The sequence below is a fragment of the Bufo gargarizans genome, chromosome 1 (genome assembly GCF_014858855.1).
Source record: "Bufo gargarizans isolate SCDJY-AF-19 chromosome 1, ASM1485885v1, whole genome shotgun sequence".
In the NCBI taxonomy this organism is placed as follows: domain Eukaryota; kingdom Metazoa; phylum Chordata; class Amphibia; order Anura; family Bufonidae; genus Bufo; species Bufo gargarizans.
In genome coordinates, this window is record NC_058080.1 from 113069639 (window position 1) to 113141727 (window position 72089).

Sequence of the window (72089 nt, forward strand, 5' to 3'; positions counted from 1 at the left end):
TTGACCATTCCTCTAGTTTTCCTAAGTCCTTTTCCATTTGGTGTATTCCTCCAGGAACATCAACCCTGTTACAAATCTTTGTGTCATCAGCAAAAAGACACACCTTACCATCGAGGCCTTCTGCAATTTTGCTGATAAAGATATTAAACAATATGGGTCCCAGAACAGATCCCTGAGGTACCCCACTGGTAACAAGACCTTGGTCTGAATATACTCCATTGACTACAAACCTCTGTTGCCTGTCCCTCAGCCACTGCCTAATCCATTCAACAATATGGGAGTCCAAGCCCAATGACTGCACTTTATTGATAAGCCTTCTATGTGGGACAGTATCAAAAGCCTTACTAAAGTCTAGATAAGCGATGTCTACTGCACCTCCTCCATCTATTATTTTAGTCACCCAATCAAAAAAATCAATAAGATTAGTTTGACATGATCTCCCTGAAGTAAACCATGTTGTTTTTCATCTTTCAATCCATGGGATTTTAGATGGTCCACAATCTTCTCCTTAAGTATGGTTTCCATTAATTTCCCCACTATTGATGTCAGGCTTACTGGCCTATAGTTGCCCGATTCCTCCCTACTACCTTTCTTGTGAATGGGCACAACATTTGCTAATTTCCAATCTTCTGGGACGACTCCTGTTGCCAGTGATTGGTTAAATAAAACTGTTAATGGTTTTGCTAGTTCACCGCTGAGCTCTTTTAATAGCCTTGGGTGTATCCCATCAGGCCCCTGTGACTTATTTGTATTAATTTTAGACAGTTGACTAGAACCTCTTCCTCTGTAAAGACACATGCGTCAAAAGATTCATTAGTCTTCTTTCCTAACTGAGGTCCTTCTTCATTTTCCTTTGTAAAAACTGAACAGAAGTATTCATTGAGGCAGTCAGCTAGTTCTTTATCTTCTTCCATATACCTTCCTTCTTTAGTTTTTAATTTGGTAATTCCTTGTTTTAGTTTCCTTTTTTCATTTATGTATCTGAAGAATGCCTTATCGCCTTTTTTTCCCTGACTGAGCTAATTTCTCTTCTGCCTGTGCTTTAGAAGCTCTTATAACTTGGGAACTTCTATCAGCGTGTAACAGAGCAGGTTCTCTAGCAATCTATGTGGAATAAGCAGATGGCATAAAAGGAAGCGCTCTTTAACGCTATAGTACAATTTTGGGCCACTGTGCGGTTAGGTGCTTTATACCCAACATTGACCTGTAACGTTGAGTTCCCAATTCAGTTATTTGATCAGTTTTTGACCCGTAACTGACCAAATAAAAGAAGTGTGAACTAAGTGTAAGAGTAACTGTTTAACTACCACAACGGACTAGCTATGCATGTTTCTGCGATCCACAGTCATGTACATTGAGATACACTCTCCCTGTAGGCCAAAAAATAGCTGATTTATAAGGCACTTAGTGGCGAATTAATTCGGATTGAAACATTTTTTTTTTTTAAACAATTCAGCAAAGTGTCAGAATCAAATTTTTTTAAAACTTCGCTCATCTCTAATGGCAACCATAGGATCGTGTGAATAGGCCCTAAAGGTAGAGCACCTGCAGAAATACTGCTCATAAGAAAGTAGCATACGAAACAGTAATATCATTTATTTTCTTTTATTAGTCTTGCAGTTGATTTTCTGGTCTTCATTGCAATATATGTACAGTTCTCAAATGCACACATAGTACACATGAGGAAACTATAGCGTGTTAAGTTTTGCAAAAGTGCTTTGCATTACAGGAGACAATCCCAGTTTAAGCTATAGACAATCCACCATCTCTTCCAGAGGCTGAGACAGGCCAGGTTTATATATGGAGTAGTGAAACTGACTGAAGCCTGGAGCTTTACTGCAGGCAGCACCTATAAGGAGACCAAAGAAAGTGTTAATCTATTTACCGTATTTAAAGCACAAAACAAATAACAGCTCAAGAACACTGTAAAATTGTACAAAACCTATTCAACAAAACTTGCTCGACTTGTAAAACAAATGATTTGTTGTTCTATGAAATGACCTTACAGCATGAAACATGCTGAATGCCATTAAAATACAACTCAAAATCTATTCCAGTAAAAGTGTGATATCTTAAAAGGGGTTCTCTGGGAATTAAGAAAATGAAATACTTAAAAATAATACTTTATTATAAATATATTCCCAAATACCTTTCATTAGTTATAATGGCTCGTTTTGACTAGGGAGCAATCATTATTAGAAACAAAATGGCTGCTGTCCTATTAGTACACCAAAAACTTGTCCTGATAACACAGCAGGACAAGTTACTTCACAACACTGAGCTAAAGAGCTGCTTCATACTCCTCTCTGATCTACTTGTCAGGGGTTATGATCCTGAATACAGTTTAATTTGAGCTTCAGCTGAATCTTTAATTTGAGCTTCAGCTGAATCTCTGTAGGAATAGAGTTCATGAGGAGACGAAGTACAGAGATGATGGTGAAGATGTTTGTAATGAGCAGCAGCACTTGTATGCAGTCTCCATTACCACAGTCTGTCCTGTCCATCGTCTCTGTACTTCATGTCTCCTAATGAGCTCCTTTCCTACAGAGATTCAGCTGAAGATCTTATCATCTGTATTCAGGATCATAATCCCTGACCAGCAGAGCAGAGAGGTGGATGAGGCAGCTCTTTAGCTCGGTGTTGTGAAGTAACTTGTCCTCCTGTGATCAGGACAGGTATTGTGTGTACTAATAGGAGGGCGGCCATTTTATTTCTCCTAATAATTGCTCCCTAGACAAAATGAACTAATATAGCTAATGAAAGGTATTTGGGAATATATTTATAATAAAGTCATATTTAGGTATTTTCATTTTCTTAATTCCCGGAGAACCCGTTTAAAGAAGTTGTATCACGTACGGGGACCACCCTGTCATGTGACCTGGGTGTGACTGCCAAGAGTCGATCTCTTTCATGCACTTAATCTCTCACATCCCTACACACAGGCCTTTCATGCACCCCAACTAGGTGCCACCTATGAGGTTTAAATTAATATACCAATTAATAAGGGGCTCATAGAAAACCCCACAGCACCCCACTCGCAAGCAGGCTCGCAGTAGCACTAGCCACACTAATAGCAAATACATGATAATGCAAACCGCATTCATACATTTAAATATGGAGGTTACTGGGCTCATTCAAGGCACAAGGCAAAACAATTAAAGATGTGCTTTAATGTACTAAAAATGTGCAGTACTTAAGTTACAAAAATAAAAAGAAATAACAGACATACACAGACATGCAAAAACAGTTATAAAAATAGAAAGATCCCTAATATTTAGCAATTTGCTTGATAAGAGTCCTTTCTGGTTCCGGGGACAGGAGAACGTGGAACACAACCCAATGTTGATCGGATCCCCAAATTGTGTCAACGAAAGGTTCAAAATCCCTTATTTTTAGCCCCATTTGGCAGAGGGTGGAACTGAGAGGGGTCTCCCTCCCATTCTTGACCCAAGAAGGCCTTCATTACATGTGCATGCTCTTGCTCTCTCCCTCCCTAGCAAACATATATATATATATATATAAATATCAATATAACTTGTCTTCCTGCCCACACTAATGGATATCTGAAACCCAACATGTTTTAATAACATATAGTCCATCATGACGATCGTCTTAATACCAAATATGTAGGGGTCCCAAAATGTGAGATGCTCATTATCTGGGAATGCTGGCGGTCAGGGATGAGATGTCGACTCCCTGCAATGCCCACATTATATGGAACACAATTATTACAGACTAATTATGTCTTATGATATAATGTATTCCTCCTCTGGTATTTTAGCTGAAAAGCTCCTGGACCCTTGCTGTGGGAGGTGCCCCCATGTCTAGGGTGTATGCATTTCCATGGGGCTTGATTGTACAATCCAAGAAACATCTCATTACCACTTGCAAAGTTTCTAACAGTCCAATGATAATCTGATTTCCTCCAAAAGGGGATGCATATTCCACATACAGACCCAGACTGAGCGGCAACGTGCAGACAATATTTGATAATGGCGGCTTACAGTAAAGTGAAGGAGCCCACAAAGTGAAGGAGAGCAGACCGTGCATGCACCGCTTTCCTTAGTCACGTGGACCAGGCACAGCTCAGTCCCATTCAGGTGAATAGGGCTTAGCTGCAATACCAGGCATGGCCGCTATCTAATAGACAGCTCTTTGCTCAGTAAGCGATGAGGAGGCTGCATCGTTCACCAAATCGCCGCAACCTTCTTAAAGGGTTTCTGTCATCAGAAAAAACGTTATGTAGCTGACTGACATTAGCGATGTGCTAATGTCAGCAGAACATAACAGTATGCTTTATAACTCCCTGCCCGCCGCTGTTCTCTTAAAATAAAGACTTACATCATGCTAATGAGCCTCTAGGTGCTACTGGGGCGTTGCTTCAGCACCTAGAGGCTCGGTCTACTTACCCTTCGGCACGCCCAGGTCGAGTTGATTGACTTTCGAGTTCTCCTCAGTGTCCCATAAATCCCGCACCGTCCCTTTTAGTATTCGCCGCAGGCGCAGTGAGTGAAGAATGTGCTCCAGCTGCCGGCTTCTTTCCTTCGGCACAGTGAGGAAGCCGGCAGCAGGAGGGAGTCCTTCACTCACTGCACCTGTGCCGAATACTAAACGGGACGGCGCAGGCGCGGGATTTACAGGACGATGAGGAGAACTCGACAGTCAATCAACAGGACCTGGGCGTGCCAAAGGGTGCGTCGACCGAGCCTCTAGGTGCTGAAGCAACGCCCCAGTAGCACCTAGAGGCTCATTATCATATTTTAAAAGTCTTTATTTTAAGAGAACAGCAACAGAAACCCTTTAAACAGCTAATTGGTGGGTGGTCCCATGTGTCGGACCCCTAAAAATCTGATATTGATGACTGATCCTTGTACAAGTTATCAATATCTGAATCTTGGACAGCCAATTTAATGATTAAAGAATAACAAGCTTCTCCGAGTCTAATCTGGCACACACAAATCTGTGGGAAGCAAAAGATCCAAGTATGATATAAGCAGTGTAATCTAATAAGTCTCCTTGATCGGTAAATTGTACTCTGTGCTAAACTAAACCTTACTAATGAGACATCCTGCACAATGACTGATCTCTGATTGCTTTGAAGTTTCAGGCCTTTCTAAATTTTTTATGTAAAACAAAGCTAGATTTAAAGGCCACGCTCTATCATTCCACTGGGCAATTTATAGTAGGGATTGCTGAATATTTGAAGGAAACTTATTTCAGAGCTCTACGGTAAAAGGGACTTGAATTCAACTTTTCTTTTGAGACTCCATCCCTTGGTCATAGCAATCCATTAAAGTGGCCTGTCAGCATCTTTACACTGCCCAATCTGCTGAAGGTGCCATAAGTATATTGGAAAACGTGCAGCTTGTCTGGGAAGGTGGGGTCCCAGTATGAACTGTGTGCAGGGAGGATACCAAATGTTGGCTGGGGTGGAGAAAACTAGGCTGGAAGCCTAATACCAAGTTTTAATTAAAACATGAGTTCGATATTTGACACTGCTTAATGACAAGTAGAGCAATGTACCCGGTCATCTCTTGTATACACTGGGCCTGCAGGTGCTAACAGGTCTCTTTTTAAGTGTGTAACTTCACAAATGTTCGGAGAAGTGTTCAGAGGTAGAAATGGACTCGATTGTGCTTGTGTTTCAAGAAGAAAAAAATAAAAATTTTAAAATAAAGCTATTCAGCAGCTAACACATGCCCCATTACATACTGTCCAAGCCCCACAGTCTACTGCTCCCCCCACCCTGCCAATGCTGTCTGACTATTGCTAGGATTATACTGCCAGCTTTTAGAGCTCAATATAATATTCAACACTGGCACGAGATATAAAGTGGATGTCAGATTTTTATTATAAATTCACAAGCAGAAGATTAGTTGCAGAAATTTCTTTAAACTGGATGGGGCTTGCAGAAATCTATTTATGGAAGAATGGTGAGCGGGGAGCAACAGTTCCAAAAAGGAGCTACAATTCTGTGTAAGAGGGGCTTCTAGCATAAGTTGTGAATATGTGATGGAAGAAAACTAGCATAGGTGGAGTAATAAATATAGGCCCATGGGCTTGCTGCCAAGACAACCCTATTCAGATGGAGATATTTTTCCACATGTGAATACACCCTTAGGGTAAATGCACACGATCAGGATTGTGTGCGGATTTTCTGCGCAGACTTGCGTGCGGAAAGTCCGCACCGTAGTGCAGATTGTCCGCACATAAATCCTGAACGTGTGCATTTACCCTTACAGCTGAGAGTTGTGCTGCACTGCTACTGCTGTGTGATGTTTTAAGTACATATGTTTTGTGTCTATTGCAAACAATATATCAGTATAATGATAACGAGTAGAGTTACAGTACTTTGCCTCCAAAAGTAACATATAAGCCATGAGGTTGCAAGGCATTAAGCCTCATAATCCAGGACAACTAACTGAAGTGACTTATGCTTCAGTGAGGATCTGCAGTGATTACCGTCAATATCGCCCAGAATCTCAGTATTCTTAATCTTATTTTAACAAAGGCAATGTGGTTTTTGTAACATGACGTGAAAACCAGGCTGCACATCTTGTAATTTACATAATCCCTTCACTATTCTCTTCCCAAAACATGTACTTATATAGTAGAAATAATCTAATACATCACACTTACCATTCAGAAGTCTGGGAACGCTGGGTACATTACCAATAGGCATTTTAATATTTCATTTTGCTGGTATTCAAACTACACATACCAGGATTCTGGTCATGTTCGGACCAATGCCCCAGTATAGAACTGTCCGTTGGTCATCACAAAGAAAATTCAAGGGGTTGTCCCACAGTGGACATTCATCTCCTATCCACAGGACAAGGAATAAATGTCTGATTGCCAGGACCCCTGCTGATCAATACAAGGGGGGTTCATCGTCACTGCATGACCCCAGTGATCTTTAAATGGTTTAGTGATTCAGCGTGCAGCTTTCCACACTATTTAATGTCCATTGGACTGATGAGATAGCTGAATACAGTGCTCAGCTCTTTGATGACAGCCCTATAGACACTGAATGCAGCTGAAGCCAACATTCTCAACCACTGCACCATTCAAACTCTTCCTCACAGCGGTTGAGCAGTGAGGGGGAACAGGGGGCTTAAAGGTTATGTACACCTTTGGTGGTAATTTTTTTTCATTATTATTATTGCATTGAACTCATTTTGGTCTTTATTAAAAATATAGAGTCCTTTTTTTCTGTCAGAGCTGAGATGCTCTAGTAGCAGCCTCTGGACTTTCTTTCTGCTCTGTCAGTTGGGGAGCTGACGGGCTCCTTATCTCTGCTGTCTGACATTATTGTCACTCATTATTGCTCAGTCCTTACCTTACTGATAAGAATGTGGCTTAAATAAGTGTTTATAACCTTTTAGTAATTTAGACATAAGGGTTATTAGATGACCGGCAGAAAGTACCATTCACACAGCTAGAAAAACGGTTAACCCTTTGTGACAGAACGGCTCAATATTTTTAATAAAGGCCAATTGAAAAAAAAAAAAAAAAAAGATTTTTAGCCCAAAATGAGTCAAATGCAATCATAAAAAAAAAAAAAAAAAAAGTCCCTGAAGGTGTACATACCGTAGCTTTTAAGACCACCTTCTAGTGGGCAATTGGGGCGCACAGCATTTGACCTTTATCCCCATCCACAGGATAAATGTCCATTGTGCGACAAACCCTTTAATCCTACTTTAATGTGAGAAATGTATCTGTCTAAATCAGCACACATAAATATAACCTTACCGTAACTTCCTGTCTTGTTGGCACAGATTATTGCTCCAAAAAAGATTGGGACGTGTTTCTGAATCCTGGCAATAGCCTTCTGACATGCCATGGTGGGGTCTGCTCCCATCCTCATGTTCTCCACAGCTTGATAACTGTAACATATCGGTATACAGTAAGTATCATTGCACTGACAATGTCCATAATTTGCAGTATGAGCAAGAGAAAGCAAAAAGGTATATCATCATATCTAGTGTATTTAACTGAAGCCTGCCAGATCTTTTACTGATGGAAAACTAAAGACAGAAATAGGTAGGGGGCAGAGGATTGGAGGTAATACATATGTCAGTCCCTGCTTTTTATCACCATAATGCTAAAGTACAACTCCAGGGAGTGCACTGGGGACAGGCCTGCAGGGCTTCAGGTTCAGTGTATGAGCTGTTCCACAGCCCCTCTTCTCTGCTGTGAGCGATGGCTGCAGCATCCAACTAGGAGACCACTACAGCCGTTACAGCAGAGGTGAGCGACTGTGGTGCAGTTCATGCCCTGAACCTGAAGCACTGCAGGCCTGCCCACGGTGCATAGAACACAGTGACTGGCTGGATCAGATCCAGGCATGACACTGACGTATGGGAATACAGAACATAACGGCTGCAGCCAATCACTGTCCTCTGCGGTAGACTGCTGATGAGAGGACAGTGATTGGCCTCGGTTGTCAGGTTCCTTATAAAGGCAAGACACTGATGTGCGGGTATCCAGAAGACAATGGCTGCAGCCAACCATTGTCCTCTGCAGTAGACTGCTGAGGAGAGGACAGTGATTGGCTTCAGTGGTCAGGTGCCTTATAAAGGCAAGACACTGATGTGCAGGTATCCAGAAGACAATGGCTGCAGCCAACCATTGTCCTCTGCAGTAGACTGCTGAGGAGAGGACAGCGATTGGATGCAGCAGTCAGGTGCCTTTTTCAGGCATGACCCTGTGCACGTCACTGACACTGAGATGTAGGTGTGCGGGAAATCACCACTACAGCCATTCACTGTCCTCAGTGGTAGACCAGGCATGTCTGTTATTTTTTATTTATTTTAGGGCATGTTTGAGATGTTTAATTATTTCAGACAACCCCTTTAACAGCAAAAACTGTATACACATACATTCATGAAATATTTTCCTCTCAGAAAGACATTGCTTTACAACAAAGGTATCATAATAAATATAAAACTTAATAAAGAACAATTTATATAAAATGTCTGTTCACAATCCAGTTTAATGCATGAGGAACCTTTCTTATATGACAGTCTTTTCAGTTAGGCCGCGTTCACATCAGCATTTAGCCCTTCCGTTCCATTATAGGAGCAGGAGAACGGAAAGGACAGATTCAGCACATAACTGAGCCGAACAGAGCCTATGGACCCCACAGACTATAATGGGTCCGTTAGGTTTCTGCTCAGAGGAAGACTTTTGAAGCGGAAACAAAAGTCCTGCGCGCACAACGTTTGTCTCCGCTGCAAAAATCTTCCTCTGAGCGAAAACTGTAGGCTCCATGTGGCTCAGTTATGTGCTGAATTCATCCTTTCCGTTCTGCTGCTCCTTTATAGAACGGAAAGGCTGAAGACCTAATCTACCCAGAACACTACCTTGGTAAGAATCGCATCATGGTGTCCCCATCTCCAGTGGCTGCTGCTCCTCCAACTGAACTGTCTGCATAGGATCCAGCTCCAATTATTGGCGAGTCTCCCACCCGTCTACACATAAAGAGAAGCTTTTATCACATTATTTATAAAGTTATATGCATTTCATAGTTTGGTGTGGCTTTAGCCACAGTCCTCTCCAAGCTGCTGCCCACATAGACGCACCCAATAACATGTTGCCATCAGATGGCTGCTTGTTTTCCTGTAGACATGCAATACATTTGTGCCACTTAATTCAGGAAAGTAATAAACCCTGGGACTCCCAAAAAGAAAGAAAAAAGACTCCTTTATTTGTAGAATTGGAATATATCCAGTTATGAGCGGGAGGGATCTGTTAATCTCCCTACAGTTGTCCAGTGAAAGGCTAGTAACATACAAGCCGTTAGTTACTAATGTCTATCTAGACACAGAGGGGAATTTGGCAAAGACTTTACGCCACTAATGGCTGAGAAAATGTGCACATTATGGCGCATTTCATAAGTGTACTATGATTTGGGACTTTTCATACCTCTTCTCCACTTTTCAAAAGTGGCAAGAAAACTGGACATGTGTGGTGAGGCTTCCCACAGACTGACAGATTTACCACTTAGGTGGGTTTCAGACAGCAGTGCAGTCCCCAAAAACCAGTCAAGGGGGGTCACAATTCCCGGATCCCATGTGGCTCAGTGATCTCGGATGACATGACTTCCAGCCAGATTGTGGGTTAATGTACTGTACTCACAGCATCATTTCAGTACTGGACAGTAGACCAGTGCTCAAGCTGGAACTCACATTGTCATAGATCACTCAGGTCAGCAGAGCCATAGTCGGTCTGGGAAATTCACCTCCATGGCAGTTTGAAACCAGCCTAAGGAAGCAACTTCTCACCACTTCCAGTTTAGAAGGAATAAACCAGATGTGTCGCGTGTGCTACCATATGTGGGCTCCACCATCTTCATTACCAGTGTGCTCATCATGGTAAGTGACAGGTGTGTCATCAATGTAAAAATAGTATTTGCCATCCGGTTTCAGAAACAGCAGAAGACAAGTAGCAGGACATATGCTTCGCCTATAATTGGTGTATTAAGTGGGGAAAGATGTAACAGGTTACTGCAATAACCTGAGAAATATTTACTTACCCAGGGATTTTGTGAGACGCTCCATTTGTGGAGGTTCCAGTGGCAACATTTCCATTTCCATCAACTACAATCATTCCTAGTTACCCAATCGAAGAACATACAGAAAGGAACAATCTCAAAATTAATATACTATATAGGATCTGATAAATGACCATTTATATACTTTATACTACATAGGATCTGATTAAAGGGGCTTTCCGGGATTTTGACCTATCATCAGTATCTAATCAGTGGGGGTCTGAAATCCAGGACCCCTGCCGATCAGCTATTTGAGAAGGCACCAGCACTCCTGTGAGCGTAGCGGACTTCTCACAGCTTACAAAAAGCACCGTACAGTGTATGGCGGCTGTGCTTAGTATCGCACTCAATCCCATTGAAGGGAATGAAGCTGAACGAGATACTAAGACCATGTATTGTGCTGTGTTTTGTAAGCTGCGAGAAGGCCGCGGGGCTCACAGGAGCGCCAATACCTTCTCAAACGGCTGATTGGTGGAGGTCCCGAGTGTCAGACCCCACTGATCAGACACTGATTACCTATCCTGAGGATAGATAACCAGTATCAAAATCCCAGAAAACCCCTTTAATTACTATTTATATACTTTATACTGAAAAGGATATGATAAATTAAAGGTGTTGTCTAGTCTTGGGTCCTTCTCCGTTTCCCAGAACATAAAAAAGCACACCCTCCTTCCCGAGGTCCAGCCGCTATGCCCTTCTCTGCCACTTCCAATCCCTGCATGACCAGGAAGCGGCATGGTCTTATGACCACTGCAGTCAATCCCAGGCCTCAGCAGTCACAGTGGCAGGAATTCTATGTCACAGCAGTGATGTACTGCTACCGCTAAGACCACCGGGTCCTGTGATTGGTTGCAACAGTCAATGGACTAAGCAGCTTCTTGGTCCTGCGGAACCAGAAGCACTGGAAACGTAGCAGCAATGGGACCGTGGACAGGTGAGATTTTATGTACAGGGGCATAGGGAAGGACCCCAGGGGTCTCAGTTCCAAGGCCAGACAATCGCTTAAATACTTATATGATTTATACTATGTATTTATACTATTTATCTCACTTACCAATGGTATCATGGCTGTGCAAATCCACTTGTTTCTGTAGGGTGGGTTTCTTTCCTTCTGATAAACTTTTTACAGGTTTATAAGGACCACAGGATTTTGTAGGATCTGGAGTCACATTCTGCAAACCATGTATAATAATGTGCAGTCTTGTGTTAAAGGGGGTCCCATTGAAAATATTCTACAGTTTTCAAACCATCACCTGGATCTGAATACTTTTGTAATTTCATGTAATTAAAAATTCTGTATTGCCACTGAGTTATTCAATAAAATGTATCTGTATAGCACCACCTGCTGTTTGTTCTTTTTCTTTGTCCAGCTCACTGAGATGGCCGCACATGCTCAGTTTCATCCTTCAACTGCCTCCTGAGCTGTGATAGGAAGAGTTATAGCAGAAAAGACACGCCCCCCGAGCTGCAGCAAAGACACGCCCCCCCTGAGCTGCAGCAGAAAAGACACGCCCCCCCTGAGCTGCAGCAGAAAAGACACGCCCTCCCCCTGAGCTGCAGCAGAAAAGACACGACCCCCTGAGCTGTCAGATTGATATAAATCTAGTAGAGCAATGAATGGGGAGATCTCTGGATCCATGTGAGGTACAGAGCTGGTTCTAGCTTTGTTAGAAAGGTATTGTCATGTCCTTCATGATGTCCGACTAATTGTTTTACATTTGTCATGGGTTAACCCCTTTAACACCACAATCATGCCTTCAACATGTTTGAGAATACAGAAATATTTAGCGTGTGTAGCTCAAATGACAATTATTCTTCGGATTAAAAATACCTAGACCGAGTAATGAAAACAAGATCGTTTGGGGCATATTTTGTATGGAATTGGGTCCATGACACAATTTTCTCACCATTCTTTAGTCCCTGTGTTGTTCCTGATGCAGTATGCGTGAAGTGCGTAAACTGCGCCAGGAACCACTTTCTTCACCCATTAGAGAGAAATAACATTCTTCCTTGTTCCGTCTTGTATCATGGAGGGAGAACATGGACCGTCTGTTAGGGAGGATAATAGCAGCCTATATCGGAGTCTATGGAGTGCACTAGGGATAGAAACAGGCAGGCGAGCAAGCCGTGCCTCCCCACAAGATAAGAAAAGTAGCAATTATCAGTATATACACTCACCTAAAGAATTATTAGGAACACCATACTAATACGGTGTTGGACCCCCTTTTGCCTTCAGAACTGCCTTAATTCTACGTGGCATTGATTCAACAAGGTGCTGATAGCATTTTTTAGAAATGTTGGCCCATATTGATAGGATAGCATCTTGCAGTTGATGGAGATTTGAGGGATGCACATCCAGGGCACGAAGCTCCCGTTCCACCACATCCCAAAGATGCTCTATTGGGTTGAGATCTGGTGACTGTGGGGGCCATTTTAGTACAGTGAACTCATTGTCATGTTCAAGAAACCAATTTGAAATGATTCGAGCTTTGTGACATGGTGCATTATCCTGCTGGAAGTAGCCATCAGAGGATGGGTACATGGTGGTCATGAAGGGATGGACATGGTCAGAAACAATGCTCAGGTAGCCCGTGGCATTTGAACGATGGCTAATTGGCACTAAGGGGCCTAAAGTGTGCCCAGAAAACATCCCCCACACCATTACACCACCACAACCAGCCTGCACAGTGGTAACAAGGCATGATGGATACATGTTCTCATTCTGTTTACGCCAAATTCGGACTCTACCATTTGAATGTCTCAACAGAAATCGAGACTCATCAGACCAGGCAACATTTTTCCAGTCTTCAACAGTCCAATTTTGGTGAGCTCGTGCAAATTGTAGCCTCTTTTTCCTATTTGTAGTGGAGATGAGTGGTACCCGGCGGGGTCTTCTGCTGTTGTAGCCCACCTTTCTTTCCCATTCTGACATTCAGTTTGGAGTTCAGGAGATTGTCTTGACCAGGACCACAACCCTACATGCATTGAAGCAACTGCCATGTGATTGGTTGACTAGATAATTGCATTAATGAGAAATAGAACAGGTGTTCCTAATAATTCTTTAGGTGAGTGTATATTACTGGTGATGCCATGATTGCATACTAGACTGGAAATCAGTGTTCCTAGAATTCTTCTTTAGAGGCTGTGTACACCTCCAAGGGCATTTTTTTTAATTTTGCTCCATTTGTCTTCTATAGCCACTTGCATACACTGTAGGCCGGTCTGGCAGAGTAATCTGTCTGACAACTCACTCTGTAGCTCTTACCTCTGTTTTTCTAAATGGTTATAAACACTTATTTAAAGGGGTCATCCCATGTGGGACATTTATGGCATATTCATCTGACAGGTGCAAGTTCTACCTCTGTGACCTGCTCCAATCTCAAGAACGGTGCCCCACAGAGAATGGAGGGCACACCACACTTGAGCATCCACACTTCCATTCATTACTATGGGACTTCCGACAATAGCCCGTCCAGCGCTCTCCATCTACTTCAGGTCCCTGTTTTTGAGATAGGGACCCACACCCAATAAACATTAATTTTTCCATGACATTATACACAGCTAGTTTCCATGTTTATGACCACCCGACAATCCATCAGTGGTGGCCGTGCTTGTACACCATAGAAAAAAGCACCAGCCTATGTGTGCTCCTGCGGTCCCGGCTAACAGAGAGGGGGTGCTTTTTCCTATAGTGTGCAGCATGACCACTGCTGCTGGATTGTAGGGTGGTTGTAACCATGGAAACAAGCAGTGTATAATGTGACCCAGCGGTGAGATGCTGCTTGAGGACACATCATTGAGGCCAGTCATTGGCTGCAGCATTACACATGAATACTTCCATGCAGGAAGTTTACTTGCGGTGACCCGAAGTCTGGGGAAGGTACTGTAACCTGGGAGGCACACAGCCTGAATGGAGGAGTGCCAAGCAGACACGTCTGTAATTTAAAGATGGTGCCCACTCTGGAGTGGAGCGGGCTCCATAGCCACCGGGTTTCTGCTGTTTTACAACAACAGTATATCCCAATCCACACATAGTATGCCATAGATGGGAATACCCACTTTAAACTGAAATCAAACTGGCCATAATTCATCTTACAGGAGTCTTTATAACCATTTAGGAGAACAGATGTATGAGCTTCAGAGTTGGCCTTCAGAAAGTTTGTCTGATTGATTTCTCTGGACAGGAGAGAGACCAGCCTTCAGACTGTGAGAACACGCAGCTCTAGAAAACTGATGAAAATAGGTGCAAAACAATAAAAAGAAAAAAATAATTCCCCTAAAGGTATACATAACCTTTATAATGAAAGAGGACCTGTCACCACTCCCGACATGCCTGTTTTAATAGCTTCAAGCATTCCCCATGTAATAATTCTGGAGCATCTATTCTTATGGCTCTATGTTGTGCCATTCCCTTATTATTTCTACATAAGTTATGAATAAATTGCTAGCAGTAAGGGTACAAAGGGGTGGTAACCAGTTGAAGGTGTGTCCCTGCAGAGTCAGACTCTATCCAATCAGTGCTGCTGGTGTTAGACTGTGCAGGGACCCCCTCAACTGGTTACCTCCCCTCTGTACCCTTACTGCAGACTGCTAGCAATTTATTCATAACTTATGTAGAAATAATAAAGGAATGGCACAACATAGCGTCATAGGAATAGATGCTCCAGAATTGTTATTACACGGTGAATGCATGTAGCTATTAAACCAGACATGTCAGGACAGGTGACATACACGGCAAAAAGCATTACAAAGTAACCAAAAATAGCGGGTAAGTAAGCTAAATATACTAGGACGATTGCCTGCAGATTCTTCAACTGTCAGTTTTTCTATGTTAATAAAATAAGTTCACTCTCAGATTCTCCGTACACTTGTGGGTGCGTATAATGCATGTATTGTCCATGAAAAAAAACTGCATATTATCTCTATATGCTTTGTTATACGAAATAAACTTTTTCACACTTTTTCGTGTGACATGCTGCAATCTATCAAGTGAGATCAGTTTCATCTGAGCCGTCTTGCAGGTTTGTTGCCCACTGAGCGCTACACCTGGAAGTTGATTTTAAAGATTTATAAAAGCAATTTATTCTGATGTGGTACAGATTCAATTACCACAAGTGTCTAAAGAACTAGAACTGTAGCATTAGAAATACACAATATTAGAAGCCTAATCACTATAAATCCTGGATAACATAAATACTGATGACAAATCCTCAGGATAAGGCATCAATATTTGATCAGAGGGGGTTTGACTCCAGGCACTTGCCAATCAGCTGCTGGATGAGGCCGTGGTGCCAAGGTGAGTACTGTGGCCTTGTCCTAGGCTTGTGACATGTCCATCCGCAATGTGGCCTTTTTGCAGCTCTATTGTGTACTGCGAGTGAATGGGAATGAGCTGCAACACCAATCATAACCACTATACAATGTACGGTGCTGTACTTGGTATAGTATGAAAAGGCCACGCTGCCTAACCCCTTCCCAACCACCTAACGTAAAAATAAATCGTCGGTCGGGTGCGTTAAGATGGTGCCTGCTCGCAAGCGACATAGCCGTCAGGTGCCTTCTGTTTTAAACGTATGTACATATTTACCCCTCAGATGCCATAGTCAAATGTGACCGCGGCATCTGGTAGATCAAAAACTGGAAGCACACGCTCCAAGTCATGCACCAGCTGCCGCTAGTAAGGATCGAGGGAGCTGGATGGCGGCAACCTCGGTCCTCCTGAGTGATCCGAGGCTGCCATACATACGTACCTATGGACAGCTTGCCTGTGGCAGGGCTCCACAGGGGGAGATTTATTAAAACTAGTGTAAAGTAGAACTAGCTTAGTTGCCCATAGCAACCAGTCGTATTCCACCTTTCATTTTTCAAAGCTCCTTTGGAAAATGAAAGGTGGAAAATGATTGGCTGCTATGGGCAACTAAACCAGTTTTTCTAATGCATTGAAGTCTATGAGAAAAGCAACCTAACGATTGCTTGTTATATTCCATATGTAGTCTATTAAAAGTGTAAGAATAAAAAGTGTAAAAAATATAAAGAAATAAAATATAAAAATTCAAAATCACCCCCCTTTCCCCAAAATTAAAAATACATAAACAATTGAAAAAGTAAACATCATAGGCATCGCCACTTGCAAAAATGCCTGTACTATTAAAATATAAAAATATTTATCCCATAAGCCAAATGAAATGGCGAAACAGAAAAAAAAAAAAAAAATCAACATGGTTTTTTGGTCACTTCACCTATTACAAAAAAATTTAATAAAAAGTGATAAAAAAGTCAGACTCCCATGCACATATAAATGAAAAAAAAAAAAAAATTATGGGGTTTAGAATATGCTGATGCAAAGGAAAAAAAATCATTTCCCCAAAGTTGAAAAAAATAAAATAAATACAAGACAGACTATAATTATGTGGTATCGTTGTAATCGTACTGACCCGTAGAAAGTAACAGGTCAGTTTTACTGCATAGGAAATGCTGTAAAATCAAAACCCATACAACTGTAGTGGAATTGTGTGTTTTGTTTTTTTTATAATTCCACCTAATTTGGATTTTTTTTTTCCCAGTTTCCCACTACATTATACGCAGCCATAAATGGTGGTATTAGAAAGTACAACTTGTCTCGCACAAAAAAAGCCCTCATACGGCTATGTGAATGAAAAAATAGGTTATGTCTCTAGGATGTCAGGGAGTAAAAAAAAGAAAAACGAAAAAAAAAAGAAAAACGAAAAAAAAAAAAAACACATTGCACATTGGCACCAGATCTACTCTGAAAAAGCTGATCGGCAGACATAGGTCATCAATATTAAATTCCTGGAATACCGCTTTAAGAGGACATGACAACACATGCCCTCTTAATCCTGGATTAAGATCTTATTGTACATCATAGTGTAGAATACAAATATAGATACCGTCTATACAACTTACCTTGTGAAAGTTTGGTTGGCACTGCTGATCGAGCCATTTCGAATAGATGGATAAGGATCTGTTGGTGGTTAAATCTTCACACACAAAACCCATGCTCTCAGCAAACAAAGAAGCTAAAAGGGATAGGTTTGATAAGTTACTGTCTGGTTTTAATTGCTACTATCCTGCATTTTCTCGCCGCCTCATAAACTGGACGCTCACATTACACTTTGCAAAGTAAAATTGAAACCTACTTTGAAGGAGAGAAGAGGAAAGGCTAATAACGCCACAATGATTGTTTCAAAGATCAGTGACCTTACCAGAACAGTCAGCTCGTCCCCATCACATTGCTACCAAATAAATCTGCTGATGTCCTAGGAAAAATTCAATCAAAATAAACCCCAAAATTACCGAAGTCATGCCTTTTAGGGAATTACCAGAAAATAAGCAAGTTTTTCCATTTATTAGAGCACATCTGTCACCTTGATCAACCCTATTAAAGTGGAAATACTGCCTGGTAGGGTTGGTCATGGTGACTAAAAGAAGGCCTCTCTCTCTCTCTCTCTCTCTGCATTAGGCATTACTAATGCAGAGAAATGGCATACTGGGATCTGCACTAATGGCACAGTGAGGATCTAAGAGCGGTCGTTCTCGCTCTGATGGTACTGCTCAGGGCCAGGCTTTGAAGCAGTAAGAATGCCTGGCCCTGTCCATCTCATGGGATGGGCAACAGGCAGAGGGGAAGGTGAAGAGGTGCACCGAGGGGCTGGCGTAGCGCCTTATCTGATGCAATATACTGCTAGCAACTGCACACTTTCAGGAAAGCGGCATGAATACTGTGAACAAACAAAACGGTCCTTTGACCAAAAAAATAAAATAAAATCACTTTAGGGGTCCTAACTATGTATCTAAAACTACATATTTTATTATATTCACTTAAAACTGCTATTATAGAAAAGAAAAAAATGTGTATGAATAAAATCAGGACTAAGCAGAGGGCATCAGTTTTAACACCAGTATATGGCAGCACTAAGATATGTCCTTGTTGAAAACAGAGTGGTGCGTAGTGTTTTTATTATTATAATATCAACACCTCCATATATAACCTTTTTGTATTTTCACTTTTGCACCCTATATGGTATTGCGGCGTATAGTGTAATGTGTTCTAGGGGTGGTTATTAGCAGTGTGATTCAACTGGTCAGAGGACCGTTTTGTTTGTTGTCAGTAATTATCCTGCGGGTCCTAGCAAGGGCCCAAGTGTGTGTTTATTGCCTGCCTTTGGACACAAAAGGTAATTAGCCCTCACCATACACAGCTATTGTCAGCTGAACCAGCTAACAATCTAGTGTGCAGGGACGTAGCTATAGGGGGTGCAGACGTAGCAGTCGCTACTGGGCCCAGGAGCCTGAGGGGGCCCAAAGACCCTTGTGGTGCATAAGAAGACCCCAGTATTATAGGAAATGGTGGTCAAGTTACACCTCTGGCTGCAGGGAAGGAGTAAGGCGTGTAGCTAAAAGCTCATGGGCCCTGGTGCAAGAGTTCAGCTTGGGGCCCCCTTCCCTCAGTGCTTTGGGGCAGGAAAGCACATAGCCTTTGTAAAACTGAACCACTTTCCCTCCCCGATGGGCTATGTGCTTTCCTGCCCCAAAGCACTGAGTGAAGAGGGGCCCAAGCTGAACTCTTGCACCAGGGCCCATTAGCCTTTAGCTATGCCCCTGCTAGTGTATATGAGGCGCTCCTGAACTGAAGTTTTTTCACCCAAACCTTTTGTTCTCCTGGGAGATAAGTAGTGACCATAGGTGTCTGGCAGTGGCTCTCTCCACATTGAAAACACAAAAAATGTGGCCAAACCAAGCAAGTATGTGTATTGGGGAGGCAGGAGAGACAACAGCTATCGTCGGTCTGTGCACCTTAAAAAGTGGTTCTCCAGTCTTATAATTAATTTTTTTTATCTGACCCCAAAAATACTGTGGCCCTGATCTATCATAGCCCGGTGGTATACACCTCGACATTAGTGATGCGTGAACTTGTGTTTTCAAGTTCGGCGTACAAGGTTCGGGTTATCTAAGAATTCCGTTATGGATTCTGCTACGTGGTCGTTACTGACCATGACATCTAAGGGGTTAAACTGCCCAAATCAGCACTTCTGCTGGCACAGGCCATTTGATCAGGAGACCGGCTCTCATGTGAGAGCTGAGACCCGTGTGACGCTTAGACTTGGCTGCCATAAAAATGGTGGTCACTATGGGGTTAAAGTTTCACAGCGATTGCTGAGCCTGCCAGTCCCTTCTGCAGTTGTTTGCCCCCTACACCTCCCCTCTCCATGTTGGGCAGCGCAAGCCTTGTGAAACATTACAGACCAAAAGCATGCTGGGTCTGGTTTGCAGGAAGCTGAGAGACAGGAAGTTCTGCATGTAAATATCCTGCCCAGATGAAAGGCAGGGACGACAGGGGAAGTAAAGCACATACATGAAAAACAGGTACCTAGGGCACAAATCGGCAGTGTTTGGGGTACTGAATGCAGATTTTTTTTAAATTGCATTGTTGCTTTAAGAGTATCAGTACAGTTATCACAGCCATGTCTAGAAATAAGCTGAGCATGTCAGTGGTCCAGCTGTGGTGAACTAAAACGGTCAGTAGCTATGGTCAAGATGACAACACACCAGGGCAGGTGGAGGGAGAAAAAACATCAGTGGTGGGGGAACTGGTAGGCAGATACTTTAAGTATTCCAAAATGTATTTATTTAGAGGCAACATCGGCGAAAAAACACTTTTTAACCCCTCAATGACCACCCACAGCCTCAGTCTTTGGCATTGCTGCAGTGGAAGGGGGTTAATGCGCTGCTGTTCTTAGCATAGCTGGGATTAGAGAAAGCTCTGATCCCTGCTGTTAACACTTTGCTTGCCGTGGTCCATATTGTGGCATTATCAAACGGGAGCCACCCATAAGATCAGGTCACCCAGTTTCCTTATGACCTGATCAGAGATTAAGAACCATCAGTAGTCAGCCCTGAGAGCCGATGAAGGACCCCAGGGCTTCCTGTTTAGTAAGCCTGCTGTTAGGCATCTGTTAAGAAAACATTAGTGTGCCCTGTGTCATAGTGACACAGAGTATCATCTATTAATATACAGGAAGTTTGAAATAAAGTTAGAAAACAGTAATCCCAAAATGGGATTTAAAAATGCTATAAATAATGTAATAAAAAAAATAAGAGAAATAAAACACTGCATAAAAACAACCAAAATAAAAAAAGGAATTATTTACTATAAAATACATTTTTCTGTGCACATATTAAATAAATAACAACTATACGTATTAGGTATCCACATCACAGCAATAACCCAAAAAATTCATTTAATCAGGTTATTTAGTACGAAACGCAAAAGGCATAAAAATAACCCCAAAAAAAAAAAAAACACCCAAAATATTTTTTTTCTATATTTCCACAGAAAAAGTTCATACACGTTACACCATAATTTATATCTACCCACAAACTTTGCCAAAAATACTAAAATTTCTCCCGTGTAAAACAAGGTCTCAGACAGCCAGTGAAAATATAAAGTCATGGCTGCCGATATGCAGAGAGGCAAAAACTAAAAAATGTTGCTGGTGATTAAAGGGGTTAAACTACTTTTTTTCATACATATAAGGCTAGGGCTACACGTTGAATAGGGCACAGCTACACTGCAACATGTGTCGCACCAATTTTTATAATGATAGTCCATGGTGTTGCACTGCAACAGAAAAATCCATCTTGGATGGATTTTTTGCTACTGTCTAGGGATGAGCGAATCGACTTTGGATGAAACACCTGAAGTTGATTCGCATAATACTTTGTTTGACTACTGTACGGAGCGAGCGCTCCGTACAGTATTAGAATGTATTGGCTCGGATGAGCTGAAGTTATTACTTTGCGAAGTCTTGCGAGACTTTACTTCATAAATTAATTACTACTGTAAAAAACCATGTCGCGAACTCGGGTTCGGCTCCAAGTGGTACCTTGTTAATTACACTATAACATTTGGCACTGTGGACAGGGCACAGGAAAGTCGTTTTAATTGCATTACAAAATGAGAGGTGAAAGCAACTAACGGCAATGCAGATCTACATACCGGATTCCCCAACTAGAAACGTGTGCCGTGTGTGCTCCATGACTGCCCGGGCCACACCTATGGCATTTTTTATTCGTCTAAGACTGGCTACTGCGCCAACTTCCATTGTGTTTCTGAAATACAGACAGATGTAATGAGATCGATTAGAGGACTTGTTAACCTAGTCAGGCCCCATGCACACAACCATATCCATTTAGCAGTTCTCAAATCACGGATACCACCCGTGTGCGTTCCACATTTTCCTGTTCCGCATGTCCTGCCCTATTTTATTCTCGTCTGCAAAAAGGGGGACGGTGGAACAGACATACGGATGCGATCGAAATGAATGGGCCCATCCGATCCACAAAAAATGCGGATCGGATGCGGACTAAAAACAGTCTGCGGGTGGTCTTAGCCATATGTTTTTCACCTACACTGGCAGGTTTGACCACGGCCACATTTCTTCTTCTATTGTGTATGGGCACCTTATATCTCCATGCATTATTTTGCTGTTTTGGGGTTTGCATCTGTAGTTGTGTTCAATTGTAAGATGCATTTAGCAGCATCTGGGTGTCATCCAGTTTGTCTACATGAATAACCCCCCCAACAGTGACATCAAAGTTGGAAAAACCCTCCCAAAAATGTTCCGTTTTTATTGTAGATTTTGAATTTATGTCTCAAGTAAATCTAGCTGGCACACAACTCAAGTGACTTAAGTGCATTTTAACCTCTTGGTGATGTAACCAATTTTAGCCTTAAAGGGAACCTGTCACCGGGATTTTGAGTATAGAGCTGAGGACACGGGTTGCTAGATGGCCGCTAGCACATCCGCAATACCCAGGCCCCATAGCTCTGTGTGCTTTTATTGTGTCAAAAAGCCGATTTGATACATATGCAAATTAACCTGAGATGAGTCCTGTCCCTGACTCATCTCGCGTACAGGACTCATCTCGGGTTAATTTGCATATGTATCAAATCGTTTTTTCGACACAATAAAAGCACACAGAGCTATGGGGACTGGGTATTGCGGATGTGCTAGTGGCCATCTAGCAACCCGTGTCCTCAGCTCTATACCCAAAATCCAGGTGACTGGTTCCCTTTAAAGGGGTTGTTCGAGTTATAAAAAAAAAATAACTACACATTTTTTTTTTATACTTCAAGGAGTGCTGCGGATTTTCTTTGCTATATATATCACTGTAAATCTGATGGTAAGCAATAGATAACTAAGCAAGTTTTAGGCAAAAAAATAAATAAAATAGAATCAATTTCCTCAGTTTCCTGTTCTCTTCTGGCCCTTTGTTTACCTGCAATAATAACAATCTCTGAGGTTTTCCTCGTAAATATTTGTGCCCCTCCCCCTGCTCTGCAAAGGGAGGGAATAATAGTGCTTCCCTGAGTCTGCTTGCTAAAATACTCAGCAGCATGTTGTATGTGTAGGACTACAAGTCCCAGCTGTACAATGACACTGCTGATACACACAGCATCTCCCCCCTACCCGTTCTTGTGCAATGCTCTGCAGAACTCCTTCAGTCTGTCAGCTCTGTGTCTGCAGGAGGGAAGACCTTGTGTCTCTTCACTGACTGCAGCTTCTCAACAAAGCCTCCAGCCCTTTCCGCTGCTGAAGGGGTTAATCTTTCCTGAAGTATCCAGTGGGAGGGAGACACAGGGCAGAGAGCAGCAGCTCAGACAGTGCAGGGGGCGTGGCCAGCACAGAGGCGTCTTGTGCACAGACAGATCAGCTCTCATCAGAGCAGGGAGAGAAGCTGACATCACAGGTCATGTGACCCTCAGTGAAATCTAAGAAAGCAGTCACTGCAGATGAAGTAAGTGCATGGTAAAGCCTATACATTTGCCTAGTTAGAAACATACAAAGAAAAAATATATATAACTCTGACAACCCCTATAAAGGGTTTTCCGCTTTCTAAAAAAAAAATAACAATAATGACCTATCGTATACTGGCAAGTCTACACAGGTAAATAACGGTGTGTGATTTTAAGGACGTGGCTTAACATGGGGAATTATTTGACACCATTGGTTTATTCACACTTTTGTGGCATTGTTGTTGTTTTCTTTATTTCTTGTTATATTTAAAATAAAATGACCATACCGAGAGTGAGAAGGATCTGTGTTACTCCACTGGGCCACCTGTCAGCAGGTCCCCCACTGGGTCCCTTCTTCTACAGGCTGACTGATATCACGGCCAGCTGAAAGGGGGAGGACTACTTTACCCCTTCATATCTCAGACTGTGTATCAGCTAGAAATGTGATGCTGTTCTTGTTTGAAAGCTGACAATCTAAGTAAGATCACAGGGCTAGCTGAACTACATTAAGAGATACAGCCTTTCGAAAATGGGTCGGGAGAGACAGCTGCAGGTCTATGCAGCTCTCACTGGGACACATTTCTAAGGGCTGTAACTCACAATATATGGTGGCTAGCCCTGTGATCAAAGTTGTGGCTGTAGCCCAATCATAGCTCAGCAAAGAGTCCTCAAAGGTGGCACCCCCCCTCTGCAGCCACTCAGCCCAGAACGTTGTTAGTTTAAAACAGTATTGCCCTTTCCTGCCTGAATGAACACCATTGGGTATGATCAGTGGCGGAGGGGGGGTTTAATGGTCAAGCTTAAAGGCGTTGTGCCAAGTTTTTATGTTATCCCCTATTCACAGGATAGGGAAGAACTAGCTGCGCTGGGACCCCTACCAATCAAGAGAAGGGGGGGGGGGGTCACGTTCAACCATTGTTATGGAGTGGCAGATCATGCACTACCACTCGATTCTCTCTTTAATTCACTTGGCCATCTATGGCGCTCACACAGAGGATGAATGGAGCATTAGTGCACATGAACGACCTGCCGCTTTATCAGAACGGGGGGGGGGGGGGGGGTAGGAATCCCATTTTCATGACTGGTGGAGGTCCCAGTGGTCAGACCCCAAGCAATCAGCTAGTTATCCACTATTCTGCGGATAGAGGATAACGTAAAAATTTGTCACAACCCATTAAACATTTGTTTTACCCTCTGCCCCAAGGTTGGTTTCAAAATCAGCTTATTCAGAAAATTCCGTTTCTGATAATTTTGAGATAAGGCATTCTATGGAAAATTGGAGGATAGTATAGCAGTCATCTTAGATATGAAAATGGAAGTGCTGGGATCTAGCGACAGGGACTCTGTGAGGTCTTTGTACTATATGGCAACAGAGGAGGCCCACGTTGGGCTAGTTGGCGAACAAGCAACAGGCCAGAAGATTAGTGGGGAAATAAATAACAGTGCATGTCATTCACAAAGGGACGCCCAAAGCTTTGCATAAGATTATACACATGTTCATTATTTGTGGTGTAAAGACCCACAGAGTCCATATAAGGGATACATTGGGTGCTTTATTCTGGTACACCGTCGTTTCAGTATAAATCCACTGGTCTGGTTGTGCCTCAGCCTCCAACAATTTGCACTCTTTTTTTTTTTTTTTTGACTCCTTGGTCACAGTAAAAACCCTTAAAGAGATTCTCTGGGGTTCTCATATTAATGGCTTATCCTCAGGATAAGTTATCAATATGAGATCGGAGGGGGCCCGACTCTCGTCACCCCCACCAATAAGCTGTCTGAGGAAGGCGCGGTAAGCTCTGCAGCCTCCTCACAGCTTACCTTATAATCTATATGCAAAGTTCTTTCACTGACACATGTATCTTATTTCTATTATTAGGCCCCATTCACACGACCATATTTTTGCTCTGCGTCCAAGAGGCAGATTTGGACCCACTCATTTCAATGGGGCCACAAAAAATGCGGACAGCACACCATGTGCTGACCACATCCGTATGTCCGTTCCACAGCCCTGCATGAAGCATAAAACATGTCCTACTCTTGTCCTTTTTTTGGACAAGAATAGGCATTGTTACAATGGGTCTGCATAAAATAGATGCAACACGGACGTCATCCGTATTTTTTGCTAATACATACCTACATTATATGTATTACAGGCCCTTAAAGGTTCAATCTATCACAATAAAGGTATTAGTGCTGGCTATGTCAGACTATGTAGGGACATACCTTATGGATAAGAGGAATGGTCAGATGTCAGTTTATTCATACATTTCCAGGACCAAGGCCACAATGCATTATCCTAAGAAATGTTATTTACACGTATAAACTAAATTAAAAAAAATGGCACCAAATATCACTTTTTTCTATATTTCTGCATAAAATAAATAAATGACACCGTAATTTATATGTACTCCTGAACAATGCCAAAAAATAACAACATTTCTGCCGTATAATACAAGGACCCAGACCGCCACGTCAATGGAAAAATAAAAATGTTATGGCCGCAAAAATACAGAGATTAAAATACTAATTTTTTAGCTTTTTAGGCCTGGTCATTATGGGGGTAATAAAGAGGAATTTATATTTTCATAACTTGGGGCAGTATGGTGTTATAGTTATTATTGGTGAACTGTGCGAATCCAGCCTTAGGTCTCATGCACAAGACCGTATTTTTTGTCTGCATCTGATCTGAATTTTTTGTGGATCAGATGCAGACCCATTCATTTCTATGGGGCTGCAAGATATGTGTGCTGTCCGTGTATGTATGTCTGTTCCGCGCTAAAAAGACAGAACAAGTCCTATTCTTGTCAGTATTGCGCACATAACCGGTATCCATGTTTTGTGAGTCTAGAGACTGCAAAACAGATACGGTGGTGTGCATGAGGCCTAACAGTGGTAGCAACCCGTGCTAGATACTTACTGCACTTTCTTAAAGGGGTTGGCCCATCCTAGACAATGGGGGCATATCGCTAGGATATGCCCCCATTGTCTGATAGGTGTGGGTCCCATCTCTTGGACCTGCACCTACACTGAGAATGGAGTGGGGAAAGGTGTTGGAGGGTGTACTGTGCACGTGCAGCCGCCCTCCATTTCTATAGGGCCGCCGAAAATATAAGTGCACTGGCTCGGCTATTTCCGTCGGACCCATAGAAATGAATGGGAGTGGTGGCCACACAAGCGCAGTGCGCTCCCTTTCACTTGTATAGGGTTAGCGCTTGGCGGTGGCTGGAACCTGGGAAACCCGGGGCCCTCCACCCACAGCTCTCCCCACTCTGTTCTTGGTGTAGGTGTGGGTCCCAGAGGTGGGACCTGCACCTATCATACAATCGGGGCATAACCTAGCGATATGCCACCATTGTCTATGATGGGCCAACCCCTTTAACATCTAGGCCTTCCATATACACAAACCACCCCTTGCCCTGCTCTTTGATAGGTTGGCAAAGTACGGGGACCAGTAGTAGCTAAAAGCTCTGATGACCTTCAGAATCTTCTGTATTATTCGCCGTTGGTGACCGGTGAGGTTTAGTCCTCTCTGTTTCGAAGCCAGCAAGAACACAGCCTTTAATGCTGGTCTAACACCAAGATCAACAGGTTACTAATCTGAGGTGTACATGCTGGTAGCACTCTACAATGTGGCCACCAGATGGCAGGGTCCATTGTATCCTCTATGTGCAGAGGTGTTCTCCCCTAGAAGTATTGCTTCTACAAAAGGATGTTTTCATACATAAGGCTCCCGCACTTCAGCAGAAGACATGGAGCCCCGCCGCCTGCCTGCTGTACTGGTGTGTGTAAGGCTGCGCCGTGTGCATGAGCCCCAAGGTGACAGCAATGGTAACTTCAAGTAAAATGAGGGACTCAAGAATAAAGAGCAAAAACCTGTGCAATGTGACAAATGGCAAAATATACAAGAACATATTGTTACCCATTCATAATCATTGCGTCCAGCGTTGTTTCTCCAGATTCATCAGGGCTTCCTCCATATCCCACTGAGCCATCACACTGGTCAGTTTCACACTGGGCACAGCCCGTCTCCACTGCATCCAGTGCGGAGCCACGAGCCGCTAGGGCTTTCCAAGCTATGAAACAGCAAGAGCACAAATAGTCAATGCACACAAGGCAGGCACCGCGATTTCTCCAGGATGTACCAATAATCTAACGCCGGCAAAACACATTACAAAAATGTCAGCTAGACCGCCCATCCATGTCATGTGCGTGGGGGGCCTCCCCACTCCCCTCGCGTCATGTGCGTGGGGGGCCTCCCCACTCCCCTCGCGTCATGTGCGTGGGGGGCCTCCCCACTCCCCTCGCGTCATGTGCGTGGGGGGCCTCCCCACTCCCCTCGCGTCATGTGCGTGGGGGGCCTCCCCACTCCCCTCGCGTCATGTGCGTGGGGGGCCTCCCCACTCCCCTCGCGTCATGTGCGTGGGGGGCCTCCCCACTCCCCTCGTATAATGTGAACTACATTTGGTGTATAAGCCATCCAGGCTCCCAATGTATATGACTCCTCTCTCATACTCTTGTCCAGCATACCTCACTGTACGGCCATATAGTGAAATGTTCCTGAGCCTGATGTGTGTCAGGACATGACTGATGATTTGCTCCACTTAAGATATTCAGCTTCCAGGGCTGTCCAAAACTCATACCTATCTCTCTGATGTGCATAGAAATGGAGATGGAAGTCAATTCTAGATCCCTCTCCCTGTAAGGGTTAGTTCACACTAGCGTTATGGAGTCCGTTATAACAGGGTTATAACGGAACATAACGGAATCCATAGGATGGAATGCAAAACAGAAGCCTTTAAGAGGCATTCCGTTTTGCTCAGTCCTAATAGAAGTCTATGGGAAAACATAACGGATCCTGTCGACAGGAATTTGTTTTTCGTCTTGCATAACAGGAACCAGACGGATCTGTTTTGATTCCCATAGATTTCTATTAGGACGGCGAGCAAACATAATGCCTTTTAAAGGCGTCCGATTTGCATTCCGGCATAATGCAAGTCTATGGGCAGCAAAACAGATCCGCCGCCGGCTTATGGATTCCGTTATGTTCCATTATAACCCTGTTATAACGGAAAGCCACAACGGACTCCATAACGCTAGTGTGAACCCACCTGTACATCCATTATTAGGTACTTTCACCTGACCGTACGTATTTTGAAGAACACACACGGCCGGCACTATGACAGAACTGCCTCTTCTTGTCCGAGATTGCGGACAGGAATAGGACATGCTCTATCTTTTTTGCGGTGCCGCGGAACGGAAGTGCGGATGCAATCGACACACGGTGTGCTGTCAGCATCTTTTGCGATCCCGTTGAAATGAAGGGGTCTGCACCTGTTCGCAAAACTGGTCATGTGAATGGACCCTCACGTCAGCACCGTGTGAATGGACCCTCACGTCAGCACCGTGTGAATGGACCCTCACGTCAGCACCGTGTGAATGGACCCTCACGTCAGCACCGTGTGAATGGACCCTCACGTCAGCACCGTGTGAATGGACCCTCACGTCAGCACCGTGTGAATGGACCCTCACGTCAGCACCGTGTGAATGGACCCTCACGTCAGCACCGTGTGAATGGACCCTCACGTCAGCACCGTGTGAATGGACCCTCACGTCAGCACCGTGTGAATGGACCCTCACGTCAGCACCGTGTGAATGGACCCTCACGTCAGCACCGAGTGAATGGACCCTCACGTCAGCACCGAGTGAATGGACCCTCACGTCAGCACCGTGTGAATGGACCCTCACGTCAGCACCGTGTGAATGGACCCTCACGTCAGCACCGTGTGAATGGACCCTCACGTCAGCACCGTGTGAATGGACCCTCACGTCAGCACCGTGTGAATGGACCCTCACGTCAGCACCGTGTGAATGGACCCTCACGTCGTACGTTCTCCAATATAATTATAAGTGGCAGGAAAGATCGTGAGGAGTAAAAGCCCAAAGAACACCTAATACCTAGTAACTACTACCCACCCATTCCTCCAGGTTTATTTCCTGTGGATAAGGGTCCATTCACACAACCGTATTTTCGGTGTGCTGTCTGCATATTTTGAGGCTCCACTGAAATGAACGTGTCCGCACCCAATCTGCAAAAAACTTCAGGTCGGATGTGGAGCCATTACTTTCAATGGAGCCTTAAAACATGTGGCCAGCAAGTAGCCGTGTAGCAAAGTATTTTATTTCCGTGTCGCTGCCCCAGGAATAAAACACATGTCCCATTCTTGTCCATTTAGCCATGAATAAGCATTTCTAGCAAAGGGTGAGATGTGCTGATCCGCAAAATATGGAATGCACACGGCTGGTATCCGTGGTTCACAGAAAGCAAAATGGACACAGTCGCGTGTTAATACTGAAAAGAAAAAAAAAAAAAAAATCTTTTTTTAACTATATATCTCTATCTATATAATTAGTCTTCCTTTTACACTTTTAAACCCTTAGTGACCACCCATACGCCTTTTTACGGCAGTCACTAAGGGGCCTTAGGCTGGGCCGCCGCCTTTTTACGGTGGCCCAGTCTAAGCGCTGCACGGAGTGCCAATGCGGGCTGTTTAACACTTTATTGGCGCCCGTGGAATGTAAAGCGGCGACAGAGGGAGTGGACTCCCTCTGTCTCCCATTGGCACCCCGCAAATGCGATCGCGGGGTGCCGTTGTGTGAAGGCTGCCTGGGGTCTGATGTAGGCCCCAGACCAGCCTTGAGTATTTTCCAGCAGGCTGCTGGTCAATGTGAAGAAGGGGATATGTCTGGGTTAAGAGCTGAGCCCGGACAACCGCTTTAAGAACAGTTCAGGCAAGATGGCCGCCCCCGTGATCATGTTCAGAAAAAGAATTAAAAAATCTGTAATCAGAAAATAAAATCTGATTAGGAAAAAAGGAGACGCGTTCCTATCTGGTTTTCACTGCCAAATACAATATTTGGTGACATTTCCTATAAAATCCGGCACGGTGCATTCATGACACGGGCAGCTTTTATACCGCAGCTGTGCGCTGCACACAGGACCTAGTGACCGCTAGAAACCATGTGGTGCATCTGTGGTTTTCACGGACCCATAGACGATACTGGACATGGACAAAATAGAGCATGCAGCCGTGCTAAAATCACGGACCGTGGTAAAGAACTGGTATGTGAATATACAAATTAAAATGAATGGGGTCGTGTGCTGTCCGTGGAGAACACGTACGTGAATGTGACTACGGGCCTCATACGACCATGTGCATGCCGCCATTTTATTTTTACCTCCTGTGGAAATGGCCTCACCTTGTCCGCAAAACAGACAAGAATAGAACGTGTCCTACTTTTCTGAGGGGCACGGACATACGGTTGCGGAGGGCATACGGTGTTCTGTCTGCATCTTTTGCCGCCCTATTGAAGTGAATGGGTTCGCATCCGACGCGTAGGTGTGCAGGAATATGGAGGTGTGCAGTGGAGATAGGAACCAGTCCTGGTAGTCAGTGCGCATCCTCCACCACGTGAGGGCGCTGCACACCCCATGACATACTAGCCCCCCGCAGAAGCCTCACCTGCCCGTGTCGCGCTGTGGAAGGGCCATGTGGTGACGACGAGGGGCAGCGGCGGCTGCGAGTACACGGCACACAGCTGGGCGGCCAGCACGTACAGCACCGGGGAGCCGCCGCCCTCCATCTCTCTGCCGGAAGTGCTGAGGGGAGGGCGGAAGCCTCGGCCGTCTGACAGGGAAGCTGTACTGGGGAGGAGGACAGACATGTACACAGCCTGGTGTGATGCATATTACTACTGCCTTATGGAAGAGCCTAGCACAGCGCCCCCTAGAAGAGGGCAGTCCCCAGCGCCCCTAGGGAGCAGCCAGTAGTGCCGCATAGCGGACCGGAGCCGCTACGTGTGGCCATGCCTGTGTAATAGAGACAGTGAGGGAAGTGCCTGGAGAGCAGTGTTGGGCTGTATTCACAACATGCAACACACTGCCGGTTTTTCATGGCAATTTTGCATGTCTGTGTGCATCCATTTCTGGCCATCTATGTTTCAGCCGTTTTACATCGTTTTTTTCATCCATTTTTAACAGCTGTGTAGTTCATTGGCTTTTGTAAGTCACCCCTTGCCTTCATTATACATAATGCCCCACATAGTGGGCCAGAATATGTGTGTGCCCCACATAGTGGGCCAGAATATGTATGTGCCCCACATAGTGGGCGGGAATATGTGTGTGCCCCACATAGTGGGCCAGAATATGTGTGTGCCCCACATAGTGGGCGGGGATATGTGTGTGCCCCACATAGTGGGCCAGAATATGTATGTGCCCCACATAGTGGGCGGGAATATGTGTGTGCCCCACATAGTGGGCCAGAATATGTATGTGCCCCACATCAGACCCTTCTGCATCCAGTGCAGGGCCAGTGTTCTCTCGTGTGCATGTGGTGAGACTTTTTTATTTAACCCCTGAAAGGCCCTTTTTTTCTCACATTTTGCCCATTGAGTTTAGTGGGACCCGTCTGGCACCAAGAAATATTAGCCCCCTAGAGCCACCCTGACACTAGTGAGGTTTCATCTAAAGAGACTGGCCTCAAGAAAAGTAGATTTGTGGATTGGGAATTAGGGAAATCACTGCATCCGACAAAGAAATGTAGAAATGCTTCTTCCTCGTGGCATTATTATTATTAGAGATGAGCAAATCGACTTCGGATGCAACATCCGAAGTCGATTCGCATAAAACTTTGTTCTAATAGTATTAGAATGTATTGGATCTGATGAGCCGAAGTTATTGCTTCGCAAAGTCTCGCGAGACTTCGAGTAATAGCTTCTTAAACGAATTTGTACTGTAAAAAAAAAAACATTTCCCGAACTCTGTTTCGATTCCAAGTGTTACCTTGGAACCGGAACTGAACCCAAGTTCAGGAAATGTTTTTTTTACAGTACAAATTAAGTTATGAAGTTATTGAGCGAAGCAATAACTTCAGCTCATCGGAGCCAATACATTCTAATACTGTACGGATCTCCTGCTCTGTACAGTAATAGAACAAAGTTTTATGCGAATCGACTTCGGATGTTTCGCTCATCCCTAATTATTATACAAGGTTTGGTAGACTCTATAGAAACTAACTGTCCTCTTACCCAGATGATTAGGAGTCCAGTTTCCGGCAGGGGCTTGGCCTGGCCGAACATGTAAGAGGACGCACCACTGAGAGGCTCCCGTCCTACCTCCTTCAATTCTCCTCCATCCTCCTCCTGCAGTGGACAAAAACGGTCCTGGGTGCCACCAGATGTTGTTCCCAAACAAACAGATACCTCCTGTGTCGTTATGACACAAACAGGGAAATGAGAGAGGGATCAGAAGGACACCAGGCCTCCCGCCACTCCGAGGCAAGATGGCGCCACATCAGAAGCGTGGGCAGCGGTTGCAGCCTGCTTAGTTAATATGCCCGCTCATCCTCAGTGCCCCCCCACGCCTGCTGTGATAACTGCTGCCACTACAGACAACAGTGGCTGAGCCCATGGTCCCTCCTGCATCCCCTGATCAAGCGCAAGTGACCTCCAAAATGGTGGCCTTGAAGGCAGATAACATCATCAACCTGCACACTTGAAGGTGCCTCCACCGGGAATGTTCATATACCTGCTGGTGAGCCTACTATAAAGGACATATACAGTGCCTTGAAAAAGTATTCAAACTTTTTTCATATTTTGGTGCCTCACAACCTGGGATTAACATGGATTGTTTGAGGATTTGCATTATTTAATTTATTAATTTACAGAACATACCCACAACTTTAAAGAGGTTTTTTTTTTTATTATTTTTTGATTGTGAAGCAAACAACAAATAGGACAATAGGCATTTTCTTTGATGGGCGAAAATTACATTTTAGTGTCTTTTTGTTTTTAGCTGAAAGTAATGGCTTTCTTCTGGCCACTCTGCTATAAAGCCCAACTCTATGAAGTGTACGGCTTATTGTTGTCCTATGTACAGATACTCCAGTCTCTGCTGCTGTGGGACTCTGCAGCTCCTCCAGGGCTACCTTAGGTCTCTGTGCTGCCTCTCTGATTAATGCCCTCCTTGCCCGGTCCGTGAGTTTTGGTGGGTGGCCGTCTCTTGGCAGGTTTGCTGTTGTGCTATGTTCTTTCCATTTGGTTATGATAGATTTGATGGTGCTCCTGGGCATCATCAAAGACTTGGATATTTTTTATAACCTAACCCTGACTTGTACTTCTCAACAACATTGTCCCTTACTTGTTTGGAGAGTTCCTTGGTCTTCATGGCAGTGTTTGGTTAGTGATGCTTCTTGCTTAGGTGTTGCAGCCTTTGGGGCCTTTCAAAAAAGTTGTGTTTATGTAATGACAGATCATGTGACACTTATATTGCACACAGGTGGACATCATTTCACTAATTATGTGACTTCTGAAGGTAATTGGTTGCACCAGAGCTTTTTATAGGCTTCCTAACAAAGGGGTGAATACATAAGCACATGCCAATTTTCTCTTTTGTATTTCCAAACAATAGTTTTATTTATATATTTTTCTTATTTCACTTCACCAACTTAGACTATTGTGTTCTGATCCATCACATAAAATTCATGTTTTAACAAAACATTGAACTTAAGGCCGTAATGTAACATAATACGAAAAAAGTCAAGGGGGGTGAATACTTTTGCAAGGCACTGTATACTGCTGTACAGTGTTGTAGCAGCTCATTAAACATCTTTAAGGAGGACCTTTCATCAGTTTAGCCCTAGTCTAGTTATGGTCTTACCTTATAGGGCGGCCCCCACTGATGCCATGGCACTTTTTATTTTTTCCAAAGATCAGAGCGCACCGCTCTTAGCCAGGGTGGAGCTCATTCTCCCTGGCTAAGAGCAGTGCTCTCTGATTGGATGCGCTCACAGCCAGAGAGAAGAGAACTGCCCCCAGCAAAACTGTGAGTCTCCGCCTAGTATAAACGAGTGGGCTCATTAAAATATAAGGTGCCAAAATCAATGTGGCCAACAGCGCACGAACGGGGAGGGTCTTTGGAAATAAAAAAAAGTGCCATGGCATCAGTGGGGGCCGCCCTATAAGGTAAGACCATAATTAGACTAGGGCTAAACTGATGAAAGGTCCTCTTTAACTCTCACGTGGGCAATCTACAGGAAAATGTCTCCCTTATCAGACAGGATCTGAGACAAGCCAATTAGAGGATTAAAGAGGTGGAGGAAAGAGTAAGCAATGTGGAGGACCAATTACCCCCAGTAAAACTGGATCTCGGCAGGATTATACATAATATGTCTTTACTGATGTCCAAAACTGATGACCCCGGAAAAAGGTCACGCAGAAATAATCTCAGATTGGTGGGGGTCCTTGAGAGGACAGAGGGGTCCGACCCAGTGATGTTTTTTGAAGATTGGCTGACACACAAGTTTGGCCAGAACTCATTCTCTCATGTATTTGCCATTGAACGGGCACATAAAGTGCCTCTCCGAGCTCCACCACCAGGCCCCCCCTCTCCGCGTCCAGTCTTGATGAAACTACTACACTTCAGGGATAGGGACTGCATTCTCAGGAAACCCAGGGATCACCCTGACCTCCTCATCAATGCGAACAAAATATCTTCCCGGATTTTTCCACTAAAGTGCAACGCAAAACAGCAAAGTTCCAGGATGTGAAATGCCGCCTACGGGACTTACAACTTCCCTACTCTTCCCTAGTTGCTCATGGAGAAGTCTGCATGTTTGATACTCCTTTGGATGCTGCGCAATGGTTGGAGACTAACAAACACTCCCTCAAGGCTTTGAAAAACACCGGATGACGTGTACACCTTTCTACCAGGGCGAGAGACTTACATAACTGGCGTAATGCTGAATAGACGTGCCCGATAAGCGTCACATATATTTTTCTATTTTTTTCTCTTTCTCCCCCCCTTCCCTGTATGATATATTCTATTTTCCTTTGCTTTTTTCTACTATCTTTTTCCCCACTTACTGGAATGTTGTACTCAGTGCTCTCTTTAAAGCTAGGCAATGTAATCTTGTTGGTTAGGTGCCCTATTTCTGTAATGGCGCTTTTATTAGGCCCTTTCACACGAACGTGACGGATTGGCTCCGGATGCATTCAGTGAAACTCGCACCATTTTGCAAGCAAGTTCAGTCAGTTTTGTCTGCAATTGCGTTCAGTTTTTTCCGCGTGGGTGCAATGCGTTTTGATGCGTTTTTCCCGCATAAAAAAGTTTTACAAACAGCATCTTTTAGAAACCATCAGTGAAAAACACATTGCATCCGCACTTGCTTGCCGATGCAATGCGTTTTTCACCCAGCCCCATTCACTTCTATGGGGCCAGGGCTGCGTGAAAAACACAGAATATAGAACATGCTGCGATTTTCACGCAACGCAGAACTGATGCGTGAAAAACAACACTCATCTGCACAGACCCATTGAAAAGAATGGGTCAGGACTCAGTGCGGGTGCTATGCGTTCACATCACGCTTTGCACCCGTGCGGAAAACTCGCTTGTGTGAAAGTATGATGTCCACTGCAGAATCTATTCTATGGGAGGTAGGCTAGTGGCGGTACCTTACTACATGTCTGATTACAGTTTTTTGCTGTTGATTTTCTTATTTTTGCCTCAGTTATATTACTTTTCTTATTTTAAAGGAAACATGCTTGAGAAATACTAGTATGTTTATCATTTATGTTTGGGGGGGTCTAGGGAAGAGACGGTTGGGCTAACAATCTGGACCAATGAGTGGTGGTGGCTAATTCCACACTGTTCATGGCCTGCCTATCCTGTCGCAATATGTCAACATCTAGATTATGGCTGAAAAACTTACAGTTGTGGGATGGAATGTTAGAGGACTGGGTGAGACAACGAAACGCGCGGCCATATATCTTGCACTCCAGCAATGTCAGCCGGCCATTATTTGCTTGTCTGAGACGCATTTGGTGCCTGCCACTACCCGCCTGCTGAGCAGACCATTGGTGGGTCAATCCTTCCCTTCTACATTATCTATACACTCTTGGGGGGTGAGAGTTCTCATACATAAAGCTATCCCGTTTGTTTGCCATTCCTCACGACTAGATCCTATGGGCCGATATGTGTGCTTACAGTGCACTTGTGATCAGTTTTCTTTAGTTTTAGTAGCTGTATATATTCCTCCAACATACAACAGTGAGGTCCTAAAGGAGGCAGTGGCTTTTACAGAGGGGTGCTCCCCATGTCCGATCCTTTTAATACATGACTTTAACACATGCCCCTCACCGCGTTTGGATAGGTTGGGGATGACAGACTCAGCAGGGATGAACAGTGACACGGTATTTGCTAAGCTTTTAACCCCTTCCCGACATATGATGGGACAGTACGTCATGGTGGCAAGTGACTTGCCGCATTTTGACGTACTATTACTTCATGGTGATCGGGCGGGCATCAGAGGGGTGCGCACCCGATCACTGCAGGGGCCCGGCTGTATCTGCCGGCATCGCAACCTGTTAATGTATTACTCAGTGTAATACACTAACAGGCAATGCATTACAATACAGATGTATTGTAATGCATTGCAGAGGGGATCAGACCCTCAAAAGTTGAAGTCCCAGAGTGGGACAGAAATAAAGTAAAGAAAAAAGTGTTTTTAATTAAAAAAATTATGTTTCAAGTAAAAAAATGAAAAAAACGCCCCTTTCCCCTGATTTTATAATAAAAAATAGAAAACACACATATTAGGTATCACCTTGTCCGTAATGACCGGCTCTATAAATATATCACATAATCCACCCCGTCCGATAAACACCATAAAAAAAGTTAATAAAAACTGTGTCAAAAAAAGCAATTTTTATCACCTTACATCACAAAAGGTGCAACACCGAGCGATCAAAAAGGCTTATGTCCCACAAAATGGTACCAATAAAACAGTCGCCTTATCCCGCAAAAAATGAGCCCCTAAATAAGAAAACCGCTCAAAAAATAAAAAAAATATAGCTCTCAGAATAAGGAGACCCTAAAACATCTTTTTTTTTTTGTTCAAATATGCTATTATTGTGTTAAAGTGAAATAAATAAATAAAAAGTAGACATATTAGGTATTGCCGCGTCCGTAACAACCTGCTATATAAAAAAATATCATGTAACCTAACCCCTCAGGTGAACACCGTAAAAAAAAAAAAAAAAAACGTGCCAAAAAATCAATTTTTTGTCCTCTAACATCACATAAAGTACAACACCAAGCGATCAAAAAGGCATATGCCCCCAAAATAGTACCAATCAAACCGTCACCTCATCCCGCCAAAAAATTAGCCTCTACCTAAGACAATCGGTCAAAAAATTAAAAAGCTATAGCTCTCAGACTATAAAGACACTAAAACATAATTTTTTTTGTTTCAAAAATGCTATTATTGTTTAAAAAAATTAATAAGAAAAAGTATACCTATTAGGTATTGCCACGTCCATAACGATCTGCTGTATAAAAATGTCACATGCCCTAACCCCTCAAGTGAACGCTGTAAAAATAAATAAATAAAAACTGTGCTAAAACAACCAATTTTTTTGTTCACCTTGCCCCATAAAGTGTAATAATAATTGATCAAAAAAATCATATGTACCCAAAAAAGTTACCAATAAAAATGTCAACTTTTCCTGCAAAAAACGAGTCCCTGGACAAGATAATCAACAGAAAAAAATAGATGTTAAGAAAATGAAGACACAAAAACTTAATTTTTTTTCTCCAAAAATGCTTTATTATGTAAAACTGAAACAAAGAAAGTAGACATATTTGATACAATTGCATCTGTAACAACCTGCTCTATAAAAATAGCACATGATCTACCCTGTCAGACAAATTTTATAAAAAAAATAAAAACGGTGCACAAAAAACATAATATAGAGCAATTAAAAATCATATGTACCCCAAAATAGTACTAATAAAACTGGCACCTTATCCCCTAGTTTCCAAAATGGGGTCACTTTTTGGGAGTTTCTACTGTAAGTGTGCATCAGGGGGGCTTAAAATGGGACATGGCATCTAAAAATAAGTCCAACAAAATCTGCCTTCCAAAAACCATCTGGCATTCCTTGTCTTCTGCACCCTGCCGTGTGCCCATACATCAGTTTATGACCACATGTGGGGTGTTTCTGTAAACCTCAGAATCAGGGTAATAAATATGGAGTTTTGTTTGGCTGTTAACCCTCGATGTGTTAAAGAAAAAAAATGATAAAAATGAAAAATCTGCCACAAAAGTCAAATTTAGAAATTTCATCTCAATTTTCCTTTAATTCTTGTGGAACACCTAAAGGGTTAATAAAGTAAAATCAGTTTTGAGTAATTTGAGGGGTGTAGTTTCTAAAATGGGGTCATTTATGGGGGGTATCTATTATGTAGGCCCCACAAAGTGACTTCAGACCTGAACTGGTCCTTAAAAAGTGGATTTTGGAAATTTTCTTAAAAATTATAAGAATTGCTTCTAAAAATCTAAGCTTTGTAACGTGTGTCCCCCCCCCCCCAAAAAAAAAAAATGACATTTACAAAATGATGCAAACATAAAGTAGACATATGAGAATGTTAAGTAATAAATGTTTTATGAGGTATCACTTTCTGTTTTAAAAGCAGAGAAATTGACATTTTGAAAATTGCTAATTTTTTAAAATTATTGGTAAATTTGGGATTTTTTCATAACTAAAGGTGAAATATATTGACTCAAATTTATGACTATCATGTAGTACGATGTGTCATGAGAAAACAATCTCTCAGAATGGTTTGGATAAATAAAAGTGTTCCAAAGTTATTACCACATGTCAGATTTGCAAAAAATGGCCTGGGCAGAAGGGAGCGAAAACTGGCCCGGGGTAGAAGGGGTTAAGGGAATTGGGTCTGTCTGATATCTGGCAGGTGAGAAACCCAAAGGCGCGTTAATTCTCCTGCTTCTGTAATTTGTATCACTCTCCAGGATTGACTTGGCTATAGGGTCATAGCCTGTCCGATTCATTCCCCTATACAGATGGTTCTCAAATTGGGTGTCAGGAACCCCTTTGGTGTCGGTATATGGAAGCTCAACCCCTTTTGGCTGCGGCTGGTGGACAGTGGGGAGGAAATCACGGTTGAGTTACAGGAATTCTAGGCTACCAATGTGGGATCGGCACCTAAGGGAGCTGTATGGGATTCATAAGGGGGTTGTATATCCAGCGTGTTAGCTGGCATAAACAAAGTTTAGAAACGCCTTGAAGATACTTCAAAAATCAGTTGAGAATGAGACTTTATGGTTGGCGGTGCAAGTAGCTTTAAAGGAACATATACTGCTGACGATAAACGCTTCTTTCTCAGACAGAAGTACTTTGAGACTGGGGAGGGCTCGGGTAGGTTGTTAGCTAGAATAGTACGGGCGCAAGATGGAAAATTCACAGTGCTGGCTATCCAGAATGCTGAAGGTTCACTGGTCACTGCTGATATTGATATACTGTCAGTATTTCACTCATACTGCAAACACCTATATAAATCCAAACTGTCAAGGGGCCCAGAAGACAATACCTCACTGGCATTTCTATCTCCAGGATCTCAAGGGAGCATGCGATCTGTCTGGACCCAGCCTCTTAGATTAGAGGAACTGGAGTTGGCGCTTCCATCATTCCCGAATGAAAAGGCCCCTGGTGTAGATGGCTTACCAGTGAAGCTCTTTAAAAAATATAGCACTGTCCTACTACCTCAGCTTTTGGAAGTATTTATAGAGGCCTTTTAGAGGGGGAGACTGCCTGATTCAACGAGGGAAGCAATAGTCGTGGATCTGCCAAAGCCAGGAAAAGACCCGTCTCGTCCTGATTCATACAAACCTATTTCCTTACTGACCGTTGGCAAATCGACTGCAAACTGTAATTACTACTGTTATTCATGAGGACCAAGCTGGTTTTATGCCTGATAAATTAACATCAGTTAATCTTAGGCAGCTGTCTCTTAATATTCAGAGACGGTCCATTATACGTGGTTTTGGTGACAGATCGGGTCTCCGTATAAACTGGGATAAATCAATTCTGTGTCAGTTGGACCCGATTCCCCCTGGTTCTCATGTATGTTCTGCACAATTCCCCGACGTGGATCCCGCAGAGGATATTTTTTAAAATACAGAATTCCAGTTTCCATCATCTTTTTCATCACATACTGGCGTTTTTCTTATTCCGTTCAGGATGCATCAGTTCAGTCCCTTTTACGTTTTCTGGCCAGAGAAAATACCACAGCATGCTGCATTTTTCTCTCCGGCCAAAAATCCTGAACGCATGCCGGATCCGGCAATAATTTCCATTGAAATGTATTAGTGCTGGACCCGGCATTAAAATTGCCGCATTGATGGATCCGTTCTTCCAGTGAAAAAAATCAATACCGGATCCGTTTTTCCGGATGACACCGGAGAGACGGATTCGGTATTTCAATGCATTAGTCCAGGGCTGGCCAACCTGTGGCTCTCCAGCTGTTGTAAAACTACAACTCCCACCATGCTTTGCTGTAGGCTGATAACTGTAGGCAGTGTGGGCATGCTGGGAGTTGTAGTTTTGCAACAGCTGGAGAGCCTCAGGTTGGCCATACCTGCATTAGTCAGATGGATCCAGATCTGTCTCACAAATGCCATCCGTTTGCGTCCGGATTGATTGCCAGATCCGACAGGCAGTTCTGGCGACTGAACTGCCTGCCGGCATCCTCTGCCACAAGTGTGAAGGTACCCCAAGAAGGTTATGCAGGAGAATCTAAATATAAGCAATGAGAACCTGCGGGAAGAGCCTTGATTCTTTGAGTAAACTCCACAAAGCAGGCTCTACTATCCCTACATTCAAAGCATTTCTCTGGAGTTTTGATATATTCACAGTTAATCTATAGCCAGAGGCAACACGTGAAAGCGTACTTTAAGAAGCAAATATTGGCATTTTGAAATATTATTAAATTGACCTCTAGTCTAATACTGCAAAACTACTTTTCAAATGACAAGTCTAATTTGTAAATTGACTTTGAATGCCTTTACTTTGCAGCCTCTAAGTTACAGGCTCAGGAAGCTGCATGATAGGTTATTTCTGCTTGAGTTCAGAGCACATTGGCACATGCTGGTTCTATCACAGAACTCAACATTAAATAAGACTAAATTAAAATGAGACTTGCAAAAACGGAACTTCTTGTGTTGAGGACATATAACTGACCTAAACCCACTCTCCTGGATCTTTCCTTTATTCCCTATATTCATTCACCTGTTCTCTGTTGTCACCTGCACCTCAAAAACATATCTAGAATCCACCATTTTCTTGTGCCAGTCATTGCACGTGTTGCCCATCCATTTTAAAATAAAGACTTGTATTGAGATCCGTCATAGGGGCTCAATACCGGAAAAAAAAAGTTCAGTTTTGTCCACATTGACCAGTGCTGCAAAATGAATTACGTTCTATTTAGTTGCATTCCCATACCCGAGAGCAAACCGCAACATGTTGTAGTTTGCGTTACGTCCTGCGATGCAGAGAAATACAGATCCAGCATGCAAGTCAATGGGGACGGATCCGTTTTCTCTGCCACAATAGAAAATGGATCCGTCCTCCATTGACTTTAATCCGTCTTGGCAATGTTAAAGATAATTCAATCGGATCCGTTCATAACGGACGCAGATGGTTGTATTATCAGTAACGGAAGCGTTTTTGCTGAACCCTGCCGGATCCAGCAAAAACGCTAGTGTGAAAGTAGCCTTACATAGTTAATATGGTTGGAAAAAAAAGACGTAAGGCCATCAAGTTCAACCAAAGGAAAGATGGGGATGTGAATTTTAAAAGAGGGGAGTGAGACCCTGAATGGTACATATTTTCATAAGCAATAATGTATTCTACTTTTAAGAATTCATCTAAGCTCTTTTTAAAACTACCCATTGTTGCTGATGTGACCACATCCTGAAATATACTGTTCCACAGTTCTTATGGTGAAGAATCCTTTACGGAGACTGAACTTTTTCTTCTCCAGTCGGAAGCAGTGACCCCTTTGTTTTTTGAGGGGATTTTACATGGAAACATTTATATATTTATATAGGTTAATCATGTCCCCCCTTAGACATCTCTTCTCAAGACTAGATACATTTTATTCTTTTAATCTTTCTTCATAACCAAGACCCTCCATGGCCCTTTATCAGCTTAGTCGCTCTCCTCTGTACTTTTTCCAGCTGCAGTGTGTCCTTTCTATGGACTGGTGCCCAGAACTGAACTGCATATTCCAGATGAGGCCGCACTAGCGCTTTGTAAAATTGTAATATCACATCCCTGCCCTATGCCTCGTTTAATGCATGACAATATCCTGGTTGCCTTAGAAGCAGCTGATTGACACTATATGCTGTTATTTAATCTATGATCTACACGAGCACCAAAATCCTTCTCTACAAGTGACTCTCCCAGTGTTACCTCCCTAGGACATATGATTCATCATCATATTAATTGCTAATATACACAGTTTTTATTGTGCCCATCTCGTCTCTTTAGGCATCCTTTTCACATTCCCTAATCCAACTCTTTTCCTTCTACATTATTCCCCACAACCTGATCCCTTCAGCCCATATCCCCTATGTTTTAGGCATCTCATACTTTTACATACACAGATACTAAAAGATGGCTGGATCACTGTACAAAACAAGAAAGACAATTTGAACATGTGGAGTGATGAATCACGTTACTCCATCTGGCAGTATGATAGAGTCTGGGTTTGGTGAATGCCAGGAGAACGTTACCTGACTGACTCAATTGTGCCAACTCTAAGGTTTGGTGGGGGAAAAACATACTTCCAGTCCACAGGGGACTGGTATCTGCAGGGATGGGGCCCTCAGTGCAGAAACCAGAGGCTTTCAGGAGGTGAGTGTTTTTTTTTCTCTTTGTTTTAATCAGTTTCCTAGCTTAGTAGTGTTTTTGGAGGTCAGACAAACCCTTTAAAATTAGATGTCTTGCTGAAGGTATGTATACGTTATATATACTCCATATCCCTGTGCTGTGCTTCTGAAACAGCTGATCGGTGGGGATCCCTGGTGTCGGACCCCCACGGATCAAATACTGATGACCTATCCCTAGGATAGGTCATCAGTAGTAAAATCACGGAAAACCCGTTTAGGAAGTAGTCACTACTGTTGCTAGCTTTTAATAAGAATGCAGTCAGTGTTCGAGACAAGTACGTGACTATCTGTGGGGCTGCCAATACAATGCTACAGTATATAGATATATATTAATCTAGATGAAAGTCAAGAAGTCTGATTTTACCAAGTGCTGGATGGTTTCTTGATACACTGTTCATACAATTTAATGGCATGAAGCTGCTCTTAAGGTGAACGTTTGCCCTCTTACCTACTGGGCCCCAGTGCAGCCACACTGGTTTCACATATGGTATGTCAGCTCTTGGCAGTTTGACGAGCTAATTAACCTTACAGTGGAATGCAGGAAGAACGGAAAGTAATGAAAGGAAAAGGAAGCAGGAAGATAACCTATCTGGTGGAAGTAGAGGCAGACCTTGTTAAGAGCTCATTTGCATCCCTTTCTTCCCAGTATTCCAGAGGAGCATGTATGGCCTATAAGTCTCCTCATGCTGATTAAGGCACTCTCTCCCCAAGGGGAGATAGTACCCCCCAAACCCTGATAGGCCTCTCACCCAGTTAAGCCTGTACTCTTGGCTCTGCACTGATGAGGAGCAATCACCCTGAAACAGCTGTCTGCAGATGAGGTGCTGGCTTATTTAATATCCAAGTCATGTTTTAAGGCTTATTTAAAGAGCTGAACACTGACTTACAGGATAGCTGCCTTACATCTGGTGGCAGTAGAGGAAGAGCTTGTTAACAGCTCATTTGCATCCCTTTCTTACCTACTCGTGCAAATACTTCTCTGGTTGATTTTGATCCTTGGACCTGGTTCTGCAGCGCAACAATGTTAACCACTGAAAAATGATGTCTGACTGGTTTAATTCAGTTAAAGGGACCTGTCACCAGTTTAATGCTGCTGGGTCCTAACAGTTCCAGCACATGCCAACGAGTCCCCTTGTTTATGAGCCTCTTGCTTTCTCTACTCCATGCCTCTGACATTTTATTTCCAACTGAATTAGCAGCAGGGTGTGGAGAAAGCCAGGAGCTCATGAATATGGGGACTCATCAACATGTGCTGGAGCTGTTCAATACAAGATTTTATCAAAACGACTGGGTCAGTTATGGAAAGTGAGCCAGCATTCTGCTAACAGGATCTGTCACTAGTTTATGTTGCCCATAGTTAGAACACCATAAAACTGGTGACGGATTCCCTTTAAAACTAGAGCATGAGTAAGATTATGGCGAGATGGTGCAGCCAGTCCACTCCCACCTGCAGCTTAATGGGAATGCAGTTTTATGGTAAAATTGTGCACCCTTTGGCTGAGGAGGCCCAACTTCGACAATAAACGAAGTCTCATTGGCGAGTGGCAGCTGATAATCATTATAGATGAGAGCGCTAAGGGGGCCATACACATTACATTAACATTGGCCAAACTAGGCGATTTTGTAGGGGCTGGCTGACCTTAAGCCTCTGCTAGAGGAGTTGGACAGTGTTTTATTCTGCAGCCCCCATTGAGAACACAAGCATGCCTATGTACAGTCGTGGCCAAAAGTTTTGATAATTACATAAATATTGGAAAAGTTGCTGCTTAAGTTTTTATAATAGCAATTTGCATATACTCCAGAATGTTATGAAGAGTGATCAGATGAATTGCATAGTCCTTCTTTGCCATGAAAATTAACTTAATCCCCCCAAAAAAACTATAAAACTGCATTTCATTGCTGTCATTAAAGGACCTGTTGAGATCTTTTCAGTAATCGTCTTGTTAACTCAGGTAAGAATGTTGACGAGCACAAGGCTGGAGATCATTATGTCAGGCTGATTGGGTTAAAATGGCAGACTTGACTTGATCATTGCATTGCATAAAAATGGCTTCACAGGCAAGGATATTGTGGCTACTAAGATTGCACCTCAATCAACAATTTATAGGATCATCAAGAACTCCAAGGAAACGTTCAATTCTTGTTAAGAAGGCTTAAGGGCGTCCAAGAAAGTCCAGCAAGCGCCAGGATCGTCTCCTAAAGAGGATTCAGCTGCGGGATCGAAGTGCCACCAGTGCAGAGCTTGCTCAGGAATGGCAGCAGGCAGGTGTGAGCGCATCTGCACGCACAGTGAGGCGAAGACTTTTGGAAGATGGCCTGGTGTCAAGAAGGGCAGCAAAGAAGCCACTTCTCTCCAAAAAAAACATCAGGGACAGATTGATCTTCTGCAGAAAATATGGTGAATGGACTGCTGAGGACTGGGGCAAAGTCATATTCTCAGATAAAGCCTCTTTCCGATTGTTTGGGGCATCAGGAAAAAGGCTTGTCCGGAGAAGAAAAGGTGAGCGCTACCATCAGTCCTGTGTCATGCCAACAGTAAAGCATCCTGAGATCATTCATGTGTGGGGTTGCTTCTCATCCAAGGTAGTGGGCTCACTCACAATTTTGCTCAAAAACACAGCCATGAATAAAGAATGGTACCAAAACACCCTCCAACAGCAACTTCTTCCAACAATCCAACAACAGTTTGGTGAAGAACAATGCATTTTCCAGCACGATGGAACACCGTGCCATAAGGCAAAGGTGATAACTAAGTGGCTCGGGGACCAAAACGTTGACATTTTGGGTCCATGGCCTGGAAACTCCCCAGATCTTAATCCCATTGAGAACTTGTGGTCAATCCTCAAGAGGCGGGTGGACAAACAAAAACCCACTAATTCTGACAAACTCCAAGAAGTGATTGTGAAAGAATGGGTTGCTATCAGTCAGGAATTGGCCCAGAAGTTGATTGGGAGCATGCCCAGTTGAATTGCAGAGGTCCTGAAAAAGAAGGGCCAACACTGCAAATACTGACTCTTTGCATAAATCTGATGTAATTGTCGATAAAAGCCTTTGAAACGTATGAAGTGCGTGTAATTATATTTCACTACATCACTGAAACAAAGATCTAAAAGCAGTTTAGCAGCAAACTTTGTGAAAACTAATATTTGTGTCATTCTCAAAACTTTTGGCCACGACTGTACAGTTGATTGATGGGGAAGAATATCTTTCCGATTGCCTGTGCGGGAGGAGGGGTGGTGATGGATAATGGAAAGAAGAGAACAAAAATGATTGAGAAAATAACATCATAATTAGAACTTTTCCATTTCTTGAGCTCACTTTCTGGTTTTGGTTACGGAGGAGTGGGATCCCATTCCATTTTATTGCTTCGGGCCTCTGATTATCGCCAGAGGGCATAATGAAAGTGCAATCTCCGTGGTAGATCAGCAAGTCTTGAATTAATGCATACAGCACCTCTTCTGTTCTACAAAGTCAATTGCTAAGTGTGATGACAGGAAAACACATTTGAAGCAAGTAGGAAATCTTACAACTTGCATGACAAATATCTCTTCAAAGCCTGCCTGGCTGTCCATGATGACCAATTAAAAAATCATCAGGCGCCCAACAGAAGCTCGAGTGTGCTTTATTTTTCCATTTTTAAACTGATACTGATAATTGCCCAGAAGGAACATTAGCCCAGAAAGATGTCAGGTTTACATGCCATTGATTTCACTCTATTACACCCAATACGGCCAAGGGCAACTGACTGGAAAAAGTATTAAGAATATGAACCAATAGTGTATAGTATGTGCATTAAGTGTAGAGAATAGCGGGATGAGGCGTACTCTATGCGAACATATTTTTTATATTACTGTACATAGTTTGTAACAGGAATATTAGCATTCAGATAGGGAGACCAGCTGTGCGGTGTGGGACCCAGCTGTTGGATTCTAGACTGAATGGGCATCTGGAGCCTGGTGCGATGCTGTTAGATTCCAGCTGGGTATTTGAGATCCTGTCTTGCATTCACAGTTGGAATGAATAGGTGCATAATATTCTGCTGAAGTGGCCCTTATGGAATTTTTTTTTTTCCGGCTTCTTTTGCAGAGAGCATCATTGAAGCATTGCTGATTAGATTAGCAGTCCTATGTTTGTCCCATACTATGTTAGGCAGAACAGAAAACTTCACTCATTGTTTGTCTGTGTTCCATCACTAGCACATTTAATAACGTAAAAAAAAAACTTGTGGATAAACATGAGGCTTGGTATCTTAGGAACATATTTCATACATTTCTATTCCGTATTATAAAATCTATATTAACCCTTTAGTGACCAGCCTGTTTTCGGCCTTGATGACCAAGTGATTTTTTTCATCATCGTCACCTTCCGAAAGCTATCATTTTTTTTTATATTTTTCCATCGATACAGCTGTGTGAGGGCTTTTTTTTTTGCAGGACAAGTTCTAGTTGTTATTGATGCCATTTTGGGGTAGAAAATATCACATGGGGTAATAAACCGATATTAAAACTTAACATTTAATAAGTATGCGTTATAAAAAAATGAGCCCAAAAATAGATATTCAATGATATTCAGTGACTGCCCAGCTTCATTAAGATGTATAAGGAAAAGAGAGGTGAAACAATAATGGTAACTGAGAGTGTCCCAACGCGTTTCTTTGGCTCTTGCCAAGTCTTCAGGGGACAGATACATACAATGATGTTACAACTATAGAATCCATGGTATGAAAAATTGTATAAAGCAGGGATTAGTCGCCTAGTTGGACTACTTAGCTGTATCCTGCGTATGGCAGTCCCTAGGGGCCTTCCGCGTGTGGCAGCAGCAGCATTTTGGGGTACACATAACTTACTGATTAAGTCTTTCTGGGAGGGCGAATGGGAAAAAATAGCAATACAACCACTGAGTTTTTCCCATGGCCGTGTTTCACGGCCGTCAGCGGTCCATGGTAACACGGCCTGGATTCCTGTTCAGAGCAGCAGCGCACGGCGTCATTGGTTGCTATGACGCCGTGCGCTTCCTTCTGCCGCCGCAGTACAGTAATACACTGGTATAAATTGCACGGCGTCATAGCAACCAATGACGCCGTGCGCTCCTGCTCTGAACAGGAATCCAGGCCGTGTTACCACGGACCGCTCTCAGCCGCGGAACACGGCCGTGTGCATTCGGCCTAACTCTGTTTCTCAGTATAATTACAGCGATACTAAATATTATTATTTTTTTACATTTTACTGCTTTTGCAGAATAAAAACACTTTTTAAAAAGAAAATGTTTTTCTATTACCGCATCCCAAGAGCCATAACTTTTTTATTTTTCTTTCTACGGAGCTGTGAGAGGGCTTTATATTTGTGGGACGACTTGTAGTTTCCATTGGCATCATTTTGAAGTAAATAAAACGTATTATAACCCCTAGATACTTGCAGTGTATAATGCGACAGAAAAATAAATCCAGTCAGCAAAGGAGGCAATATGGACAATCACAATACATTAGTAAGAGCCTTGTATTAAGTTTGTCTACCTGATAAATGTCGTTTGCTGAAGCGAGACACCCTCTTTAAGGAGTTGATACTTTTTATTGTAATGTCCGCTTGGGTAACTTTGCAGCTATGCGCTCAGCTTTTAGAGATCTTTACACAAACAAGATTTGAATTTGACATTCCCAGATCAAGGAACATGCGCTGCAGTCACCAAGAATAATACCTTTCATCACAGTTCTGGTAATAATTACATGCATTAATTATTCAGCTAAAACCCCATGATTTTGTTTTTACACTAAATCTTGAATGGAAAATAATGTTTTTCTCTCTGCAGTATTCTCAAACTCTTTCCGACACAAATTACAAATAAGTAGTAACACAAAACCCTTAAAACTCATCTGTAAGAATATCTGGAATTTGGAAAATTTTATGATTGAAGTGCAAGAACAAGTTTTTTTTTCATGAGCAATCAATTGATTATTATATGTGCAATGTGCAGATTATCCAGGTAAGGCCTCATGCGCCTCGTGGTCGTGCCGCAATGTGCCAACACCGTACGTGGTGCAGCCGCAGCAGATCGCGGACCAATTTGCTTTAACGGGTCCGCGATCTGGCCGTTCCGTAAAAAGATAGGACATGTTCTATCTTTTTGCGGAAGGGAAGTACAGGACGAAACCCCACGGAAGCACTCCGTAGTGCTCCCGTAGGGTTCCGTGCTTCCGTTCCGCAGCTCCGGATTTGCGTACCCATTGAAGTGAATGGGTCTGCATCCGTGATGTGGAATGCACACGGAACAGTGCCCGTGTATTGCGGATCCGCAAATGCGGTCCGCAATACGGCAACGGGAAGCACACGTTCGTGTGTAGGAAGCCTAAGGTGGATTTATCAGTCTCTATTGTTTGATGCAAGCAACCTTTGAGTTGTGCACTGAAGACCTGTAATAAGGACCCCCATAGAGCTGTGTAGGACCCAGACGGTACCAGCTTCATACAGATGTTTTTTTTTTTTTTATACATTTTATTCATTACAAGGGTTGGCAATTTTAGGATAATATTTTTATGACTTCTGCATCATTTTCGCTGTTTGTGAAGCTACAATCCCTTGTTATAAAAGCTGCATCTTCTGACGGCACGCTGCTCCCCTCTATAAGTTGTCCGCAGATGGAGGGACATGTGTTAAGATCCCTCTCTCTATATCTTCCTTTGTAACATAGGATGCAAAGTGAGGATAAGCAAATTGCTGTGGGTCTCAGTGGACAGTATTGAAGAGAAAACTGTTTCCGACACTGCTATTTCTTTCTATGGGGAAGGGCAGTGCATTCTTCTGACCGGTCTACTGTCTGAGAAAGAGGATTTGGTGCATCTGGTGTCCCGGAGGCTGGAGTTCCACCTAACTAGTTTTTATAGCCTGCCTGACTGAAACGTGAAATATTCCTGCACACATTTTCTTATTTGAATCCGTTTCACACGTCTGAATGTGGTTGTTTTTGCATCACATGGATTTTCACAAACCCTATTCAGATGGATGGTGTAGTCAGAGTTTTCTGCAATAATTTGGCTGAATAAGGTTCAAAACCACATCAATATGTTCTTATTTTGGTAAATGACAGTTACTTTTTGCATCTGAAAACCTGAAAAGTGTCATAATTACATGGGGATAAATATAGCGCTGAAAACCGCACGTAATAAACGCGAGTGCTGTTTTCCGTCCTTACGCACCACAATCACAGTTTTCCTGCGAGGCATTTCTAGAATCATTACCAAAGCTGAATCAGAGCACAATGACATTTAAACCACAGATACTAGTTTGAACATAGCCTCAATCGAACTCCGCTACAATGCCACTCATCCGCTAAGCTAAAAATGCTTCAAATTGAGGATTATTTGATGAACTGAACAATTATTTGAGATAACCATAATAAGCGTTGACATTGACAATTTAACGGTTTAGTTCAGGTTTAGAAACCATGGCATTTCCTATTAATTCTAAACCCTTGCGTATTAGCGGTTTCTTGGTTAGGACTACCTTTATGAATGAGTGTAATATAATATTAGTACATATCTAGTACTCTAAGATTATATTTTTTTATAAAAAGATATAATTTAAAATCTCTTTTCAAACATTTTACAGAATTGTATTATTGTTTCAGCAGCACAGCAGGTGCCATAACTGCCTGTTGTAAACAACAGAGACCTGAGGTTAATGCCTGCAATTGGCAGTTACACTGCTCACCGAATTTTAACCCCTTAGATGCCATGGTCAAATGTGACCATGGCTTTTCAGCGCTGAAAACCGGGAAGGGTGCACTTCTGGGTCTGGAATGACTCCCCTGTGCGGTGATCGGACCCCTATGCTATTCCTTTGCTCTGATGCACTCTGTAAGAAGCCCAGTTTATCAGTGCTGTAATTAACAGCAGATGAAGCTTGCAATGCAGTGCATTGGCACTGCAATGTAAGGTAAAGGGGATCTGAACATTACATATTCTAGCCCCCTAGGGAGGATAAAAAAGTAAATTATATTTATTTTATATATATATATATATATATATATATATATATATATATATGTATATACAGTACAGACCAAAAGTTTGGACACACCTTCTCATTCAAAGAGCTTTTTTCTTTATTTTCATGATTATGAAAATTGTAAATTCACACTGAAGGCATCAAAACTATGAATTAACACATGTGGAATTATATACATAACGAAAAAGTGTGAAACAACTGAAAATATGTCATATTCTAGGTTCTTCAAAGTAGCCACATTTTGCTTTGATTCCTGCTTTGCACACTCTTGGCATTCTCTTGATGAACTTCAAGAGGTAGTCACCTGAAATGGTTTTCACTTCACAGATGTACCCTGTCAGGTTTAATAATTGAGATTTCGTACCTTATAAATGGGGTTGGAACCATCAGTTGCATTGTGGAGAAGTCAGGTGGATACACAGCTGATAGTCCTACTGAATAGACTGTTAGAATTTGTATTATGGCAAGAAAAAAGCAGCTAAGTAAAGAAAAACGAGTGGCCATCATTACTTTAACCCCTTAAGGACACAGGGCGTACAGGTACGCCCTTGTGCCCTAGTACTTAAGGACACAGGGCGTACATGTACGCCCTGTGTATTTTCGATCACTGCCGTGTGGCTGGCAGTGATCGGAACCCGGTGCCTGCTCAAATCATTGAGCAGGCACCTAGGCTAAATGCGCGGGGGGGTCCTGTGACCCCCCCATGTTGGCGATCGCGGCAAACCGCAGGTCAATTCAGACCTGCGGTTTGCTGCGATTCCTGCAGTTTCTGATCGGGGATCAGAAACTTTAGGATTCAAAAAATGTTCCAGTATCCCTCCCCCCTGCACCCCTGAGTTATTTGAGCCCGGTGGGAGGTGCAGGGGGAGGGTTGCGGGCGGTGCGGCAGGCGGGATCGCGATCCCCCACCCACCTCCCATTACATAATCATTGGCGTCTAGTGGCTGTGCCTTTGCAGCCCCCCGAATGGAGAGGGAGAGAGCTCCCAGGCAGCCCCCCAAGCCCCGTCCTTACCCTTCCCCGTCTGCGAAGTTCTGGCAACAACTGAGCAGATGGGGAAGGTTCCCATGGCAACAGGACGCTTTCTCAAAAGCATAGATCTGTTCAGACAAAGTGTAAGTAAAATACAGTACAGTACAATATATATTGTACTGTACTGTATTATGCAGACATCAGACCCACTGGATCTTCAAGAACCAAGTGGGTCTGGGTAAAAACATAGTAAAATAAAGTAAAAATCAAAAAACACATTTATCACTGATTAAAAATGAAAAAAATAAAATTCCCTACACATGTTTGGTATCGCCGCGTCCGTAACGACCTGATCTATAAAACGGTCATGTTACTGAACGGTGAACGCCATAAAAATAAAAAATTAAAAACTATGATGAAATTGGAATTTTGCCCACCTTACTTCCCAAAAAAGGTAATAAAAGTGATCAAAAAAGTCGCATGTACGCCAAAATTGTAACAATTAAACCGTTATCTCATCGTGCAATAATCATACCCTACCCAAGATAATCGCCCAAAAACTGAAAAAACTATGGCTCTTAGACTATGGAAACACTAAAACATGATTTCTTTTGTTTCAAAAATGAAATCATTGTGTAAAACTTACATAAATAAAAAAAAGTATACATATTAGGTATCGCCGCGTCCGTATTGACCTGCTCTATAAAAATATCACATGACCTAACCCCTCAGATGACCACCGTAAAAAAATAAAAATAAAAACGGTGTAAAAAAAGCTATTTTTTGTCATCTTCCGTCATCTCATCCCACAAAAAATTAGACCCTACTTAAGATAATCGCCCAAAAATTAAAAAAAAACTATGGCTCTTAGACTATGGAGACACTAAAACATTTTTTTGTTTTAAAAATGAAATTATTGTGTAAAACTAACATAAATAAAAAAAATTGTATACATATTGGGTATCACCGCGTCCGTGACAACCTGCTCTATAAAATTACTACATGATCTAACCTGTCAGATGAATGGTGTAAATAACAAAAAAAAAACGGTGCCAAAAAAGCAATTTCTTGTTACCTTGCCGCACAAAAAGTGTAATATAGAGCAACCAAAAATCATATGTACCCTAAACTAGTACCAACAAAACTGCCACCCTATCCCGTAGTTTCTAAAATGGGGTCACTTTTTTGGAGTTTCTACTCTAGAGGTGCATCAGGGGGGCTTCAAATGGGACATGGTGTCAAAAAAACCAGTCCAGCAAAATCTGCCTTCCAAAAACCGTATGGCATTCCTTTCCTTCTGCGCCCTGCCCTGTGCCCGTACAGCAGTTTACGACCACATATGGGGTGTTTCTGTAAACTACAGAATCAGGGCCATAAATAATGAGTTTTGTTTGGCTGTTAACCCTTGCTTTGTAACTGGAAAAAAAATATTAAAATGGAAAATCTGCCAAATAAGTGAAATTTTGAAATTGTATCTCTATTTTCCACTAAATCTTGTGCAACACCTAAAGGGTAAACAAAGTTTGTAAAATCAGTTTTGTATACCTTGAGGGGTGTAGTTTCTTAGATGGGGTCACTTATATGGAGTTTCTACTCTAGGGGTGCATCAGGGGGCTTCAAATGGGACATGGTGTCAAAAAAACAGTCCAGCAAAACCTGCCTTCCAAAAACCAAACGGCGCACCTTTCACTCTACGCCCCGCTGTGTGGCCGTACAGTAGTTTACGGCCACATATGGGGTGTTTCTATAAACGGCAGAGTCAGGGCAATAAAGATACAGTCTTGTTTGGCTGTTAACCCTTGCTTTGTTTGTGGAAAAAATGGGTTAAAATGGAAAATTAGGCAAAAAAATGAAATTCTCAAATTTCATCCCCATTTGCCAATAACTCTTGTGCAACACCTAAAGGGTTAACAAAGTTTGTAAAATCAGTTTTGAATACCTTGAGGGGTGTAGTTTATAGAATGGGGTCATTTTTGGGTGGTTTCTATTATGTAAGCCTCGCAAAGTGACTTCAGAGCTGTAGTGGTCCCTAAAAATTGGGTTTTTGTAAATTTCTGAAAAATTTCAAGATTTGCTTCTAAACTTCTAAGCCTTGTAACATCCCCAAAAAATAAAATATAATTCCCAAAATAATTCAAACATGAAGTAGACATATGGGGAATGTAAAGTCATCACAATTTTTAGGGGTATTACTATGTATTACAGAAGTAGAGAAACTGAAACTTTGAAATTTGCTAATTTTTCCCAATTTTTGGTAAATTTGACATTTTTTTATGCAAAAAAATATATTTCTTTTTTACTTTATTTTACCAGTGTCATGAAGTACAATATGTGATGAAAAAACAATCTCAGAATGGCCTGGATAAGTCAAAAAAATGGCCTGGTCCTAAGGTGTAATAAGGCTGTGTCCTTAAGGGGTTAAGAAATTAAGTCAGTCCGAAAAATTGGGAAAACTTTGAAAGTGTCCTCAAGTGCAGTCACAAAAACCATCAAGCGCTACAAAGAAACTGGCTCAAATGCGGACCGCCCCAGGAAAGGAAGACCAAGAGTCACCTCTGCTGAGGAGGATACGTTCATCCGAGTCACCAGCCTCAGAAATCGCAGGTTAACAGCAGCTCAGATTAGAGACCAGGTCAATGCCACACAGAGTTCTAGCAGCAGACCCATCTCTAGAACAACTGTTAAGAGGAGACTGTGTGAATCAGCCCTTCATGGTAGAATATCTGCTAGGAAACCACTGCTAAGGACAGGCAACAAGCAGAAGAGACTTGTTTGGGCTAAAGAACACAAGGAATGGACATTAGACCAGTGGAAATCCGTGCTTTGGTCTGATGAGTCCAAATTTGAGATCTTTGGTTCCAACCACTGTGTCTTTGTGCGACGCAGAAAAGGTGAAAGGATGGACTCTACATGCCTGGTTCCCACCGTGAAGCATGGAGGAGGAGGTGTGATGGTGTGAGGGTGCTTTGCTGCTGACACTGTTGGGGATTTATTCAAAATTGAAGGCATACTGAACCAGCATGGCTACCACAGCATCTTGCAGCGGCATGCTATTCCATCCGGTTTGCGTTTAGTTGGACCATCATTTATTTTTCAACAGGACAATGACCCCAAACACACCTCCAGGCTGTGTAAGGGCTATTTGACCATGAAGGAGAGTGATAGGGTGCTGCGCCAGATGACCTGGCCTCCACAGTCACCTGAACCCAATCGAGATGGTTTGGGGTGAGCTGGACCGCAGAGTGAAGGCAAAAGGGCCAACAAGTGCTAAGCCTCTCTGGGAACTCCTTCAAGACTGTTGGAAGACCATTTCAGGTGACTACCTCTTGAAGCTCATCAAGAGAATGCCAAGAGTGTGCAAAGCAGTAATCAAAGCAAAAGGTGGCTACATTGAAGAACCTAGAATATGACATATTTTCAGTTGTTTCACACTTTTTTGTTATGTATATAATTCCACATGTGTTAATTCATAGTTTTGATGCCTTCAGTGTGAATCTACAATTTTCATAGTCATGAAAATAAAGAAAACTCTTTGAATGAGAAGGTGTGTCCAAACTTTTGGTCTGTACTGTATATATATATATATATATATATATATTGTCAAGGCAGTTTCAGCCTGTTATTGTGGGAGGGGCGTAGGCTTTATAAGCTCCCCTTTCACAGGCACTCAGCGCTGGCGTCATTCTGTGCTTCCGGTTTACGTCAGTCTTGCTTCGCTAAAGGCTTCAGCCAGGTAAGTATGACCGCCGGCTTCCTACCTTCGCACCGCGTCCCCACCACCTCGTTTCCACCCAGCAAAGCCTCCGGTCCTCCAACCCGCATGTCCCATCCCACCACTTGCTGCGGCGCTCACAGGTTTTGCCGGCCGGGAAGACACGCACCTTGCGATTCAGGGTGGGGGGCGTTTCAGGCTCCCCCCGTCCACGCCCCTTCACGTCACAGCTCCTACCTTCGCGCCGTGTCCCCAAAACATCGTTTCCACCCGGCAAGGCCTCCGGTCCTCTTCCCCGTATGTCCCATCCCACCACCTGCTGCGGCGCTCGCGGGATTGGCCGGCCGGGCAGACGCTGTTCCCCGGCCGCCGGCTCTCACGCCCCTTGCAATCCAGGGCGGGGGGGCGGTTCAGGCTCCTCCCCGTCCACGCCCCTTTCAACGTCACAGCCCTCAGCGGGGACGCAGGCATAGAACGGCCCAAGCTCCCTACATTGTCCAGCCTCAATTCGCTCAATCCACACCATGCCACATTTAATCATAGGGTCCCGAGTACATCTCAATTTCAATAAATTAAAATAATAAAAAAATAAATGAATATATATTTTAAAAAAAATTAATCCTTTCAATGCCACCTTTACAACTAAAGGCAACATTCCCCCACAATGGGTTATCTTCAGGCTGCCATATTTCCCTAATTTTACTTTATTCTTATAAATACTTTGCTGGTTTGTTCTGGCTGGGCTGTTGCGCTCCAAGGACAAACAAAGCAGAATTTCCCTGAACTTCACTTGCTGCTTTTCCGTCAAATTTAATAACATAAGGTTGGTATTCTTGCGTTACAGTCACCATATTGTCAAAAATTATGCTATTTATCTTCTTGGTCACGCCACGCTTTGGTTCCATACGCTCCATCTTACTGTCTCACCTGGTCCTCCGCCTGTTTACGTCATTCAGGCCACGTCTTGTCTTATCCATGTCGCACACCTGTTTACACTATTCAGGCCACGTCTTGTCATCCAGGTCTCACGCCTGTTTACATTATTCAGGCCACGTCTTGTTATCCATTTCTCACGCCTGTTTACGTTATTCAGGCCACGACTTGTCATACATGTCTCACGCCTGTTTACGTTATTCAGGCCACGTCTTGTCCTATACATGTGCAATGAGCAGGACACTGGTACGGTGGCCAAATATGCAGTGGGTCGGGATAGATGTGTATAAGTTTATGAGTTGTTTGTGACGCCAATTGCAATGTGCGCAGAGTAGTGTTGCAGGGCCCTTTAAGATGTTATAACTCACGTACCAGTGAGGAATGCCAGAGTGGGGATAGTGTCTCTGTGTAATGTCAATGGTGTCTCCTACCTGGGTACGGCTGGACTCCTGGATCCTGGCTCACTTGCAATAAAATGAGTGTTGTTAATAGGAGTAATTGAGGAACTTTGGTAGCAGTAAATAAGATTCAGACTGGAAATATAATTCAACTTGTCTTTACTGGATGGCAGCATAAATCCATACGAGTAACAGCAATAGTCTTGGGTCCCAGCAGGTATTGCAGTATGTGGCAGGGATCAATATCTCTTCTGCTTCTTATCATATGCCTGGAGAATCTGGCAGGTATCTATCTTCTGCTCTGTCTATCTTCTGCTTGCTGTGGGCCTGACTAGCTGAGGAGGAATTTGGATTCTCCTGGACTCTGGATAAGTACTCACAGTACTGCTCGCAGGGAATGGTTCTTCCTGGAGGTCTATAGTTCTGGAGGTGCTGCTTGCTTGTCCACAGTCGAGGCTGAAGGGCTCGGACTGGGAAGAGTGATCTTTGACTTCAGCCGAGGCACGATCCTGTCTTGGGATCCCTGTTTCTGGGAGCTCCTACTAACACAGCCTACCCCAAGACGGATAGGTCATTCCTTGGCACCATCACGCCAGTGCCAGTATCTGTAGCCACGACCATAATTGTCAAGGCTGTTTCAGCCTGTTATTGTGGGAGGGGCGTAGGCTTTATAAGCTTCCCGCCCACAGGCACTCAGCACGGGCGTAATTCTGTGCCCCACCCTCCCTCCCCTTTTTTCAAGGGCTTCCTCAGGGTATGCCCCCTTATAGGCTACCCATGTTCGCAGCTATGGGCACAATCCAGGCCTAGTTAGAAGCACGGATAGGTCATTCCTTGGCACCATCCCGCCAGCACCAGTGTCCGTAGCTATGACCATAATATATATATATATATATATATTTATATATATATACAGTACAGACCAAAAGTTTGGACACACCTTCTCATTCAAAGAGTTTTCTTTATTTTCATGACTATGAAAGTTGTAGATTCTCACTGAAGGCATCAAAACTATGAATTAACACATGTGGAATTATATACATAACAAAAAAGTGTGAAACAACTGAAAATATGTCATATTCTAGGTTCTTCAAAGTAGCCACCTTTTGCTTTGTTTACTGCTTTGCACACTCTTGGCATTCTCTTGATGAGCTTCAAGAGGTAGTCACCTGAAATGGTTTTCACTTCACAGGTGTGCCCTGTCAGGTTTAATAAGTGGGATTTCTTGCCTTATAAATGGGGTTGGGACCATCATTTGCGTTGTGGAGAAGTCAGGCTGATACACAGCTGATAGTCCTACTGAATAGACTGTTAGAATTTGTATTATGGCAAGAAAAAAAGCAGCTAAGTAAAGAAAAACGATTGGCCATCATTACTTTAAGAAATGAAGGTCAGTCAGTCCGAAAAATTGGGAAAACTTTGAAAGTGTCCCCAAGTGCAGTCACAAAAACCATCAAGTGCTACAAAAACTGGTTCACATGCGGACCGCCCCAGGAAAGGAAGTCCAAGAGTCACCACTGCTGTGGAAGATAAGTTCATCCGAGTCACCAGCCTCAGAAATCGCAGGTTAACAGCAGCTCAGATTAGGGACCAGGTCAATGCCACACAGAGTTCTAGCAGCAGACACATCTCTAGAACAACTGTTAAGAGGAGACTGTGTGAATCAGGTCTTCATGGTAGAATATCTGCTAGGAAACCACTGCTAAGGACAGGCAACAAGCAGAAGAGATCTTTGGTTCCAACCACTGTGTCTTTGTGTGACGCAGAAAAGGTAAACGGATGGACTCTACATGCCTGGTTCCCACCGTGAAGCATGGAGGAGGAGGTGTGATGGTGTGGGGGTGCTTTGCTGCTGACACTGTTGGGGATTTATTCAAAATTGAAGGCATACTGAACCAGCATGGCTACCACAGCATCTTGCAGCGGCATGCTATTTCATCCGGTTTACGTTTAGTTGGACCATCATTTATTTTTCAACAGGACAATGACCTGGCTGTCATGGGGCATATTATGGCACTTGGATGGGGGTGCTTGGGCAGATGTCATCGAAGTGGTGTGGGGGTGATGGCAAAGGAGGGGGGGTGTTTGGGTCATTGAGCAGGGGCCAGATTATTGCAGGAGGGGAAAGATGTCCTCAGAGGGGGCAGATTTCCAAGCGGTGTGGCTGATGGCAGTGGGGGGGGGGGGGGGATATTTGGGCGGTCATGGAATAGGGGCCGATTATTTTTTAAGGGGGAGTGCTTGGGCAGATGGTTCAGAGGTCAGGCTGATGGCAAGTTGGGGTGGGAATGACGCACTTTGGTTTGGTCATTGAATAGGAACCAGATTATTGCATGTGGAGGGGGGAAATATGGCACTGATTGTGGCAGATTGACGAGAGGTGTGGCTGATCGCAGGGGGGTGGAAGAAGCACTGATTGGGTGCTCAAGTCATGTGGGCGGATTATGGCAGGGGGGTTGAGTTTATGGCAATGGTGGGTCTGTTGGCATTTGGGCAGATTATGGTATGGGGCACTGAGAGGGGTGCAGATGGTACCAGTGGAGGCAGATGGCAATGCAAGGCAGCAGATGGCACTGACAGTGGGCAGATGGCACTGAGGTGGGGAATCAAAAACAATTTCATGTGAATAATGATTTTAATATTTTTATTCCTTTTTTATTTCTATTTTATTTTTTAGCATCTACAATCAAAAACAATTTTGTTTGTGAAGATTTAAAAATATTATCCGAAAGTAAGTTTAAAAAAAAATATGTGATATCAATGTCAATTATGTTTTATAGCATGTTTAAATATACTTTTGTATTATGTCTCCACAGATGTCTGAAACCTTAGAACACAATCGACGTAGGCCGCCCAGAAGGCGCTGTCGTATCCAACAACGGGTAAGTACACACAACAATAGTTTTTTATAATCCAATAATAATAATTGCATTAATCGTTATTTTTCTTTTTTCTAGTCTTCATCTTCGACCAGCTCGGCCGCTGCACCATCACCTGCTAGGGCCCGCTCATCGCGGGCGTCAGCGTCACCGAGGGGAGGTGAAGATAGCACGGACCAGGGCCGGCAGCAAGTAAGTATATTCCTATATATCTATATTAAACTAATATTATTATGTTTTAACAATTTTTTTTACATGTTTTTTTAGGAACCTTCTACTAGATCCGCCTGGCAGGATCCCCCAGTCTCCTCCAGATTCCGTGGGAGAGCCCATGGTGGTCGGGGACGTGTAAATATCGAATAATTCGTTTTAATTAGAATTTTTCTTTTGTACGTTCTGTAATTTTTATTTTCCTTTTTCTTCCAGGGTTCCAGACTCTCCATCGGGGAAGATATGGAGTTTGTTGTCCTTCGCATAGACAACAAACTCCTTATCCAGCTGGTGGAGGCGTGTCCCGCTGTATAGGACCACGTTGACTGCCACCATGCAGACCATCACCTTACCAAGCGACTCTGGAGGCAGATCTGTGACTCCTTGTTCAGTGGCTGGGAGGATCTAAATGCGGCAGATCAGAAAGAATGTGGTAATACAGCAATATGCATTTTTAGCTCGTATAATATAAATTTAAGTCCATGATAATATTGTAATATAAAAATTAAAAAAAATCACAGTTGAAAAGGTTATGACTCGGTGGCGGTCAATCCGGGACCGCTTCAAGAGAGATTATAAAAAGGAAGTTCAGGCCCCGAGTGGATCTAGAGCAACCTCAAGGCCGCCATATATGTACAGTGTAGCCTTTGGGTTCTTAAGAAGGACGCTGGCACTTAGAAGGTAAATTTTTCTTTTTCTTTTCAAAATATAAATATAAAATGATTTTGCTTTCATCTCCCTCTGCATGCATGGGGCTGTCTGAGACAGAGGATCGTTTGACACCTCTGTCTCTGGCAGCCCCCAATGGTCAGAGGGACAATTGTTCTCAACTTCTTTCAGCAAGGGACTGTCTGAGACAGAAGATTGTTTGACACCTCTGTCTCTGGCAGCCTCCTACGGTCAGAGGGACAATTGTTCTTAACTTCTGTGAGCAAGGGGCTGTCTGAGACAGAGAATCATTTGACACCTCTATTTCATGCAGTCCGGATGGACAATTGTTACCAACTTCGGTCAGCAAGGGGCTGTCTTAGACAGAGGAGCGTTTGACAACTCTGTTTCTCTTAGCCCGCTACATTAGGAAGTAGACAATAGCATATACTGGAAGCAGTAATACAAGGCCTTATTTTTTCTCTCTCCACAGAACTGCCAGCAGCACTCGGGCACCTGAACTTGCTCTTGAAGTGTACCCGGAACTGGCCACCACCCCCAGCGCTCCTGTCCCTCATACACTGGTTCGGGTCAATCCTAGTCCCCTACCGGGTCCCTCTTTTCAGTATACGCTCTCACATTGGAGACAAAATGTGAGAGCTATGTTGAATAGCAGTTTATCCAGTAGGAGCCGTCGGGAGAACTATGGGGACCTTGTAGAGATCGTTTCCGATGCTCTAGAAGGTTTTGAAGATAAAATGCGTCGAGCATTAGATGACTTGGCATGCCGAGTGGAGGGGGCGGAGTTGGTGCATCAACTCACGAACATTACCTGCATACTTTAGTCCCCTGAATGGACCAAATGACTTCCGAGCAGGTGCATGAGTTGAAAAATTTAATGGAGAATGGGTCGAGGGAAATTTTGCACCGCGCCCCGTCCCGCACCTACTCCCCATCCACCACCTACCCCCCATCCCACTCTTTTCACCCAGCCCCCTTCTGCTCCTCCTCAATATACTGCTCCAACTTCTTTTCCTACTCCTTCTATGCATGTTCGGGAATATTCCTGTTCTGACCCTTTAACTCTCCACACTCCTCAAATCCCTCCTGCATCTTTTCCTGCAGCCCGTCGTTTTCATTCCTCAACAGAAGACAGGGGGGTCTACTGCTGCCGGTTCTAGAACGTCCACCCCTCTAAGCTCCATCTCCCCTTGTCGTTTTCAAAATTTTTTGTTTTTTATATTTTTTTATTGTTTATTTAAAATAAAATTTCTGAAATTTATTTTTAAAATAAATGTGTTTTCTTTACTTGACTGTGTGTTATTTTTTTATTTCAATATCCTCAACTGTGGCCACTCCAGCTGTGGGGAAAGTAAATCTCCCAGGAAAAAAATAAATAGAGTTTTATTTTCTCCACGCCTGTAGTCCCAAAGGTAGCAAAATATTTGATGTAGCACGATCAATAACGGGCCTTCTTAAAGCTCCTTATTGATCATATTCTGGCTGATTGGCACATGAACGGACAAAAGCTTGTTCATCAGCCAATCTGGTGCAAATCCACATGAACCCTTGTGGAGTCGCAGTACATGTGAATTGGCCTCATCAACAATAAAATTTACTAGACAGAATTTTTTTTTATATATTGCTCTTTAGCAAAGCTGAAGCTGTCACAGAAAGTAGCGTCATTACCACAAGGGACAGGAAAGGAACATAATGCTGTTTAACCCCTTAAGGACACAGCCTTATTACACCTTACGACCAGGCCATTTTTTTGCAAATCTGACCAGTGTCACTTTAAGTGGTGTTAACTTTAAAACGCTTTGACTTATCCAAGCCATTCTGAGATGGTTTTTTCGTCACATATTGTACTTCATGTCACTGGTAAAATGAAGTAAAAAAAAAAATTATTTTTTTTGCATAAAAAAATACCTAATTTACCAAAAATTGGGAAAAATTAGCAAATTTCAAAGTTTTAGTTTCTCTACTTCTGTAATACATAGTAATACCCCTAAAAATTGTGATTGTCTACTTCATGTTTGAATTATTTTGGGAATGATATTTTATTTTTTGGGGATGTTACAAGGCTTAGAAGTTTAGAAGCAAATCTTGAAATTTTTCAGAAATTTACAAAAACCCAATTTTTAGGGACCACTACAGCTCTGAAGTCACTTTGCGAATAGAAACCACCCAAAAATGACCCCATTCTATAAACTACACCCCTCAAGGTATTCAAAACTGATTTTACAAACTTCGTTAACGCTTTAGGTGTTGCACAAGAGTTATTGGCAAATGGGGATGAAATTTGAGAATTTCATTTTTTTTGCCTAATTTTCCATTTTAACCCATTTTTTCCAGTAACAAAGCAAGGGTTAACAGCCAAACAAGACTGTATCTTTATTGCCCTGACCTGCCGTTTACAGAAACACCCCATATGTGGCCGTAAACTACTGTACGGCCACACAGCGGGGCGTAGAGGGAAAGGTGCGTCGTTTGGTTTTTGGAAGGCAGGTTTTGCTGGACTGTTTTTTTGACACCATGTCCCATTTGAATCCCCCCTGATGCAACCCTAGAGTGGAAACTCCATAAAAGTGACCCCATCTAAGAAACTACACCCCTCAAGGTATTCAAAACTGATTTTACAAACTTTGTTAACCCTTTAGGTGTTGCACAAGATTTAATGGAAAATAGAGATACAATTTCAAAATTTCACTTTTTTGGCAGATTTTCCATTTTAATATTTTTTTTCGAGTTACAAAGCAAGGGTTGACAGCCAAACAAAACTCATTATTTATGGCCCTGATTCTTTAGTTTACAGAAACACCCCATATGTGGTTGTAAACTGCTGTTTGGGCACACGGCAGGGCGCAGAAGCAAAGGAATGCCATGCGGTTTTTAGAAGCCAGATTTTGCTGGACAGTTTTTTTGACACTATGTCCCATTTGAAGCCTCCCTGATGCACCCCTAGCAGGGGCGTTGCTAGGGTCTGAAGACATCCGGGGCACGAGCCCACGTGAAGCCACGCCCCCATCCCATGAAGCCACGCCCTCATCGCCACTGGGGGGGGCCTTCACAGTAGTTATTAACCCCTTTTCAGCAGTCCCCCCCTTCAGTGAATGGGGGATTGCTGAATGGGGTTAATAACTTCAGTGAAGGGCCTAGCCATCTGGGCAATCCCACAGATCCCTCCCTCCCCATATCAGTGCCATCCACAGATCCCCCTCCCCATAACTGTGCCATCCACAGATCCCTCTGCCCATAACTGTGCCATCCACAGATCTCTCTGCCCATAACTGTGCCATCCACAGATCCCCTGCCCATAACTGTGCCATTCACAGATCCCCCTGCCCATAACAGTGCCATCCACAGATCCCCTTGCCCATAACAGTGCCATCCACAGACCCCCCTGCCCATAACAGTGCCATCCACAGACCCCCCTGCCCATAACAGTGCCATCCACAGACCCCCCTGCCCATAACAGTGCCATCCACAGACCCCCCTGCCCATAACAGTGCCATCCACAGACCCCCCTCCCCATAACTGTGCCATCCACAGATCCCCCTCCCCATAACTGTGCCATCCACAGATCCCCCTCCCCATAACTGTGCCATCCACAGATCCCCCTGCCCATAACAGCGCCATCCACAGACCCCCCTGCCCATAACTGTGCCATCCACAGATCCCCCTGCCCATAACAGCGCCATCCACAGATCTCCCTGCCCATAACTGTGCCATCCACAGATCCCCCTGCCCATAACTGTGCCATCCACAGATCCCCCTGCCCATAACTTTTCCATCCACAGATCCCCCTCCCCATAACTGTTCCATCCACAGATCCCCCTCCCCATAACTGTTCCATCCACAAATCCCCCGCTGGGTAAGGTACATAGGCTCAGCAGGGCACTGGGGCCAGGGTGAGGGAGAGGGCACAGTATTCTAACTAGTCGACCAGGCTCTGGCAGACACACTCTTGAAGTATGCCGCGCTGCCGCCCTCACCTTGTTACCATGTCCAGCAGGCGCGCAGCGTGATGTGAGTCTTCAACTCTGCCACCAGCCTGCACGCTCTGCCTACGCCGGGTCCGCCCCTCCCCTATGCAGTCAGTGGCTGTGCGCTGCGCTGCTGAGTCCTAAATGAGTAAACCTCCGCCCGGCGACAGTAGTCCGCAGGTAAGTGCGGACGCGCCGCGGTACTGGTCAGGAGGGGGGTGGGGGTTTAATTGGTTGTTTGCAGGATTCGCAGCATAACATTCGGGGCACTAAACAAAACATCCGGGGCTCAAGCCCCGGATGTTTTGACCTAGCGACGCCACTGACCCCTAGAGTAGAAACTCCAAAAAAGTGACCCCATTTTAGAAACTACGGGATAGGGTGGCAGTTTTGTTGGTACTAGTTTAGGGTACATATGATTTTTGGTTGCTCTATATCACACTTTTTGTGCGGCAAGGTAGCAAGAAATAGCTTTTTTGGCACTGTTTTTTTTCCTGTTATTTACAACATTCATCTGACAGGTTAGATCATGTGGTAATTTTATAGAGCAGGTTGTCACGGACGCGGCGATACCTAATATGTATACAATTTTTTTTATTTATGTAAGTTTTACACAATGAATTCATTTTTAAAACAAAAAAAGTTTTAGTGTCTCCATAGTCTAAGAGCCATAGTTTTTTCAGTTTTTGGGCGATTATCTTAAGTAGGGTCTCATTTTTTGCGGGATGAGATGATGGTTTGATTGGCACTATTTTAGGGTGCATATGACTTTTTGATTGCTTGCTATTACACTTTTTGTGACGTAAGATGACAAAAAATTGCTTTTTTTACACCGTTTTTTTTTTTTTTTTTTACGGTGGTCATCTGAGGGGTTAGGTCATGTGATATTTTTATAGAGCTGGTCGATATGGACGCGGCGATACCTAATATGTATACTTTTTTTATTTATGTAAGTTTTACACAATGATTTCATTTTTGAAACAAAAAAAATCATGTTTTAGTGTTTCCATAGTCTAAGAGCCATAGTTTTTTCAGTTTTTGAGCGATTATCTTGGGTAGGGTATGATTTTTGTGGGATGAGATGACGGTTTGATTGGCACTATTTTGGCGTACATGCGACTTTTTTGATCACTTTTATTACCTTTTTTGAGAAGTAAGGTGGGCAAAATTTAAATTTTCTCATCGTTTTTATTTTTTTATTTTTATGGCGTTCACCGTGCTGGGAAAGTAACATGACCGTTTTATAGATCAGGTCGTTACGGACGCGGAGATACCTAATATGTGTAGTGTATTTTTTATTTATTTTTTATTCAGTGATAAATGTGTTTTTTTTTTTATCTTAACTTTTTTCACTTTTTTTTTACATTTTTTTTGACCCAGACCCACTTGGTTCTTGAAGATCCAGTGGGTCTGATGTCTGTAAAATACAGTACAGAACCCTATATAGGGCTGACAATAACACACTGCTAGGCGGAGGATTCCGCCAAACAGTTTGTTTATTTCACAGTCTGGCTTTAGCAATGGCCTGGCTTTAGCAATGTCATAGTAGTTTGACAGGCTATGGCAGGGTTACAGCTGGCAGGTGATGCCAGGGCACTCACAGAAGGATGAAGGCCTACGCCTGGCAGTACTATGGAGAACACAGTATGTGTTTCTCCATAAAATGCCAATACCCTGCAATATTTAGTGTTGAAATTAGGTTCAAAATATAGATATGTTCGTGTTCAGAAAGGCAGATTATGAGTTGTCATAAAATAATAAATATCACAAGTTTAGCATAACCATTCTGGTTGGTTAAAAAAAAAAGTTGAAGACAGGTGTAATAAAAAACTAATTTTTATTTAGTATAAAAGAAAACATTAAAAACAATTACAAAACATTATTCTGCCAACTCACTCTACCCGCATCAGACACAAGTGTGCAGGCAACTTGGATCCAAAATACAATGAGCCTGAATGGAGGTTTACCTCCTTTAAATACTCTGTCAAAGTGGGAGGACTCTTTGAGACACACCTTCTTCTTTAAAAACTGATCCGCAAAACAGAAGCAAACGTAAAGAATGGATCCGCTTTACAGGCAGATCCATTTGAACGGATCAGTTAAAAAGTCCCCTGTTTGCATCAGTTTTGCAATTTTTGAGATGGATCTGTTTTAGGCTGGGTTCACACGGGCGTCACGTTTTGGCTCAGAATGCATCCCGGGTGCATTGCGGCAAACCCGCGTGAGTAGGTACGCAATTGCAGTCAGTTTTGATTGCGATTGCGTTCCGTTGTTCAGTTTTTATCGCGCGGGTGCAATGCGTTTTGCACGCACGTGATAAAAAACTGAATGTGGTACCCAGACTCGAACTTCTTCACTGAAGTTCAGGTTTGGGTTCAAGGTTGTGTAGATGTAATTATTTTCCCTTTTAACATGGTTATAAGAATGCTTAGTAGAAGGTCAACTGAGGGTTAAAACATTTAAAAAAAATAACTCGCCTCCTCCAATTGATCGCGTAGCTGCCGGTCTCCTGTTCTTTCTTCAGGACCTGTCAAATGACTTGTGGTGACGTCACTGAGCTCATCACATGGTCCATCACCATGTGATTGGACCATGTGATGTGACGTCACCACAGGTCTTTTAGCTGGCAGCTCATGATTAAAGAAGTAAGAAGAGATCGGCAACTACGCGATCAAAAGGAGGAGGTGAGTTATTTTTAAAAAAAAATTTAACCCTTAATTGACCTTCTACTAAGCATTCTGTATTAAAGAATGCTATTATTTTCCCTTAAAACCATGTTATAAGGGTAAATAAAACAGTGAATAGACTGTCATCTTAGCAACCATGCGTGAAAATCGCACCGCATCTGCACTTGCTTGCAGATGATTGCGATTTTCACGCAACGCACAAGTGATGCGTGAAAATCACCACTCATGTGCAGCCCCATAGAAGTGAATGGGTCCGGATTCAGTGCGGGTGCAATGCGTTCACCTCACGCATTGCACCCGCGCGGAAATCTCGCCCATGTGAACCCAGCCTTAAACGGATCCGTGAAACGCCAGTGTAAAAGTAGCCTTAACTGCAGTGTCTAATGACAGTTTGAGGTAGTCTTATTGACTTGTCAGTGGCACAAACAGCTGCTTTGTCCCACCCATACTTTACACTTCATCACTGTTGCTCATATTGGCTGCTGAGTATGAACTCAAGTTTACATTGGGGTCTGTGCTGATTTCCATTACAATGATAAAGCAAAAAAAAAAAAAAAAAAAACGCAGAGGAAAAGGACATCAGGTTATTGCCACATACACACTGACATATATGAACCTAAGTAGAGGGAGGACCATAAAGATTGGCGCATTAACTATAGACTTTGGCTAAGAGTAAGCATAAAACAGTACACAAAAAAGCTATACACATTACATACAGGACATACACCATTTTCAGATTTCCTTTGCCCACGTCTTCCCATCGCAGGCTCCCTGACCATTAAAATCATCTTGTGTAATGTTGAACTGCGCATTTTGTCTTTCTGAAAGCTCTGCTAGTCACTTGGTATGTTTCTCTTAGGAGAGCTAAGGAGAATGGATTGATCTATGTTTTATTTGGAGTCTCTTCCTGTAATTGACACACGGGATTTATGGCACATTTGGTAACCAACTTGCTCAGTAACTTTTCAACAGAATAACGTTGTGTCCTTGAAAACTTAAAATTTTATCTTAATATAGAATATCAATGGCAATTTAAAGCCTCGCAGGTAAAATTCTTCAAAGAACAAATCGTAGCTGATAAAAATGGATAAAAGTCGATAGTTTAGACCACTCAATTGCTTTTAAGATTTTCATCAAATGCATCTCAGCAGTAGAAACTGACTAGAGAAGCATCCCAGCTGAGTTAAAATCAGAAAACATGGGCAAAGTTACCTTTGTTTCTCTTCGGCAAACAGGCGGTGGACAGCCTTATAGCAAATACAAAGAAAGGCTGTACATTTTAACAAGGTAATCACAATGCAACATACAATGTATGTACCGCAAGCACACGTAAATAAATCACTTTCACAAAAGGCTGGATGACAAACAGAATAATGGCTTTAAAGGGGGCCTGTCATCATACTGTCTTTGGTTTAACCCCTCAATGCCCCATTGGACCATTCATGGAAATTGATGTAATGATACGTCAACGGTAAAGCCGTGGGCACAGGAGCCCTGCATGGGCATCTGCAGTAGAAGCCGCCTGCAATATACTGACGAGCCCTTGCTGCAGTGGCTGAGATCATATCTAGCCCAGATCCCGGTGATTGGCCCCTTACATGCTGCGGTGAGTGCTAACCACGGCTTTTAAGTGGTTGGAAAGACCTCTGTCAAATCATGGACCTAAAAATGGCCCTCAGGTCTACCATTTTATTACACCTATTAGATCCTGCTAGAGGCAGGGCCTAATAGGATACCCATCAGCATTATTCTGTCAGATATAATACTCTGCAATAAAGATGTATTGCAGTGTGTTATATGAGCTGTATAAGGATGGTGTCACACTGTGTTTATGGCAGAAGTGGATCCTGCAAGAAGGAGCAGTAAAAGTATTTCCTTTATGTTTCTCATTCCCTTTCAACCTATTCCTGGCTTTGGCTCAAAAAGCTGTGTGTGTTACCACCTTAATTAGGTTTTCTAGAATTTGGCCCCTTTTTACTTATGTCCCCTTGCACGGTAGCTTAAAAAAGAGATCATATTCATCTGCTCCCCAACGCTCCAGTCAGTCGCCCAGGCTGCATTCAGTGATCTTTCATTCTCCAACTTGTTTAATTGTGGTTGGAGTATGGACGGGATCATGTGCACGTGTCCTGGAGAACGAGGGGTCCTTGTATCTCTTCCCTAAATGGAGCTGTATAGTGGTGTAACTAGATCTGACTGGGCCCCACAGCAAATTTTTGAATGCCCCCTCCCAGCAACCTCCTCCTCCCGTGCAACCTTCACTTCAGCGGATAGTCAAGATAGCTCTCTCCAACCAAACCAGGCAGCCGCTCCGTCCGTTTACTACATGTATATAATGTATGTATGTCATGTCACTGTATATACTGTCACTCTATTTAATGTAATTGTCTAATACTGTTCAGGCGACTCTGACAATAAAAACTTTCAGTCCTCCTCCTTGGAGGGCCCCTTCTGAGTTTGGGTCCTGTAGCAGCTGCATCACTATAACTATGCCCCTAGAGCTGTAGTACGCTTGTGAGAGTGTTGTCTACATCAGCTTCATTCATTTTTCCATCATATACACTGCTCGTTTCCAGGGGTTACAACCACTCTACAATCCAGCAGCAGTGGAGGCCGTGCTTGCACCTTTTATGAAAAAGTGCTGACCTATGTGTACTCATGCTGTCCTGGCCACCAGAAAGGCTAGCACTTATTCCTATAGTGTGCAAGCATGGTAACTGCTGATGGATTGTAGGGTCGTCGTAATCATGGAAACGATAAGTGTAGAATGTGATGAAAAAATGAATCCCGCCAGCAAAGGAAGCAATATGCACAATCGCAATACATTAGTAAGTGCCTTGTATTAATGTTCTCTACATGATAAATGCCATCTGCTCAAGTGGGACAACCCCTTTAACCCCTTAGGGACCGGGCTCATTTTCACCTGAAGGACCAGGCCATTTTTTGCAAATCTGACCAGTGTCACTTTATGTGGTGATAACTTTAAAACGCTTTGACTTATCCAGGCAATTCTGAGATTTTTTTTCCCCGTCACATATTGTACTTCATGACACTGGTAAAATTAAGTAAAAAAATAATAATTTTTAGTTATAAAAAAAAATACCAAATTTACCAAACTTTTGGAAAAATTATCAAATTTCCAAGTTTCAATTTCTCTACTTCTATAATACAAAGTAATTACTTTACATTCCCCATATGTATACTTCATGTTTGGATCATTTTTGGAATGCCATTTTAGTTTTTGGGGACGTTACAAAGCTTAGAAGTTTAGAAGCAAATCTTTAAATTTTTCAGAAATTTTCAAAAACCCAATTTTTAGGGACCAGTTCAGGTCTGAAGTCACTTTGTGAGGTATACATAATAGAAACCACCCAAAAATGACACCATTCTAGAAACTACACCCCTCAAGATATTCAAAACTGATTTTACAAACTCTGTTAACCCTTTAGGTGTTGCACAAGAGTTATTGGCAAATTGAGATTAAATTTGAGAATTTAAATTTTGGGGCATATTTTCCATTTTAATAAATTTTTTCCGGTAACAAAGCAAGGGTTAACAGCTAAACAAAATGCTATATTTATTGCACCGATTCTGTAGTTTGCAGAAACACCCCATATGTGGCCGTAAACTACTGTACGGGCACACAGTAGGGCGTAGAGGGAAAGGTGCGCCGTGTGTTTTTTGGAAGGCAGATTTTGCTGGACTGGTCCCATTTAAAACCCCCCTGATGCACCCCTAGAGTAGAAACTCCATAAAACGGACCCCATTTTGGAAACTACGGGATAAGGTGGCAGTTTTATTGGGACTATTTTTAGGGTACATATGATTTTTGGTTTATCTATATTACATTTTTGTGAGGCAAGGTTACCAAAAAAATAAATTCTGAAATTTCATCTCCATTTGCCATCAACTGTTGAGGAACACCTAAAGGGTTAATAAAGTTTGTAAAATCAGTTTTGAATACCTTGAGGGGTGTTGTTTCTTAGATGGGGTCGCTTTTATGGAGTTTCTACTCTAGGGGTGCATCAGGGGGGCTTCAAATGGGACATGGTGCCAAAAAAAAGGCGATCAAAATCTGCCTTTCAGAAACCATATGGCGTTACTTTCCTTCTGCGCTCTGCCGTTTGGTCATACAGCAGTTTAAGACCACATATGGGGTGTTTCTGTAAATTGCAGAATCAGGGTAATAAATATTAAGTTTTGTTTGGCTGTTAACCCTTGCTTTGTTACTGAAAAAAAAAACGATTAAAATGGAAAATTTGCCAAAAAATTGCTGTTTTGACACCGTTTTTATTTAATTTTTTTGACTGTGTTCATCTGAGGGGTTAGGTCATGGGGTATTTTTATAGAGCAGATTTTTACGGACGTGGCGATACCTAATATCTGATATCAGGAGACAACATATCTGTGCTGAATTTTTGCACAAGTTGCGTAATTATCAGACTTTACGCTTACATACGCTCTTCTGCACTTTATATATAACTTTG

General features: G+C 43.0%; 1 protein-coding gene across 1 annotated transcript; it reads right to left on the reverse strand.

The window, feature by feature from the left end:
• Positions 1-1589: 1589 nt before the first annotated feature.
• On the reverse strand, positions 1590-31059 carry AGA (aspartylglucosaminidase). The gene is made up of 9 exons (XM_044288200.1): positions 30893-31059; positions 27292-27445; positions 21573-21685; positions 17480-17592; positions 11610-11727; positions 10538-10613; positions 9366-9473; positions 7753-7886; positions 1590-1849 (listed from the first exon to the last, which is right to left on the reverse strand). The coding sequence occupies exons 1-9, from the start codon at positions 31011-31013 to the stop codon at positions 1749-1751; spliced, it is 1038 nt and encodes a 345-aa protein (XP_044144135.1). The 5' UTR covers positions 31014-31059; the 3' UTR covers positions 1590-1748.
• Between the last annotated feature and the right edge of the window lie 41030 nt (positions 31060-72089).

What these genes read in the sequence shown, in the direction of transcription:
- AGA (XM_044288200.1), bottom strand. Translation starts at nt 31,013, where the DNA reads ATGGAGGGCGGCGGCTCCCCGGTGCTGTACGTGCTGGCCGCCCAGCTG. An exon ending in GTTTCTAGTTGGGGAATCCG is followed by an intron (nt 17,593 to 21,572) that starts GTATGTAGATCT and finishes TATCCCTTTTAG; the next exon opens with CTTCTTTGTTTGCTGAGAGC. An exon ending in GCACAGCCATGATACCATTG is followed by an intron (nt 10,614 to 11,609) that starts GTAAGTGAGATA and finishes TTGGGTAACTAG; the next exon opens with GAATGATTGTAGTTGATGGA.